This window comes from Schistocerca serialis, chromosome 7 (assembly GCF_023864345.2).
Source record: "Schistocerca serialis cubense isolate TAMUIC-IGC-003099 chromosome 7, iqSchSeri2.2, whole genome shotgun sequence".
Lineage (NCBI taxonomy): Eukaryota > Metazoa > Arthropoda > Insecta > Orthoptera > Acrididae > Schistocerca > Schistocerca serialis.
In genome coordinates, this window is record NC_064644.1 from 332,753,691 (window position 1) to 332,825,779 (window position 72,089).

At 42.9% G+C, this 72,089-nt stretch overlaps 1 protein-coding gene across 1 annotated transcript; it reads left to right on the forward strand.

The window, feature by feature from the left end:
• Positions 1–5,110: 5,110 nt before the first annotated feature.
• On the forward strand, positions 5,111–40,687 carry LOC126413067 (myrosinase 1-like). Its single transcript, XM_050082964.1, has 12 exons — positions 5,111–5,222; positions 17,607–17,729; positions 22,252–22,385; positions 26,458–26,592; positions 26,686–26,808; positions 27,791–27,959; positions 30,420–30,514; positions 33,831–33,978; positions 37,263–37,411; positions 39,597–39,731; positions 40,164–40,270; positions 40,561–40,687. The coding sequence occupies exons 1-12, from the start codon at positions 5,111–5,113 to the stop codon at positions 40,685–40,687; spliced, it is 1,557 nt and encodes a 518-aa protein (XP_049938921.1).
• Positions 40,688–72,089: the final 31,402 nt, after the last annotated feature.

Sequence of the window (72,089 nt, forward strand, 5' to 3'; positions counted from 1 at the left end):
GTTGAAATCACTGGGACCGATATCTTGCCAGTGTCATTGTCGATAAGCGGCGAAAATGTCTTGGTCTTTGATTCTTGGAGTGGATGAACTGTCTATACACATAATTAAGTTCGTACCGAAGCCTCAGTGCATGAGTCCTATTCGCACCTCGCCAGTTTTTATTTTAATATCGAAATACACACTCAAATAACTGAATAAGAGTTTGAAGACGGAAACTTCCGTAGGCAGATAAGAAATTTATGACCCGTCAACAACGAAGTAATGCCAGACATAGACCAATGTTTCAGAGTCTCATGGGTCAGTCTCTTGTTGAGACTGGTGACTGTTGACAGAAAGCAGAAATACTAAATTCCGCATTTAGAAATGTACTTATGAATAAAGATGCCGCACAGTCCAATGTATGAGAGATATACACAAAGAACTCATGGGCCAATAAGGACCGACCGACCGCCGTATCATCCTCTGCCAACGGCATCATTGGATGCGGCCTGAAGAGGCATTGGGTCAGCACACCGCTCTCCCACCTATTGTCGCCGTTTTTGACATTGGAGACGCTGCTTATTACTCAAGTAGCACTTCAGCTGGCATCACGAGGCTGAGTGCACCACGTTCCACTCCACAAAATGAGGAAAAAACAGTGTCAACACCGGGTAACGAATTTGGGTCCTTCGCATACAGGCACACACGTTGCTCACTGAGCTATGGAGGCAGACATATTGGTAAAAGAACCGCTCGATACTGAAAAACTATTCAAACTGCTTTTATTACCAACAAAACTGTGTAGAGTGATGTATACCTTGACAAAATTGTTATTCTTGAACAGAACTATTAAAGTTAGAGGGATACAAAGAACAGCAATGGAAATCTGAGGAAATTTAATTCAAAGTGATCCATGTGTCTAACGTTAACTTTATAGCTGTCAAGTATGTTACAGAAGTTGGTGGAAGTGTATGCCCTTGTCTCAAGTCAAAGTCATGGCTTAAACAGGCAGGATTTTGTTCGCTATGAGTGGAGTGTTCTGTTTTGAGATCTCGGACAGTGATTATATACGAGTGGCACTAAGTCAACTCTCGAATGTGCCTAGGGAACGATGACCTCAGCAGTTTGGTCCCTTAGGGATTCACACACATTTGAACTTTTGAATAAACGACATTTCGTTAAATCTTGAAAATTCAGTGACTAGCGACCGTTATTTTTCACCACAAATTCCTACATGCAAGTAGTTTGAACTTTGTGACTGGATTTTTACAGTAAATGTGGCAATGCACTGGTTGGTCGTTAGACTCTGGCATAACCAACTCTTAGAAATCCAACCACACGTTTGAAAACCCTACAAACAGCGATTTTAATCTGAGTTCGATTTGTGATTTGTGCAAGTGCACATGGAGGCTTACGAACTATAAGTTAACAGAATTTTTAGGGGGTCGAAATCAGGATTTTTAGCGAATGACATTTCCGTGGTGCCAGATATACACTCCTGGAAATTGAAATAAGAACACCGTGAATTCATTGTCCCAGGAAGGGGAAACTTTATTGACACATTCCTGGGGTCAGATACATCACATGATCACACTGACAGATCCACAGGCACATAGACACAGGCAACAGAGCATGCACAATGTCGGCACTAGTACAGTGTATGTCCACCTTTCGCAGCAATGCCGGCCGCTATTCTCCCATGGAGACGATCGTAGAGATGCTGGATGTAGTCCTGTGGAACGGCTTGCCATGCCATTTCCACCTGGCGCCTCAGTTGGACCAGCGTTCGTGCTGGACGTGCAGACCGCGTGAGACGACGCTTCATCCAGTCCCAAACATGCTCAATGGGGGACAGATCCGGAGATCTTGCTGGCCAGGGTAGTTGACTTACACCTTCTAGAGCACGTTGGGTGGCACGGGATACATGCGGACGTGCATTGTCCTGTTGGAACAGCAAGTTCCCTTGCGGGTCTAGGAATGGTAGAACGATGGGTTAGATGACGGTTTGGATGTACCGTGCACTATTCAGTGTCCCCCCGACGATCACCAGTGGTGTACGGCCAGTGTAGGAGATCGCTCCCCACACCATGATGCCGGTGTTGGCCCTGTGTGCCTCGGTCGTATGCAGTCCTGATTGTGGCGCTCACCTGCACGGCGCCAAACACGCATACGACCATCATTGGCACCAAGGCAGAAGCGACTCTCATCGCTGAAGACGACACGTCTCCATTCGTCCCTCCATTCACGCCTGTCGCGACACCACTGGAGGCGGGCTGCACGATGTTGGGGCGTGAGCGGAAGACGGCCTAACGGTGTGCGGGACCGTAGCCCAGCTTCATGGAGACGGTTGCGAATGGTCCTCGCCGATACCCCAGGAGCAACAGTGTCCCTAATTTGCTGGGAAGTGGCGGTGCGGTCCCCTACGGCACTGCGTAGGATCCTACGGTCTTGGCGTGCATCCGTGCGTCGCTGCGGTCCGGTCCCAGGTCGACGGGCACGTGCACCTTCCGCCGACCACTGGCGACAACATCGATGTACTGTGGAGACCTCACGCCCCACGTGTTGAGCAATTCGGCGGTACGTCCACCCGGCCTCCCGCATGCCCACTATACGCCCTCGCTCAAAGTCCGTCAACTGCACATACGGTTCACGTCCACGCTGTCGCGGCATGCTACCAGTGTTAAAGACTGCGATGGAGCTCCGTATGCCACGGCAAACTGGCTGACACTGACGGCGGCGGTGCACAAATGCTGCGCAGCTAGCGCCATTCGACGGCCAACACCGCGGTTCCTGGTGTGTCAGCTGTGCCGTGCGTGTGATCATTGCTTGTACAGCCCTCTCGCAGTGTCCGGAGCAAGTATGGTGGGTCTGACACACCGGTGTCAATGTGTTCTTTTTTCCATTTCCAGGAGTGTAGAAGCTCTTCCGGGGTAGTTCACAGTGAAGTGACCCCGTACGCAGTGAAGGATTATTTATGACTTCGACGATCTACGAGAAACATTTGGTCAGCAGCTACTCAGTAACAGGGAGACGTGGCATAGCGCCAGTTGGAGTTGCAGCCGCTATCGCTGCCACACTGTACCTCATCACATCACACCAATATCATTCCAGTGTCACATGATGACCGCCTGACAGTAGCAGACCATACAAATATGGAGGCACATCACACTGCATTGGAGTAGCCTACTACACAAGCAACAACAGCAGCAGAGTCACAGTTACCACAGTTGAAGTTAGGTGTTGGCAGCAGGCACATTATTTTGTAATTTCAGCTGTCCTGCTACCCACAGAGATAGAGCAGAAAAGAAAAAACATCACCCAATGATTGTGATAGTCAAGGATACTGTGAATCACCCTGTGAGTTTACTGATGCAAGGAAATGCAAATGAAGGTCTTTTTCATAATATTTCAAATCATTTGAAAACAAAGTTAGGGCGATGTTTGAGAAATTTTTAGATGATGTGGCAGACAATAAAGAAACATGGATTAAAATATGGAGAAGATATTGTTTTGAAAGACAAATTCAATTGGATGTCAAATGGGGGAGGGGGTATTTATCAGATCTAATGTAATAGAACACCAACCACCATCAAGAGTTGATGCAGTCGGGACTGACTTGAACGGGGAAACAGATTCGAATGGGCAAAAGTCTGACGCTATGGATGTTGAGATGAGGATAAGTCTGGCTGATGTAGAGGAAGAGATTGTGGCTAGCAATGATGAGTCAAAATCTGTAGAGATAAGTGAAGTGACAAATTGAGCTGTAATTTAAGGTAGCAGATTTTTTTAGTGTGAAATTAATCATGAAGACGCAATGGTCCCTTATCAGATGTTTTTGGTGGCACCGACTGATGTGCAGAATATAGCTGCAGATAATGATGTTTTGTTGCAGGAACTGTAAATGTCACATTAAATATTAATGAAGTAAAATTTGTTACGAATAATAGCGGAGTTAGCCAGAAGAACAGTAGAATAAGTAATTTACAATTACGGAGTGTGTCTGGAAATGTGGGGTGTCCTGTGATGCAGACACCCAGTGGTTACATTTTCACAGGTGTAAGCAAATGTATTACAGTAAATTTACATCTTGAAGCAAGAATTATTTTGCACAAGATATGAATGATGAATCAGGAGTTATGTTTATGGAAAGATTGGGTCTTCATCAGATCTGGAAAAATGAAAGTGCAAATCAGTTTTGTTCTGATGTAGAACGTGGCAAAATTTTTAAAAATAGGGACTGGGGGAACCTAAACAAATTATATCTCATAATGAAGTTGTGTGGAACCAGTGTATGGGAGAGAAACATTCACAATTAAGGGGTTTTCACAGGCAGAATCGAGAAAATCTATACATCTAAAATAGTTACGTAAGTCTGAAATCAATAAAGGTGAGCACCTAGGACAGAATTTGGAAAACTGAAATTTGTTGCTACTGTAGTGATAATTTTGGCAAGAAATATGACTCAGAGGTGGAATACTTATAAGCAGAAGGTTGATAGAAGGGAAGTTAAGCAAAGGAAAATTTGCAGAGGAGATACTGATGAGTATTGAGGATTAGTTGATAAGGACAGTGGGTTTGAAAATATTGGAAAGATAATATGGATTTGGCATCATTAATACACAATAAATATGTCAGGAACTAAATTCAGATGTTGAACCTGACAGAATAAGTGTGTGCTATGGTGAAACGAATGGATGTGGACTTGACAGTGTATGAAAATCACAATAAACAAAATTTCATACACACTAGAATACTTTGAACAACATTAAATCAGTGGGAAAGTAACGAAGCCTGTACACTAACCTCACAAGTGGATAACTGAATTACCGATACGTGCCAAAAGCATGGGCCAGATCTATCTCTCTGAGCACCAGAAGTTAAATCTGGATACAACTGTAGGTACCTATAAGAACATGAAAGCGCTGAAAAAAAAAGAAAAAGTTACGCCAAGCTACACGAGCATGCAGCGATCTCACCAAAATTATCGTAGTTTGCAGCTAGAGAATGGTTATCGCAAAGTAACCTCAGCTCAGTACACAACGTCCATAAGACATCTCCGACAAGCACCGAAAAGCAAGAAACACAAGCCGTCTATAAAGAGGAGGAAATAGAAATAAAATGCCCTATCGCCATGCAAATCAGCCATGCAGGTCTGCCATTGGCCAGCTCACTCTACCTCGAAAGTGTCACATACAGACATATCTTCAGTTTACCAGCCAAAGTGGCTTACAATCGCAACCCAAGTACAGAACACATGAAACGTGCACTGATGAGCCAGAACATTATGACCAGCGGCCTACTATCGATATAAACCCTTCAGGCGACAGTAGCATCACCTGTCCAGGAATGACTGCTAGTCAGACAAAAGCACGGTACATGTAGTATCAGCGAGCGTACTGGTCGTTTATAGAATGGGTAAGGTGTGCGATCTATCTGAGTCTGACCGAGGGCAGACTGTGATGGCCCAGAGGCTCGGCACAAAAAATTCGGAAACTTCAGGACTTGTCGGGTGTTCAAGGAGTGCTGTGGTGACTGTCTTCAACACGTGGTGAAATCACGACCAGACATCGTGGGGTTGGGCGGCCACCCCTCATTATGGATGTCGGACGTCGTATGCTGGGCAGACTGGTAACTAAGGACAGGCGGTTAACTGTGGTGGAATTAACAACAGACTTTAATGCAGGGCAGAGTGCAAGTGTGTCTGAACACATAATGCGCCGAATACTACTAATGATGGTCCTCCGCAGCTGACGACATCGGCAAGTACGACTGAAATAGGCACGTGACCATCGGGACTGGACGTTGGCGCAGCGGCAGAGCGTTGCATGGTCTGATGAATCACTATTCGTTCTTCATCAAACCGATGGGAGGGCACGAATGGGTCGTCTTCCAGGTTAACAGCACCTTACTGCGGGGTGGAGACAAGCTGGGAACATTCACTTGGGCACTCATGGGTCCAGTGGAGTTCGTGCAAGGCACTGGTTGCAGACCACGTACACCCCTTCATGACGATTATGTTTCCCGACTGCAGCGGCATTTCTCGACAAGATAATGCGCCATGTCAGAAGGCCAGGAATGAGAAGAAATGGTTCTAGGAACATAGTGGTGAGTTTCAACCAAACTGCCAGATATGAACCCGATCTAACTCATCTGGGATGTGATTGAATGAGGCGTCAGAGCTCATCGCTTCCTCCTCCCCGGAATTTCTGGGAATTAGATGACTTGTGTGGTGCCAACTCCATGCCATGACACGTCGCTGCTACTATCCATGCCAAAGGTGGATTTACTGGCTATTGTGTAGGTTGTCATAGTGTTCTGGCTGATCATTGTACATGAAGTTGCAAGTACGAACAACCATCAGATGTATAATGGAATGACGATAGTGTAAATTTGTGCCTGACCGGGACTCGAACCCGGATTTCCCACTTTACGAGGAATGGTCGCCTTAACCGGTTTGGCTATCCGTGTACGACTCGCAGCCAGACCTAACCTTCAATATGTCGTCGTTCCTACGTCGCAATCTATAATCGTATACGCATTATGTAATTCTCGTACAGGGAAGAACATTTTAATTGAAAGTCCGCGCCTAGAGGAAGGAAGATTAGGCTTAACGCCATGTCGACACCGAGGTCCTTAGAGACAGGCCACGTATTCGCTGGGAGCGATTAAGGGAAAACACGGAAAACCTAAATCAGGATGGCCAGCCGCGAGTTTGAACCATTGCCCTTACCAATGAGAGTCCTGTGTGCTGACCATTGCGCCACGTCGCTCGGTCGCTGCCTGGTATCGGCAGACAAATACGATATTGCGGTGCCTGTGTCGTTAAGAAGAACGATGCAGTGTTCCATTGGACGTGCAAGCAGCTCATCTACTCAGAACTCACATGTAATTAATAAATTGAAAGGCGACTCTTTAATGTGAAGCTTTCAATTTCTTTCATCTGTACCAGTAGCACATGTCTGAGAAAATCGAGTATAGTTAAATGTCATTGCCAGAAGACAATTAAATATTTGATGAGAAGCATCAGAAGATGTTAACACAGACTAAGATGTCACGCAGTGTACTACGCAGTCACTACCCAGAATATTGTTCAGCAATGCCTTAGTGGATTATGAAAATTATGGCGTCGGGCAGTGCCTACATACAAAGTAAAACGACATATATTTCAATATTAAACATTTAAGTCATAAAATTAAACCTTTAATGTGACCATGCAAAACAGTTACTAAAATTTTCCGTGCTATTAAACTACACTATTGGCCATTAAAATTGCTACACCACGAAGATGACGTGCTACAGACGAGAAATTTAACCGACAGGAAGAAGATGCTGTGATATGCAAATGATTAGCTTTTCAAAGCATTCACACAAGGTTGGCGCCGATGGCTGACATGAGGAAAGTTTCCAACTGATTTCTCATACACAAACAGCAGTTGACTGTCGTTGCCTGGTGAAACGTTGTTGTGATGTCTCGTGTAATGAGGAGGAATGCGTAACATCACGTTTCTGACTTTGATAAAGGTCGGATTGTAGCCTATCGCGATTACGGTTTATCGTATTGCGACATTGTTGCTCGCGTTGGTCGAGATCCAATGACTGTTAGCAGAATATGGAATCGGTGGGTTCAGGAGGGTAATACGGAACGCCGTGCTGGATCCCAACGGCATCGTATCACTAGCAGTCGAAATGACAGACATCTTATCCGCATGGCTGTAACGCATCGTGCAGCCACGTCTCGATCCCTGGGTCAATACATGGGGACGTTTGCAAGACAACAACCATCTACACGAACAGTTCGACGACGTTTGCAGCAGGATGGACTATCGGCTCGGAGACCATGGCTGCGGTTACCCTTGCGCTGCATCACAGACAGGAGCGCCTGCGATGGTGTACTCAACGACGAATCTGGCTGCACGAATGGCAAAACGTCATTTTTTCGGATGAATTCAGGTTCTGTTTTGAACATCATGATGGTTGCATCCGTGTTTGGCGACATCGCGGTGAACGCACATTGGAAGTGTGTATTCGTCATCGCCTTACTGGCGTATCACCCGGCGTGATGGTATGGGGTGCCATTGGTTACACGTCTCGGTCACCTCTTGTTCGCATTGACGGCACTTTGAACAGTGGACGTTATATTTCAGATGTGTTACGATCCGTGTCTGTACTTTTCATTCGATCCCTGCGAAACCCTACATTTCAACAGGATAATGCACGATCGCATGTTGCAAGTCCTGTACGGGGCTTTCTGGATACAGAAAATGTTCGACTGCTGCTCTGGCCAGCACATTCTCCAGATCTCTCACCAACTGAAAACGTCTGGTCAATGGTGGCCGAGCAACTGGCTTGTCACAATACGGCAGTCACTACTCCTGATGAACTGTGGTATCGTGTTGAAGCTGCATGGGCAGCTGTACCTGTACACGCCATCCAAGCTCTGTTTGACTCAATGCCCAGGTGTATCAAGGCCGTTATTACGGCCAGAGGTACTTGTTCTGGGTACTAATTTCTCAAGATCTATGCACCCAAATTGCGTGAAACTGTTACCACATGTCAGTTCTAGTATAATATATTTGTGCAATGAATACCCGTTTATGATCTGCATTTCTTTTTGGTGTAGCAATTTTTATGGCCTGTAGTGTACATCCGAATGGATTTTCTAGTTGAGCTCATTGTTTCATTGCAGTATCGAGTGGATATTTTCAGAAGGTGTCGAGGTTTCTATAGACAGGACATAGTGTCTCTTTGTATTCATCTAGAACTTCCTTCCACTCACCGCTAAAACCCCGGAAAACTTTAATAATTGCAATTATATAAAGTCCGCGACGTAACATTTACATCTAACTGCCAGAGAACTGCTGTATGCTGATGATGTTTCCATTACAGACACTGAGGAAGAGCTTCAAGAGCTAATCTCGTTATTAGGCCAACCCTGTCAATCATAAAGACTGAACGTCAACACTAACAAAGGAGAACGTCATTATGCTATGGAAAGTTGATTAAACTACTAGTATGGTCCTCAAAGTTAATGATCATTTCTGATAACATCTCTAGCAGAAAGGAGATAGACAGGCTCATTAGTGGAACAGCGACAGTAATTGTGCATCATTCTGCACGAGTTTGGAGAAAGGAAGAAATTACTATTTCAACCAAGTCCTAAGTATTTTATTTTGCATATGAGAAATGTGAACAAACGCTAAAGCGACAACTCCATGTTATCCACAGACAATGTTTAGGATGTACCGTAGCAGTTTCATTTGGAATTTTCTCACATTCCTACTGCAGAAGTATCATCACAGCAGATTTGAAACACATCTTTTTCCATGAAACACTCCCTCCGTAAGTTCCACAACCCTAAAGACGTAGCAAAGTGGTCTGTTCAAAAAATTCCGGAAGTTAGTTCACAAAATTTTTCTACACTTACCTTTTACTCATTGTGCATGCACTTCGAAATACTCTACTCCACAATTGATAAGTCGTTCCCAACGCCGTTTCCACTTCGTAAGCAGTCTTGGTAAGCGTCTTGCTGGATCGTGTGAAGCGCCGTCTGCGGATTTTCTTTTATCTCGTTTATCGTTGCAAACCTTCGTCCTCTCAAGGGGGTTTTCAACTTTGGAAATAAAAAAAAAAAGTTCACAGGGACCCGTTCTGGAGAGTACGGAGAATGAGGCAGCATTGCAGTTTCGCTTTTTGTGCAACTGTCACGCATCAACAGTGATAAATATGTGGATGCGTTATCGTGACGCAATTGCCATAACTGTCTTGTCACATTTCAGGACGTTTCGTTCTCACATGTGTCCCAACACGCCCCAATAGTACCATCAATTAACAGGTTGTCCCTTTCGCAAGAATTCATGATGAGCTAATCCTTGAAATGGCTTTGACATTTGACTTGACCTGGTGAGCTTCTTTTGGTCTTGGAAAACCTGTCCCGACTCATTGTGGAGATTGAACCTTGGTCTCAACACCATAACCGTAGACTCATGTCGAATCACCATTTATGATTCTCTTAAGCAACATCTCGTTCCCATTTGCGCGATCCAAAAGCTCTTCACAGATTGAGAGGGGATGGTCTTTCTGGTCTTGACTCATGAGCCTTGGGACGAACTTGGCGCAACACTTTGCATTCCAAGTTGCTGTGTCACAATTTCATAACTCGATCCAATTGAAATGTTACATTCTTTTCCAATCTCTCGGACTGTCCGTCTTCGCTTGGTATGCACAATTTCGATGACGTTCCTCACATCAGTGTCGTTGGTAGATGTTGAAGAGCGTCCTGGATGAGGCTCATCTGTAGCTTGCAGCCGGCCATTTTTAAACCCTGTGAACCATTCGTAACACCAAGGGCGGCTTAAACACTCATCACCGAAGGCTTCCTGCATCATTTCGTGCGTCTCTGTAAAGGTTTTCTTGAGTTTCACGCGAAATTTAAAGAAGACTCGTTGCGCCTCTAACTCTGCCATCTCGAAATTCGCAAAATGTGTGACACAGCGTTCCACTCAAGACAGCGCTGAACAGTTACTAACACACACAAAACAGTGAAACTTCCAGCAGTTACACATTAAACACAAGATTGTGCAAGGATGCAAATTTCTTTTCACTCCAACAAACCATTGGGGGCGAAATTACGAATGTTCCGGAATTTTTTGAACAGATCTCGTACACACCAGCAGCTGGAGGACACGCGGTAATGTGAGAGCTCAATGGCGCAACTTCTTTATCTTTCGGCTACCACGGTACGAAGAAGCTTGGCCAAGCATGCAAAAGTAAAAACGTCTCTGCCCTCACCATGGAAACTCGTCACGACTCACCTTCAAACATCGTGACAGAACAGGATCAAACAAACCGTCCAAAGTACCTGTACTTCACACTTATCTAACGACGCCATCTTCAGAAATCAACGGCAAAAGTGCGGAGCCACAATAATATATTGCGAAATATAACTGGTACTTCATTGAGAGCGACACAGACATTTTGAAAACAAGAGCACTTGCTTTACTTTATTCTTCAGCTGAACAGTGTTCAGCTGTACCGCTTAACAGCTTCCACACTCACCTAGACGATGTTCAGCATCGACAAGAACAGTGCAATGTTCCAAGTCTCTGCCTACGCCTCTTCAGTAGCTCACGATGCTAAATAATATCACTACACCCCGTACAGAACTACATCAAGCTCCCGCTCGATTATGGACTGTAGTACAGAAAAATCAGAAGCTCCCAAATCAAGATATCGTTCAGAAAGTTTCTATAATCCCACTGAAATCTTGTCAACCATGCTGGAGAACCACTATAAGTCTGTTAACAGGAGTTTTGAGACCTTTAGCTAGGACGAACATGAACTGCACAACTCAGGAAAAGTCAAGGAAATGTGTATTAACCGCCGTATCTCAGTTCCGCAATTTTCCCTCATGCAGAAGAGAGTGTAGATATATCTGGGGAGGCAATGACTTCTGTGCTCTTTGGGAACCAATAGTTCGTGTGAAAGTTTTATCTCTTTGTTTGAATCATCTCACAGTAATACACTTTTGTTCGTAACTTGAAAAGAGTAATTATTGAAGTATGTTTCGTACCAAGTTTAAATGTTATACGAGGGTTGGATAAAAAGTAGTGGCAACACTACCGTAACATGAAGGATGTGCTTTAAATGGCATGCGCGCTGTCCGTAGAGGGTAGTAGCAGGCCAGTTAAGTATGCAGTGAGCGGCGACGACTGTGTTTGAGTCGGTTGCAGTGTGTACCATCTGAAAGTGCTGGAGGCCACCTCCAGCGCTAACAGTTTGTCACGACAGCCTAATACTGAAATTTCTTGCGACCTCACATTCGTCCGGCATTGAGCAGAAAACGGGTGCACTTTCTGGCACGTCCGCAGCTCGTGGTCGTGTGGTGACGTTCTCGCTTCCCGCGCCCGGGTTCCCGGGTTCGATTCCCGGCGGGGTCAGGGATTTTCTCTGCCTCGTGATGACTGGGTGTTGTGTGATGTCCTTAGGTTAGTTAGGTTTAAGTAGTTCTAAGTTCTAGGGGACTGATGACCGTAGATGTTAAGTCCCATAGTGCTCAGAGCCATTTGAACCATTTGAACTTTCTGGCACTGCATCCCATCATCCTTAATGGTAATGCGCGATGCTACACAGCGAACCTCTTGCATGAGTTCCTGCGTACTTGGTGATGGGAAATACTGGAACACCTACCGTATTCACCCGAAATGAGTCTGTGCGATTACGAACTCTTCTCCAAAATGAAGTAACCTCTTCGTTCACCGCAAGAGAGTACATCATCCGTGCCACAGCCCGTTCCTTGCCGGCATCGACGGAAATGGGCGCGCTAATGGTGTACGGCGCCTTCCACCTGTGTAGGGGAAGGTGAACGAGATGCGGGGTGATCATACTGAGGGCGCGTAATATGGTGAATGCCTGCTAATAAAGTCTGGTATGCATTATAGTAGCGTCGCCACTACTTTTTATCCAGCCCATGTAGTTAGTGCTAGCAACCGAAGTTCATTATATAATTTCGTAAAAAAAGTCGTAGTATTCTTTAGCTTAATACTGTAACACTCCTACAATATGGGTTATTGACTGTGGGGTGCTGGCAAGATAAAATCACAGAATTGCTGTTGGTTGCGGAATTCGTTTACTCGCGGTAATAGCAGTTTTCGGCAGGTTGCGGAGTTCGGGACTTGAGGAGGCAGAAGTTCCAGAGCATGCTGGCCGAGAAACAGAGCGATCATCTTCAAACAAGAAAAAGACTTCCTGCGAGTCGAGAACTCAGCCATCAAACTTCCAGGCCTCGGTCTTCCTCGTGACATCCGTTGCAGACTGAAGTGCACCACGTGTGGGACCGGGCAGAACAACTGCTACTCTCCACAGTCGGAGAAATTTGAGACTCTCAACGCGGAGGTTGCATTGAGGTGGACCACACGACGCCACGTTTTGTTCAGGACTGCCCACTACATCCTCTCACCGAATCCCTAAAGAAACGCATCTAATTGCCACTAAAGCAGTTGGAAAACCTCGCCACTAACTCGGAGTTTTTTTTTCCCTTTTGTTCATTTAACCGGTTGTTTATAATTTCTTCTTTTGTAATTGTTCATGTGCTTATGATTTTTCAAGAGCACGATACCTTAAATAAATAAACTACGACAGTACTTATGAATGCTCTTATATCACAGTGATTTATAAGGTGGTCAAAATAAAATGGATCCGAAAAGTGTTTTTTCCTGATTAACCCTGGAAAGATACATAAACTCAGAATACACGCACTTATGCATAAGAAATCACTAGATTAGGCAACTTCTCAGTCACTACGTTAGACAGCTGTTGCACAGATATAAGCCACACGGGGTAGCCGCGGGGTCTCAGGCGTCTTGTCACGGTCCGGGCGGCTCCCCCCGTCGGAGGCTCGAGTCTTCCCTCGGGCACGGGTGTGTGTCTTGTCCTTAGCGTAAGTTTGTTTAAGTTAGATTAAGTAGTACGTAAGCTTAGGGACCGATGACCTCAGCAGTTTGGCCCCATAAGACCTTAACAGAAATTTCCAAAAATTTCCATAAAGACAAGATTGGTAGCTGGTGTATAATATCCGGTTTCGTCATAGCACAGTTCTTTGAGCGAACTTTTAAAGATTGATTGGGATGCCCAGAAACTGTTTAGTCCACTAGATAACTGGCTAATGATGTTCGACTTAAAATCTCAAAGGAAATGTATGGACTGGAGAATACCACATAATGATTAACATACATATTTACACAAGGGACCATACACAGTAGCAAAGATTAAAGTAAAACTATTGTAATGGAATGCCATTCGAACAAGATCAAATAGGACCGTCAGGAAAGCAACATAAGAGCCACTGGACGCCACCCTCATGAACGCCCACGTAAAAGATATCTTGACAACAACCAAAGTTATTCGAAATAATTAAGACTGCACACAGACTGGGAAATTACTTGGTAGGAGACAGCAAAGTTGCTCACTATATTCACTCTGTACCGAATAGTCTGCATGCTTAACAAAGCTTAATACTAAAAAAAGGTAAAGTCTATACTGGGACTGCATTTGATAGAAGGTTGACTGGAGCTGGGGCCGTCCTGGATAGCTGCAAAGAGGAAAAGTCCCTGCACCTTCCCAGGATTGAACACGGGACCTTCAGGGGGCGGGGTCTAGTGAGTGCGATTACGACCTGTTCTCCAAAATGAAGGAACCTCTTCGTGTCAAGCGCTATAGCACAAGAGAATATATCACCCACGCCACAGAGCGGTCCCTGCGGGACGCCTGTAATGAACAGCCAATTTTCCAAACTTGAACTATTGACAAACGCCTGAAGTTCGCACAGACACGATCTCCACGCGGAAGAAAGGCGACGAAGAAACAGACAAGGAAAGGAAAAAGCGAGTCCATTCTTTTACCCTTCTTATATACAGGGGCCATATGCGCTTGTTTCCAGTCGCTTTGGAATTTACGCTGGATTAGAGACTCGCGATACATGCAAGCTAAGTAAGAGGCTACTGCCGCAAAGTACTCTGTGTAAAATGGAACTGGAATTCTATCCATACCTGGCGATTTATTTGTTATCAACTCTTTCAGCTGCTTCTCAGCGCCAGGAATGCCTATTTCTTAGTCCTCCATACAGGAGTCTGTGGGCCGGTCAAACGATGGTATATCATACGATGCTCCTGCGTGAGTGAAGTTTTATACGCGAATACTCCTAGAGCCATCATTTAAAGCCGGTTCTGGAAACTTTGGAAGTAGGCTTTCTCAAGATGGTTTGTGTCTGTCAGTTCAGTTTATTCACAATCTCTGTGTCACATTCCTACGGGTCATATAGTAGGTTATTACAGATGCATCCTGACCGACTGCACTGTGCAACCACCCCGGCGACGCGCTGCACCAATACGACAACAAGCCTAATATTAATAAAAACAAAAATATAAGGAACAATAAGATACAGAACCAAAAGCACATGCACCAGTTAATGAGTTATCTGATGCAAAGAACAGTCAGCATCCCGAGAAAAATCTTCGGGTTGTCAACGCTGAAAATATTCACTCCTTCTTTAAAGAGCTTTTCTCTTGCTCATTTACAAAACTAACTTGTTTCGTGTCACACTTATGAAAAATCATTCTAGGCCAGTGTTATTTTGGACTCCCAATACGTAATGGTTTGCCTTGGGAGAAAAAAGATAGTTAATCAGAATTGTGTAAGTGTGGTGTATTCTTTCGGATACGTATACATGAGGAAATAAAATGAAATGATTTCTGACTCGGCAGCAATTAGACACGGAAATAATTTCAATGGTGGCAAGTGAAAATTTGTTCCAGAGTGGGATTCGAACCCGGATTTCCCGATTCGCGTGAATGGTCACCTTGACCATCTCGGCGATTCGGACCCGACTACAGTCCGACCCAAATTCCCATCTCGGCGCACACTATTGACGCTCTGGTCCCCGTCCATTATACTCAGTACTCACCAGCAATCGCTGGAGTCCAGCAAGAGTTTAGGAGAAAAAGTGCATACGCACTGAAGGAATCTTGTGGCTATGAAACCTGATATAAGAGAGGGGTTCAATAAGTAGTGCACTACATCTTTTCATTGGACAATTTTCGTTGGAAAAAAAATGTAGAATTTGTTGTTGGTCATCGTGGAATACTCCCGCTTCAGCCTCTATAGCTTCATGAATATCCGATAGGTGACGGCGCTATACGTAACCTTCAAAATGGCGTCTGTGAAGAAGGTGTACTCCAAGCAGAGAGCTGTCATTGAGTTTCTTTTGGTGGAAAACCAGAGCAGTGGAGATATCCATAGGCGCTTATAGAATGATTACGGAGACGTGGCAGTGAGCAAAAGCATGTTGAGTCGGTGGACGAGGCGTCTGTTCAAAAATGGTTCAAATGGCTCTAAGCACTTTGGGACTTAACATCTGAGATCTTCAGTCCCCTAGAACTTAGAACTACTTCAACCTAACTAACCTAAGGACATCACAAACATCCATGCCCGAGGCAGGATTCGAACCTGCGACCTTAGCAGCAGCGCGGTTCCGGACTGAAGCGTCTAGAGCCGCTCGCCCACAGCGGCCGGCTGAGGCGTCTGTCATCATCGCAACAAGGGCGCCATAATCTGACCTCCCGCGTGCCGGTCGGCCGTAAGCAACTGTGCTACCGTCAGGAAACTGAAGCGCGTTCGCCGCCACATAAAGCAAACGAAATTCTCCTTCTCAATGACAACGCAATTCCTCATAAAAGTCTGTGCGTCTGAGAGGAATTCACAGAATTTCATTGGACTGTTCATCCTCATCCAACATTCAGCCCTTATCTCGCAGCTTCAGACTTCCAAGTCTTTGGCAGAATGAATGATGCACGCCGCAGGAAGCAGTACGTGGATGATTGCGAGGTTATTGATGGAGCTAGGCGTTGGCTGAGACCTCGACCAGTAGATGGTACCACGCGGGCGTACAGCCCCTCCCAGTAAGGAGACGTGAGGCCGTCGCATTGAGCGGAGATTGTGTTGAAAAATAGGGTTTTGTAGCCAAAATAGTGACAAATAATATGGTGTTCTGGAATTCTGAATAAACCCAACCTGCTTTCAGAAAACAAAAAGGTGTTGCATTAATTACTGAACGCCCTCTGTACATCCATTTATGTGTGGTGCCTGTTCTTTAGGACATGATTCTGCAGCCGTACATATACATGATGATGATATTTGGTTCGTAATGCGCTCAACTGCTCTGTCATTAGCGCCCGTACAAAGTCCCAATTTTTACACAGTCCAATCTATCCACAGTCATTAATGATGATTTATTATGAAATGATGAGGACAACACAAACGCCCAGTCCCCGGACAGAGAATATCCCTAACATGGCCGGGAATCGAATCCGAGACCCCGTGATCCAGAGGCAGCAACACTAGGCACTAGACCACGATCTGCAGACATATACATGATGAACGAATGTGAATGTCGTGTGACTAGGGCCTCCCGTCGGGTAGACCGTTCGTTGGGTGCAAGTCTTTCGATTTCAGGCCACTTCGGCGACTTGCGCGTCGATGGGGATGAAATGATGATGATTAGGACAACACAACACCCAGTCCCTGAGCGGAGAAAACGTCCGACCCAGCCGGGAATCGAACCCGGGCCCTTAGGATTGTTATTTTCTCGCGCCGACCACTCAGCTACCGGGAGGCGAATACATACACATGATGAAATGAAATGGGTTGAAATAATTTCTGACTCTGCTGCAATTAAGCACTGAAATAAGTTCACTGGTGAAAAGTGAAAATTCCTGGCATGTCCGAAAGAACAGACACCAGCCATATACAAATGCATATACGGCTAGACGAACATAAGATATCTCTCTCTCCTGAACTCTTGGGGGACTGCAGCCAATGCCGTCGAGCACTGAGTACGACGGACAAGGTCGATACATCAGTAGTGTGAGGCAAGATGGGAATTTGGGTGGGACCGGAGTTGTGTACGGATAGCTGAGACAGTCAAACCGACTACTCGCGAGAAACGGGACATCCAGATTCGAGTCCCGGTCTGGAGAAACTTTTCACTTGTCGCCACTGAAATTATTTAAAAGCCTAATTGCAACCGACTCAGAAATTACATTATTTCATTTCATGGCGGCTCTTTCTTTTGGCAGCCGGTGTCCTGAGTCGCCCGGGAAGACCTGGAGCACGAGGACCTCCCAACAAATTCCCCAAGGACTTCATCTTCGCAGCTGCCACCGCGTCCTACCAGGTGGAGGGCGCCTGGAATGAAGGCGGTAAGAACTCTTTGACTTCGCGCCTGAAACATTCGGTATTACCTACGCTTAAGCACCAGCATGTTCTTGTGTGTTAAAAGACAGAAATGCCGTGGAAGACCTTTCTCATGTGCAGTTTGTCAAGGTGATAGTTTTTCTCAGTAAGACATTTTAAGTGCATGAATATTGCGAAGTTCATGGAGACATTGATCTGAATCAACACCTGCAGACATTTGGTGGCAATAGTAGCTACTCCAGATATAAAATTTCTTACTCAAAAAAATAGACAAATCGAAAAGCACGATCGATTTCGCGCACGTACAACGACAGACGTTATTCATGCGAATTACATGTTATATGAAATGGCTGTTTATGAGGCAGAAACTGGTGTAATTGTTTAATATCTACCGGGGCCAAGTTCTTTGATAGCCGCACGGACTTCCATTGGATGGGACATTGTAATGTTGCCAACGTAAGTTCTTCAATCGAGAACGCGAACTTATATTCAGAGAGTTGTTTGAGTCTAGTTGGGCCAGTACGTTCATGAGTCATTCGGAATAAGAGTAGTGGAATTACGTGGAGCTCAAATAGATATACGAAACATGAGAATGATGTGAGTGATGAATAAAACAGAGAAAACCTAATAACTACAAATATTATTAATTAATATTATTCGTGAAAGGGAAAACTACAGCATACGGACTGGATGACATTGTCTTATCTTCAATAACTGTGAAGTCTGTTCAACCAGCTATGGTTTTTACTAATGTGTGACTTGATGAATGATTGTACTGTGACGCAAGTATCTGCATTTGATGTGTTTCAAAAAGTCCACTAGCTGATACTGCGCAGTAGTGACTGAAAAACAAATGGATATTTTAATCAAATAAATTATTGAAAGTATGCAGGAAATTTTATTATCCGTAAATTGCTGACAGTTGTGGATCGTATTGCAACTAAAATATCTTGTGATGCTTTTGAACGAGGTGGAACAGGGGAAACATTATGACAAGTATATAGCACAATGTTTGTTTCGTTAGTCGAGTATAACCTTGGGTGTAATGTACACATGATGCAAAAATAAAACGGATTTCTACCTTAAATGAAGGAAGCAGGGAAGTCAACTGGCAAATCATTACAAACTACAAGCTGTTTCAAAAGATGCATCTTATTTCACAACACTCCATCTTTCATGTGAATGAAGGCTGAAACTTGGGGTCAATTTTAACTTTCGCATCGAAAGTAAAAGATCACTTTGGCGCCAGCTGTAAGGTACCAGTTCATGTCGTGTCGATACCGGCAGGGGTCACTGTGGTCAGCTATCTAGTTCGCTCGCTCGTTTGTTACACAATTTGTGTTGAGTCGCGATGACGATAACACGGCAACAAAAGTAGTTTTGCCTCCTAGGTCGCATGATCTCAAGATTTGCGATTTTTTTGTGGAGAGTTGTGAACGACACCGCTTATGTGCCACCCTTTCAGCTGGTTTGGGCGTATTACGACGCCGCACAGCAATAGCAGTGAACGCAGTAACTTCAGACATGGGAATAGTTTGACTATTGCCTTAATTTTCGACGGATTAAGCGACAGTGGTAAACAAAACGGTCTAGACGGAACTCCGGTCAGAACTGATGTCGTACGCTGAACGTGAGGTAAAGGAACAAACAGCCCTTTTTCTGTCTTTGGTGTGAAACTCTTCTTGCTCTGGAACAGAAATTGCCATCTAAAGCCAGTGCTGGACATTCTGGACCTGTTGGAGAACGAATAGTACGGACGGAACAGTTTTCCTTTTCTTTCTTTTGCTTGTGCCTTTTTCCCACAATGACGCAGGGTCGGCAAGGTTAAACGGATTTGGCAAGGTTAATTTAAGGGGTGGCCGGATGCCCTTCCTGCCGCCACACCGTACCCCCTGGGACGGAATTAGTGTACCCCAATTGTCTGTGTCTAGTGTAATCCATGGAATAGTGTGAATGTGTTCAGATACCTGCGAGCCGTGCAACTGAGGCGGGACGTGGGGACCAGCCCAGTATTCACCTAGCGGGATGTGGAAAACCGCCTAAAAACCACATCCAGGCTGGCCGGCACACCGGCCTCCGTCGTTAAGCCGCTGGGCGGATTCGATCTGGAGCCAGCGCGCCTACCCGAGTCCAGGAAGCGGCACATTAGCACTCTCGGCTAACCTTGCGGGTTCAGTCCGATCGTACCGATATCGGAAGCATAGTATCTCGCATGAGACGATTACTCATTCACACAAGAAAACTGCTTCATTTAAAGAGGGTGAAGAAAGATATGCTGACAACTGACCATGATAGACTGGAAACTTCTTTTGATGAAAATATTTTCTGCTGGTATATGATGGATGCACGGCATCATGTTCATCACGAACGATAGAAAGCCTTTTGGAGTAACTTCGTAGGCCACTAATGCTGCAAGCTCCGGGAGACCTTCCCATGTTTTAATGACGTGGAATTAGTTAACTGGTCCAGGCAACTAGATCGAAGAGTCAGAACGGCTCCATCGAACTGCAGGACATTAAAGTTCTGCAGAATTCCTTGTCAGATTAACGATGATAGTAACATTACCAAACTTGTCATCCAAGATGCTGATTGTCGAGTCTCTCTAAATCTCTGGCTAATTGCTGCGAGGAACTTTCGAGAGTAATGAAATGGCAGGACTGCTACATAAACTTACAACCTATGTGAAAACCTTTCGTAGGACCTGAAACAACATCAGAGTCGACATTCACTTAACGTGCCAAACGACGAGTTTTTGCAGTGTGCTGTCCTCACATCCAAACACTTCGGGAGTGCCTACCACAGCTAATCACAGAAAAGCAAATAAGTCGCCAGGTTTTGATGGAATCCCAATTCGAGGTTACAAAGAGTACTCTGCAGCATTGGCCCCTTACTTAGTCTGGATTTACTGAGAATCTCTCGCCCAGCTCAAAGTTCCAAGTTATTAGAAAAAAGCGCAGGTGACTAGTGTATATAAGAAGGGTAAAAGAATGGACGTGCAAAATTACAGAGCAATATCTTTTACATCGGTCTGTTGCAGAATCCTTGAACATATTCTCTGTTCGAACACAATAAATTTCCTTGAGAGGGAAAAGCTTCTGTCAACAAAACAGCACGATTTTAGAAAGCATCATTCGCGCGAAACTCAGCTTGCCCTTTTCTCGCATGAGATCTTGTGAAACATGAATGATGGGCAACATGCGGGTTCCATATTCCTACATTTCCGTAAATCATTTCTCACGGTGGCAGACTGCCAAGGTTAACGAAGGTACAAGCATACGAAACAGGTTGCGACGTATGTGAGCGGCTTGAAGACTTCTTTAGTGGTAGAACCCAGTATGTTGTCCTCAACGTCGAGCGTTCATCAGAGACGAGGATATCGTTATGAGTGCCCCAGGGAAGTGTAATAGGACCGCTGTTATTTTCTGTATACACAAATGATCTGGCGGACATGGTAAGCAGCAGCCGTCGCTGTTTTCTGGTGATACTGTGGTGCAAGGGAAGGTGTCGTCGTTGACTGACTGTAGGAGGATACAAGATAACTTAGATTAAATTTCTAGTTGATTTGATGAAAGACAGATATCTCTAAATGGAGAAAAACGTAATTTAATGCCAATGAAAACCAAAAACAAATCAGTAATGTTAGAATACTGTATTAGTAGTGTGTTGTTCGACACAGTGATATCGATTAAATATGCAGGCATAAAGTTGCAGAGTAGTATGAAATGGAATGAGCATGGTAAGGAATGTAGTAGGCAAGCGAATGATCGACTTCAGTTTAATGGTAGAATTTTCACAAAGTGTGATTCATCTCTAAAGGAGACCACATATAGGACATTCGTGCGATCCATTGTTGAGTACTGTTCGAGTGTTTGAAATCCACACCAGGTCCGATTAAAGGAAGACGTGGAAACAATTCAGAGTCTGGCTGCTAGATTTATTACCGGTAGGTTCTATCAACAAGTAAGTATTATGCAGATACTTCGGGACTCAAATGTGATTCACTGCAGGGGAAGCGATGTTCTTTCCGAGGAGCACTATTGAGAAAATTTAGAGTACCACCATTTGGAGCTGACTGCAGAACGATTCTTTTGCCGCCAACGTGCATTTCGCATAAGGACCACGAAGATAGGATCAGAGAGCTTAAGGCTCGTACAGAGGCATATAGATAGTCGTTTTTCCCTCACACTATTGGCGAATGGAACACTAAAGGAAATGACTAGTTGTGGTACAGGGTACACTCCGCCACGCACTATACAGTAGCTTGTGGACTATGCATGAGGTGTAGCATATATTTCATCCACCAGTACTCCTCCAACCGAATTCTTGTAATAAAACCAAATAGCGTTATCATTCTAAACATTTTATGATATGTTTTTTTCTAACCGATAGTATCGCGAGATACATGAGCGAAGAATCTGTGCAGAGTGATATTCAATGTAGGCTGGTGGCTGGAGAACAAAATAATTACCCTCATTTAATAATTCTTCTTTGTACAATGTTTTAACTGTTGATCAATATGTGTTGCAGGAAAGGGTGAGGGCATTTTCGACCGTATGTTCCACACAATTCCGAACATCACCACCGATGGCAGCAATGGCGACGTGGCGTGTGACTCCTACCACAAGTACGAGATAGACATACAGATCGCCAAGGATATGAACGTGAGTGTTGTTCGCAGTTGTATTAATCTTAGAACATATTGGTGATCCTCTACAAAAGTATGATCTGTTTTAATGTCTAATGTGATTTTTGATTCATTATTTACCGATACACAAAATAAGAGCGCCGTAGCTTCAAATTCGTAGGAGTCTGAAAACTGACGTGCTTGTAATGCGCTGCTTGAGATATCAACACTGATTTCAGTTTTCTAGATAAATTGAAAATCAAGAACATTATTCACTCGGTAGCCTTCAGTAATAGTAGTCTGATTAATTATATTGCTTGGCAATTGTTAAGGAATAACTGACACTTGCTAAGGAATAACTGGCAATTGCTATGGAGCAATCGGCAAATGCTGCGGAACACCCAGCCAATAATAGCAAAAGGAAATATGGAGGTCGGGACGGGTTAACTTCAGAGAAACCTGTTCACGAATATCCTGGATGCATTGGATAGTTCATGCATCAGGGTGTTTCACGAAGGTAGTCGTCGAACCTATTAGCGTGACATTCGGGCTTGTGGTGCGGCAACACGTCTTCGAGATATCATTTGAGTGGACGAGCAGATGGAAGGCTCTAAACTGATCGGGGTGTCACTACTATGGCCACAGTGATGGGAGCCTACAAATGTGTCGTATAGCAAGTAAAAAAGGCCGCTGAAGATGAAGATGCCATGCGAAAGCATGCCCGTGGTTGAAGGCGGACCACCACACCGAAAAAGGATCGATACGTAGCCCTAGAGGGGAAAAGAAAGAGACATCTCACTCTTAAGTAGATCGCTGCAGACCCTGCAGCCACTACCGCTGCCCGTGCCTCTACCCTGAACCATTTCGCGGCGATTAAATCAGGCTATCTTCTACGACCAGAAGCCTGTTAAATGCATCTCACTACAGTCGTGCCACGGTCGGTCAAGAAAGCGTTCGCTGGTATAAGGAGCACGTTGGCTAGGGGCAGCAACAGAGGTCCGGAGTCATGTTATTCGATGAATCCTGTTTCTCTGTGACAAGTGATTCTGGCCACAGGTTAATGCGGAGAAAGAGGGGAACACGTTACACACCACAGAATGTTCATGAACGTCACTGATATTGCCTAGGAGTTTTGGTGTGTGCAGTCGTTTGCACAATGACCGAACACCGCTGCATATCTTTGTGCGAAGTAACAGCACAGCGGTAATGCAGGGAGACTATTCTAGATCATATCCGTATGGTTACGGGAGTAGTAGGTCCTGACTTGCTCTTTACGGACGAGACAGTGCCCACTCACACCAGAATGTTGAGGTGTCGGACACACTGGAAAGTCAAGATATTGAACTTAACGGATTTCTCTGTATACTCTCCTGGCCCAAACCCTATACCCCATGCCTGGTATGCTCTTGGCAGACATACTGCTCAACGAACACCGTCTCTCCTAAACGTGAAATACCTCAAAACCGCCTTGAGAGAGGGATGGAGCAGTATCTCCCAAGGACGCCTCAACACTTTTGTAGCCATTGTGCGTAACAGGTGCAAAAAGTGCATTAATGGCCAAGGATGACATACTCCTCACTGAGTGTCCGATATCAGTCTTTATGGCGGTAGTCTGACCTGTATCAAGCATAAACATTGTTTATATCTGTTACCCTGCTTTCTCTCCCCCCGTTACTGTGTTTCATGTCATCCATTATTGCCTATGGTTAACTAGTCTAGCTGTTCCTTAGAAATTATCAACCAGTGTATTTGTCATACCTAAAGGAAGAACACTAAATAATTTACTGCATATGACTATTATGTGTCGTAATCGACGCCAGTATGATGTAATCATTAACCAAAGAAGTGAAAAGGATGTTAAGTCAATGTCGAGCATCAGGACACTTTCTGTATTGTATAAGGAATAATATGCGGAATACGATTCGTCATCAAATTCTCCGAATTTATTATCCTCAACTACAATTGCTTGGCTATGTATAATTTGATGAACGAAGCATTTCTTCTGGTACCATTCTTAAGCTACAAGTCTACCATTCTATATCATAGCCTTTTGTCAGTAAATACGCTGAGGCTTGCAGAAGCGTTACATAACTAAGAGGTGAGTGATCAGAGAGCCACGGCCTTGCGTCAGTTCAGCAGTACCGGTCGGGTAGCTCAGCTGGCGGAGAGTAGCTCTCACTAGGAACAAAAGAAAAGAAATAACTTTCGCAGAAGTTTAGAAAAGTGTCGCTTGTTCGGTAATATCGTCATGTTCGTCGAGACACAAATGTAGAGTTCAGTTAATTAACTTGTTCTTTGAGGGAATAATTCAGAAAAAGCATTTTTGTAGGATAGCTATAACTGAATGTAGCCCTCTCTTGAAAGGTATGAAATACTCAAAAAATATGAAGGTATTTCTACTAAATGTTCGAAATTGCGAATCAAAACGTAATATACTTAATCGTTTAAAGATTACTATTGCGTTTAGAAGTGCTTATTCTATATTAATATCATGTTCTCTGTTAACAACTTTTCATAATTATAAATCGTCGTTTCACACTCAGAGGAACGGAGGAAACAATGAGTGTGTTAGCAGTTCTTGCGCGTGTGTTTGTGGGTGCTATAGTCATAAGGGGTCGTCTGATTCTATGTTGAGAAAGTTTAATTTAATTATTTATGTACTTAGTTACGCTGATCGGTATACGGTCTTAAGACCATCGCTCACAGCCATTCAGGCTTTCCTCCTGAGGTTCTCTTTCTAAACACTGAAGCCAGTAGTAGTCGTGTTCTATACATCTGAAAAATAATAGTAATGAAATACAAATAATAGTAATAATCGTAATGGTGATAATAATGAATATCATAACGTACCTAATTGATCGACAGAGGGTGGCGGAGAGCGCTAATGCGCTGCTTCCTGGACTCGGGTAGGTGCGCCGGCCCCAGATTTAATCCGCCCGGCGAATTAGCGGGGGCTGGTATGCCGAAAAGCCTGGATGTGGTTCTTCGGCGGTTTTCCACATCCTGCTGGCTGAATACCGGGTTGTTTCCCACATTTCGCGTCAGTTACACGACTCGCAGGCATCTGAAAACGTTCGTACTATTCCATGGCTTCCACTGGATGCAGACAGCTGGGGTACACTAATCTCGTCCTGAGGGGTACGAGGTGGCGGCAGGAAGGGCATGTGGCCACCCTCTGCATTTAACACAGCCAAATCAATAGTAACACGGCCGACCCCACTTTGACGCAGGACAAAAACACCAAGAAAGACAGCAAGAAATAACTAATTATAAGGATCATATTAAAAGAGGCGAAAACACATTTTTAATATCGCAGCAGTTTGGCATCTAATACCAAATAGTTACTAACAAAGACCGTGACAACAATAGGGGGAGAATAAGCTTAGTTAATTGATAGCAACGTCATAGTAATAGCGATAAAGGAAGGGGAAAGTTGAAGAAACAGGAATTGTGAAAACAAAAACATACAAGAAATAACGTGAATTTATAGGAAAAAGTAGGGAGGGGGTGGAATCGTCAATGCGGGACAAGGAATGTGGGGTAAAATTACATTCGTGCACAGAAAGAAGACTATTAAGTTATATCGACAGCGAATCTACATTAGTGCTAACAAGCCGAAATAAAGTCAACATATCATCAGTTCGAGGAATAGTTTGAACAACACAATGCTTCATTAGGCATGGTCGTATGCCGATGCCTTCCTGCGACCTTCGAACTGACTTACACGGCCAGGTAACATATAAAAACTTAAATTTCGTTTTGATTGCTGCACGATTTTCGATTATACGTAGGCTAGTGGCCAGTTTCACATGCCTCTCCATACCGCATCCTGTGACGCGATTGGCAGAGGATGACACGGTGATCGGTCGGACACTACTGGCCCGTCCAAGGACAGAACAGGGAACTTAACCTTTACCTTGCTAGTGAGTTTGTTCTAGAAATTAAATGGAAATGACTTACAGACTATTTTAGCGCTATAAAAGGATACATCAGAAGTTTGGATTCCACAAAGTAAACCTAATGCTGAGTTCGTGAAAATTGAGTAGGGACAAATTCAAAAGTAATTTGACATTCTAAGCGACTCTGTCAGCATTGTGTATGTGCCGCAGGTGGACGCATACCGCTTCTCCGTATCGTGGCCCCGGGTTCTCCCCACAGGAGACGTCAACAACATCAATCCGGAGGGAATCGATTACTACAACAAGGTCATCGACGGCTTGATCGCCAAAGGCATCACTCCAGTGGTAAGAGCAACCTCAGAGATCCGGCTTCTGTACCTTGACATTAAATCACTAATCAAAAGTGACGTCACACGGTGGTGTATATGTTTGTTGCAGGTGACGATGTTCCACTGGGACCTGCCACAGGCACTGCAAGACATCGGAGGTTGGCCAAACCCCAGGCTGGCAGACTACTTTGTCGAGTACGCCAGAGTGCTCTATGACAACTACGGTGACAGGGTAAGCGACAAAAGAGTGTTCTGGGGTTACAAAACCGACGTACAACTATGCATTTATCTTCTTATTCAATATTACGCTGGAATTAACTACTGAAATATAAGGAAAAAGGCATTTCCATCAACAGTTAGTCGTTCGAGACTAAAAATATGTAGCTTAATAGAAACGACGCTGTCTTGACATAGAAAAATCAGAAGCAGAAAAAAGGTACGAGAGTTCTATTGCGATGAAATAGATGTATTGAAACTTGCAACCGTCTTGGTACGTGGGAACACAGTCTTATGACTGTCTATAAATGTGCCTCTGACTGCAAAAATGATCTTCAATTTCGTTTATTGAGCCATGATCGATTTCGGTGCCACTATCACCACCTACAGATGCAGCTGTTCACATTAACAAACATTTTAATGTAGTAGCGCAATGGGCCACTGTTTTTCCTTCTGACTGTCCACAGAAAAAGTCATATATTCCGAGAACTGTCGCTGTCGCTTGTTCATTTAACGCTTCTTGCGTTTGCCTTATGCCATCCGGAATCTATATCACAGTGACGAAGTAACTTCATCAAACCTACGCTAACTCTAAAAACAACGCTGCGTGTTCTATACACACCACAAGGTGCACGCTACAGAGAAGTGCGTGCGCAGAATGACGCTATTGTATGGAGTGTCATGTGGTACAAGGCTACTTGTTTCTGTGTACTGGCACACCACCTTCTGTCTCACGTGCACACCACTGCATGGTGTCTGGATTTGTAGTTTCGTCCTCTAAACGTAGGTGATCTTAGTTCCATCTGCATGGGGCCCCATCTCACTGTCTGCACTTAGTAGCGCGTCAGTTGCTCAACCAGTTGTTGGTTGCAGATATCAAACATTTATCGCTCTACCACATAAGTAGACTGAGGTGATATCCAATGGATTAAAGTAAACGAACATAGGATGAGAGCTATAGTCCTGTTTAATGAACTAACCACGTGTTGTGTGAGCAGGTGAAGTGGTGGCCGGCCAGTTTCGTCTCAGGCTACTCTGGAGGCTTCCTTATCGCCCCGGGCATCAACTCCTCAGGCGTGGGAGACTACATGGCGGCCTACACCCTGCTCAAAGCACACGCTGGGGCCTACCGCCTCTACGACGAGAAGTACCAACAGACTCAGAAAGGTGAATATCGTTCGTCATTATAGCTCCGCTGACGAAGAGTGAAGCAAATGTGAGCCACGTGGTATTCAAACTTGAGTAACCATCTTTGGCGGCCCGGTAAATGAAATTCCAAAATCTTTTAAGAAGATCTGTTTACTGTAAACGCAAGTCTCATATCACGCAAGTCATGTAGTGAGCGATCTCAACAAGTGAGGCCTACTAGGTTTGATTAGTACAGCTCGTCCCATTTACATTATACGAACCAAAGATCACAATTTGCCTTTAACAGTCACTTCACACCCTGTACGTCACTGCGTCTACAACTAGGTATACACTAAGCACCTCATTGTATGCTGGGGAGTACTTCACATCAATATTAGCCTGTTCTTATTCTATATATTTGCAGACTGAAGCGACGAATGAAAATTTGTACGAAGTTCGAGATTCGAACCCGGGCCTCCTGCTCACTGGAAAGGTGCGGTAACCTCTACGCAACCGGGCACAGTGTCTTTGCACAACTATGTGGACTACCCTAGCACGCCTCCTCAATGCAAATTCCCATTCACGCCTCAGTCCACTCGCTATTCTCCATAAACTCGAACAGCATTTAGAGGAATTTGGATTGAGGAGCGGGGTGTGATAGAGTAGTTCACGTAGTTGTGCAAAACCACTGTGCCACGTTGCGTAGTGATTAGCGCACCTGTCTAGTGAGCAGGAGACCGGGGTTCGAATCTCGGCCTTGGTACAAATTTCCATACATCGCTTCAGCATGCATACATGCGATATAGATATTTGAGACCTGAAAAGGTTTCTGGAACCATACAGTCTCATTTGATCATTCCTATTCTGTTCCATTTACATATGGTGTGGGTGAAAATTGATTGTCTGTGTGCCACTATAAACTGTTATCGTTCTCTCACGATCGCTGTGCAAGATAAAATAGCATTGTTGCGCAATAAACCTCGATAACCAATGTTACAGAATGTAGTACTGTTAAAGAGAAATACTAAGCTTATCTCCTAGCAATCAAAAAAGTCTCTCCCTAAAACTCTGTATCAGCTCCTAAATTCGTTGAATTCCTTTTTTTTTTTTCACAGAAGCTCAACAATGCCTTACTGAGCTTGATCTTCTGCAGAACACAAGCTGATAACCGCTGATGCAGAGGTCTATCTAAATATTTATCAGTTTAGTGCTAAAAGCAATCGAGTTTAGATGTTAAGACGACCGTTGAAGGCAACTAACGTTCGCGCTGCAGTCCCACAAAGAGCAGTGTAGGTTTGTTAAAAATATAATTTTTATTAGGTATTAGTTCCAATTTTGTACGTTGTGCCGCACTCAGTGCCCGTAGAATAAAGACGCACTTTCTAACACTAATCGCTGTTGCAGTACAAATTCATGGTGCAACGAATCGTTGTGAGTCGTTACGCCCATATTCTGTTTATACACTCGTTCTGAGGTTAGCGAAATGTGGCGTCCCGGTAACCAGCAACGAGAGACGTTTAGATTAACGTCTGCAATGTAGCAGTAGTACAAAAATAGTAAATCGCGAATTGGTGAAAGGGAAGCAAGTGGTTGGAAGGGGATGGTGGTCACTGCTTTGTCCATAATTAAAATTAATATTCCTGAGCATATTTGCTCTAATAAAATATTACATTGGACAGTAACAAACAGAAATCTAATTTACAATAACTTATTATCACATTGGCATTATTCCGTTGGATTTCCCAAACACAACGACTCATATGTAGTTCTCTTAAAAACTTAAGGATCTTCCATTCACATGACATGTTATATCAATACATTTCACAAAATCCAGTTTCTAGTGCAGCATTGTTCAACTTGATATCACTTCAATGAGAAACACATTGGGTATACCTCACCACTGAGTGTGCAAGTTCTGTACGAAATGTCGAGTTTTACCAATATGCAAGACACTGCGCAGAGATTGCGCATGACATTTGCAGATAGAGATGATGACACATCTTATTTAGTTCGCCCGGACGGAATTCACAAATATTTGGTCCATACAACTTGTATAACTACGAATCAGTGTTACACTGTCTGATGATGTTGATGACTAATGGTTTATGTCACTAAACACCGTCAGCATCAACGCCCTGCTACAGGCCTCAACATTTCATAAAATTGTTTCACTTCTTCTATGAGAATAGTCCTCAGCGACCTTTAATGTGAATACGCTCTTGGCGTTTGAGAGAAGTTTGTGAATAACTTTCAAACCATCTTTGACTTCCTCTGTGTGAAAATTGGGGACATGATATTCATTTCAGTTATCTTTGCTGTCCTATCTCTCCGTATTGAATACACATACATTTCCTATCTTTCAAAACTGTTAAACATGCAACCAATGCTTTCTACTTACATTAATTTGCTGAAACGTCGTCCACTTGTTAGTGTCTCGTGTGTTGTTTCTCTTAGCTATCGTACAGAGTGTATAACTGGCATGTATCTCTCTTATCACAGGAAAGGTCGGCATCACAATTAATAACATGTGGTATGAACCCGCCACCGACTCTGCAGCAGACATTGAGGCAGCAGAACGCAAGATGCAGTTCTACGTAAGTACCAGGAACTCTTATAACCTTTCCTGTATTACAATAAAGATGTTAGTGCCCTTCAGATGGAGGGGGAAGGCTCTGATTAACACGGTGTGCCATAACATTACTTAAACAACCAGCCATCCAAAGTTAATTCCTGGCTATATCTGAAGAACTGTTTCTTCAGCGTTTCATTCATTATGAGACAATGTTCTTAGAACCATTCTTGTGTTTTGCTTTTCTAATAGTGATCAGACAATGTTATGCCATCAGGTCCAAAATATACTGTTCAAGACGAAATGCAACCCACTGAATGACTTTATTAACATTGTTTATAGTCCTTATAGTCACGAATCAACATACTAAGGAAAGCTACGCTCTATGACAAACAAGCTACGTACCATGAAGGAATTGTCCAAATGGAACAAATGGAACGGAAATCGGTAGATGGGTTGTACACGTACAGACAAACAAATGATTGCAATTTCAGAAAAATTGAATGTTTTCTTCAAGAGAAAGTGCTTCACAAATTGAATTCGTCACTAGCGCGTAGGTTTACTTCTGGGCCTTATGCAAGCAGTTATTCTACTTGGGATTAATTGGCAGACTTTCTGCTTGTCCTCCTAAGGGATATCGTGCCAAATTATGTCCAACTGTTGCGTTAGATCGTCAAAATCCTGAGGTGGTTGCAGGGTCCTGCCCATAATGCTCCAAATGTTTTCAACCTGGGAACATCCGGCGACCTTGATGGCCAAGGCAGCGTTTGGCAAGCACGAAGACAAACAGTACAAACTCTCGCCGTGTGCGGGTGGGTATTATTGAATTGTAAGCCCAGGATGTCGTGCCATGAAGGGCAACCAAACAGGGTATAGAATATCGTCGACGTACTGCTGAGCTGTAAGGATGCCACCCATCCAGCCATAGGGTTCCTGCTATGAAATGAAATGGGGCCCAAGACCATCACTCTTGGTTATTGAGCCTTATGGCGGGCGGCAGTCACGCCGGTATCCCACCACTGTCTTTCCAGACACGTTTTCGGCACGGAATCTTATTCCTGGAGTAGAAGCGATGGGATGACGCACTGACTGTCAATCGCCATACGGCTTGACAATCAGGAGTGAAGGTCTGGGGTGCCATTTCATTTCAAAGCAGGACATATTTTGTTTTCATCCACGGCGCCCTTAGATCACAGCGGTGCGTCGACAATATTTTACGCCCCGTAGAAAAATTTTGTAGTAATATGGGCAGTGCTCTCCAAGCATCTCGGGATGTTGCGAATTTAACGCGCCAGTTGGACTGACGATATCGCTTGGGGAGGACTTGCATAAACTCTGCCAGTCAATGTATAAGGGCCGAAGGCAGACAATCGCGTTATTGACTTGCTCAATTTGGCAAGCACTTTCTCTTGCATAAATCATCCATTTTTTCTCAAATTTTAATCACTTGTTTGTCTGTACATGTATGTCACTTCTACAGATTTCCGTCCCATTCGGATAATTTCTTAGAGGTGTGTTTTTTTTATTTTTTTGCCCTTGCGTGTAAATATATGTTTTGGTCACTTATGTGAACAATTGCATCCGCACAATAAAGCTAGATTCTACACATACACAGAAAATATTGCGACTTTTTCTTCCATGTAAAAAAGTTATCGAATTTGTTAGAACGAATGTTCCCTTGGATTTAATTCAGTTCCATCGTCATTTCCGTTTCTTACTGTTTCAAACCAAAGGGATGTTAGTGATTTCAAGGATATAAATCTGTTGGGAGAACACGAACATCGAAGAAAGGGAATAGGAGTATTGGGGTTTAATGTCCCGTCGACGACAAACAAATAGTTCAAATGGCTCTGAGCACTATGTGACTTAACTTCTGAGCTCATCAGTCCCCTAGAACTTAGAACTACTTAGACCTAACTAACCGAAGGACAAATTCGGGAAGGGGACGCATAGTGTAGGAAATCGGAAGGTTGGTTTTCAGTGGATCCAGCCTACTATTTGCCTCAGTTAGTTTAGGAAAAAATCAGAAATTTTGAATATGGATGAGAAATACAATTTGTTTCTATAAATCTGAATGGCTACATGAGAATTTGAACCAACGTACTGCCGAATGAAAGTACAGTTCTCACCTTCTGGACTGCCTCCAAAAAAGTTTCTTAACGCATCTTGCAGGTTTAGAAATGTATATAGAAAAGTGCTTTTATTTATGAAGCAAAAGCTTCTTACAGAGCCTGCAGACCAGAAGTATAAATAGTTAAACGAAAAACAAAGCACAATGCGCATGTTGTCACAATGCTGTGCGTTAAATATGGCGCATATGTTGCCAACGACGTAGGAAGACTTCGGCTTGCACTACAAATCAGGCTGTTACCACAACCTTTATTTACAATCACTGCCATTCAGATGGTTCAAACGGCTCTGAGCACTATGGGACTTAACTTCTGAGCTCATGAGTCCCCTAGATCCTAGAACTACATAGACCTAACTAATCAAAGGACATCACATACATCCACGCTGGAGGCAGGATTCGAACCTGCGACTTTAGCAGTCGCGCGGTTCCAGACTGTAGCGCCTATAGCCGCTCGGCCACCCGGCCGGCCACTGCCATTCACTTCGCTGTGGTTTACAGAGTATAGATGCAGATGTAGATTTATGTGCATCTGTTGGCTTCACCTGCAAACAAATAAATCGTCACTTTCAAGCCTTACTTAGGTATCTAGCTACCCTACAGGCCAGCGTTCACCATCCTTACCGAAGTCACATGTCACATAGTACAAAGATCAGGGGCGAATTAAAAGTCTGTACAGTAATGGAGAACGCAACAGGACCATGCCTGGAAGAGCACTGTGGTGTTCAAAGGAATCTTCATATTGATGACTGCTTTACTGTAGTCAACACCCACTTACAACCTATTCCATTAGTAGAGTTTGTCTGCAGCTGTATCACAGAAAATCCCAGAAGGGTCCAGAAGCACAGAAACTGTCGCAGATGATTCCAGTTGATAAGTATTGCAGGCGAGCGGCTTGCTAGAAAGGTCGAATATAAGTCAACAGGAGCTCAGCTGCACATGCCTTAATTTGCAGCATGTCACTACTGGACATGCCCATGTCGTCAAGCGTCTCCTAGGTTCCGCATTGACAGTGCGACCAACACTTAATTACTTTCAGTACTCTTTCCAAGACTAAAAGAAATTCCATTCGTTTTGCCAAAATCACATTTCACACTCCAAATATATGCAACTATTTAACGTATGAGCATCTGAGACAGTATGCGTGGAAGAATTACTAGCTTAAGATTCTGCACTTTGGCAACTGATTTCACCTAAGGAATTTATGTTCCAGTCTGGTCTGTACAGTCACCCTATTTTCACGGCCGAGGGAGACTGGCCTGAGGTGGTGAAGCAGAGGATTGCGGAAAACAGTAAGGCTGCGGGCTACCCCAGGTCCCGACTAGTGGAGCTCACGCCAGAGGACGTGGAATACATCAGGGGTGAGTAAACGACACCAGCCACAGCCAGTGTGGTCTGGTGGGCTTGTTCGTGCTTGAATTCTATCCATTATAAAAGGTTCTTCGAAAGTACTTCCAGGGTTTCAGATGACCACAGCATGAAAACATCAAGAAATACGAAAAAACTTCTCGTATCAGCGGATATAGCTTGTCTCCAAGTTTCTACTGGTAATATGCGCCGTGCCATAGTTGGAGAGCGCACTACTATCGGCAGGTGTTTCAGAATATGGCATGTAATAGATTGATGGGTGCATTTCTTGTCGCTGAATTCGCTAAATGAAAGTCAGTTGTGACGTTCAGCGTCAGTTTCGCACCAGATATCGTTTAAAATCTCCAACGGACAGAAGAATCCATGAAGGTACGACAGATTCTGGTAGACTGGCTGCTTATGTGTCTGAAGGAAACAAACTGTCCAGGACTATCAGCAGAGACAGTGAGCAATTGTGGGAATCGTTCGTCAGGAGCCGTAAGAAATAGTCGACACATGAGAGCAGAGAACTGCAGATACCACAGTCAAATGTCACCTCATCCTATACAATCGTCTGCTTGTGAAACCATACTGGATTTACTTGCGTGCGCTGACTGCTCGGCAGAATGAGCTTCGTCCTGTCTTTTGGAATGACTTGCAGTAACGCAGAAATCGGTTTTCAGTGACAAAGCCACATTCCATGTATCTGGAAAGGTGAATTGTCATAACGTTCATGCTTTTGGCACAGAAAATACATAAAAAGATTATAGAACATATTCATGATTCACTTACAGTTAACTTCTTGTACGCCACATCCTCTTCAAAAGCTTTATGGGCCATTTTTCTTTGGGGAGAAAATTGTGACTGGTTTCATGTACTTGGTCACACTGCAGTAACGGCTTATTCCACCGTTACAGCAAGACAGCGGAGACTTCATTTTGCAACATGATGGTTACCTCAGTGTCGAATTGCTTCAGCGTTGGATTGGTCATACTTCCTATCATAATGCTCTTCTTCTCCAATGGTCCCCACAGTCATCTGCCTTTGATTTATAATTGTGGGTTATGTAAAAGACAGTCGGTTCCTGCATCTGCCATCACTAAATCTGAATAAGTGACAACGAAAGATAATTAGTGCAGTCGCTGATATCGACCGTGACTTGTTGAGATCCATATGTCAAGATTTTGGCTAAAGTATTGACATTTGCCACGCAGCAAGTAGTGCTTATACTCAGCACCTGTAATAAATTAAAAACTTGGAGACATGCTAGCGTCACTGATATGTGTATCTATTCTTCATGTCTTGCAGTTTTCGTGCAGTCCTCTTCTGAAACCTCAGAGATACTTATCAATAATCCTGTTGGAATGCCACACACAAATCACATTTCTACAGCTAGGAGTCATAGGGGACCGAGCTACTTACACTCAAGTAACACCTCATTGTTTTTTAATTCCTCACTCTTTTTCGTCAAACAGGAAAGACTCTCACAATGGAACAGTACATTTCTTAATAAGAAACGTTAGGGAGCAATCATACCCAAACCGAAAGTTCTATCTTGATATTGCTCTCATGCACTTAGGAAATACTGTAAAGTTTTTCTGTATTTTAGTTAGAGTACTCCACTGTTTCAGTTGTTTTGCAGGGCCAGACTTTTCTCAGGTATAAATGTTATCAATAAGGAATTGGTGGCGCAGTGGTACACACTGGACTCGCATTCGGAAGGACGACGGTTCAATCCCGCGTCCGGCCATCCTGATTTAGGTTTTCCGTGATTTCCCTAAATCACTCCAGGCAAATACCGGGATGGTTCCTCTGAAAGGGCACGGCCGACTTCCTTCCCCATCCTTCCCTAATCCGATGAGACCGATGACCACGCTGTCTGGTCTCCTTCCCCAAACCAAACAACCAACCAATAAGGAATTAACATCATTTTATTCTTGGCAAAATATCGAAATGGAAACAAGGTCAAAATGCAGAGAAATGTATTCTTTTGGACGACATGAAGCGATAATAGTATCTTGAGCTTCGCTGTTAATGAGCCTCTGTTGGATTCAGTTTTGTTATACAAATGCAAGGAGATGAAAACATGGAGAGGCATGAAGTGACTGATCATGTAGGTACAGTTTGTATAACTTGAGCTTCATACTTTGATTCACTGATAATGCTGATAAGTCTTTGACCTGTCACTTCCAGAATTGATTAAGTGTATACAAAGAAAGGTGGAGTCTCAGCTTTATTTGATGTGCACATGAGTATGCGAGAAACTATTTAAAATCGCTACTAACAGAGCCTCACGGGAAAATACGTAATATCTCGCGAATATCTACAATGAGAATTCCAAGAACTAATAACTGGGGTATGATCAAGAAACAGGCTCCGGCATTGGATGTTCCGTTCTCGTAGATACAATACAGATAAAAATTAGTCATATAACCGGTCATTGAATAGTGTGCAAACAGTCAAGCAACTAATGTTCTATCCGTAAATGGAACGAAGGATCTTCTGCATATTGCAGCTAAAGGACTAACGTTCCTATGCAGTGTACAGCTATTATCATAGTATAAAAACACATAACATGTTGTCTAAGAGTACCAAACAAGTACTGCCTGTTATCTTCGTGAACTGACAGTGAGTTTATCTTGTTTGTAATACTTATCAGTCGCTTTTAAGATTTTGACCCACAAAAAATGAATGGGTGAATTTATCAGGTATAAAAATTAGAAATAAACCACGCCATTTCAAACTCATATTTATTACGATGTATATGTCAGTATTTCAGGATTACACCATTCTACCTCACTGGTTAACATCGGGGGTTATAGAGTATTCTTTTGTTTTGTTTTCATTACTGCGAAATTTCTGCCCTGTAGCCGTTAACAAATGTTTGCAAATCTATAGCCCATAAAAAATGGATCTTCAGATAACACAACGATAAGAACGAAAATGTACAAAGACACAGGACTATAGCGACGTCTCGCGATAATACTTTACAAGCATTTGAAATTAGTTTCGCAATAGAAATTGCACAGGAATGAAAACAAGATAAACAGATATTTTAATTAATTTAATAACAGGTAGTGTGGTGATCTTGCCTTTCAGACTATTTTTGGTGACCATGAACCTTGACGCAACTGAATATTTCGCGTTTTCTATCGATAAGAGAAAAATCTGTCAGCTTGTGCGATTTATGAAGTATTTTCTCGGTCCGTTTGTTGCATGGTTAAACAAAACTTCTACATTTGTAAAAATGCTGTATCAGCTATAAGTACGTGTGTGACAGTGTACTGTCTTATTTCAGGCACGTCTGACTTCTACGGACTGAACCACTACACGGCCAACCCAGTATCAGACGGCTCCAGCGGCTACGACCCCTCCATGGAATTTGACGCCGGCGTCGTTATCGGGGAATACACGGACGCACCGCAGGCGGCATCCACCTGGCTCAGGGTTCGTAGCCTCGCTGTACAGGGAGTCACTCATTTCTGTCTGTCTTGTGCTTTATAGCTCTGCTCTGTGATACATTTACTGAAACCGAACGAGAGACTTGGAAGGTAGTACACTTAACGTCTTCGATTATTTGTTGTACAGTCTGCTTCAAAAATATGTTGACGAACTTTGGAGGCAAGTTCCTTACGGAAAAAGAAGAAGTTCGTATAATCATATGTGCGAAAATCCCTTGTTTTCGAGTTATTGATGGAAATTGACATTCAATGACTTTCCAGGAGCAATCTAACAACGGCACTTAGCTATGCAGCCGTTTGACTCATTGCAACCTAGATGGTGTTTTGCTGCCAGGGAGACTTATTTACATTCGTCATTCGTCTGTCTTCAACGTGTTCATTGTGTGTATTTACTAGAAGTACCGAGTTATCTAAAAGTGCTTCTTTAAAAATGACAAGATGTTTATTTCGTGAGCGGCCACACATGATTTTTACATACAACCACACAAATGTTACTAGGCACAAGGTCGCACATCTGCGTTAGACGGTCTTTCCAGAACGAAGACAACTGAGTCATCCAGCCTCTGGTGTTGTGTATCGGTGCGTTGCCGAGTTCAGATTCTTAGCATCACAGATTGTTAATCGAAAAAGACCACGTGTTCCTTATACGCTTGACAAGAAAAATCACATTCTATGGGCTATCGAAGAAGAGCCTGACATCAGCGCATGACATGTGGCCCTGGCATGTCGTACACCTCCAAGGTCAGCATGGAAGATTCTCACGAACGACTCACGTATCCGTACCATCTTCAACTTCTGCAGGCCCTCACGCCTGTCGATCACGCACCAAGGGAGAACTTTTGCCAGTGATATGTCGCACAAACTGCCAATCCATTGTTTGTCTCTTCAGTTTTGTTTATAAACGAGGCAACGTTTAGAGGAAGTGAAATAACAAATTTCGGCGACCAAACCATGTGGGACGATCTCAGTCCTCATGCTACAATACAGGCTAGATATCAACATCAGTTTAATTGGATGTGACTGTCTGGTAGGGTCATACGTTCTCCAAGCATGTCTTACAAGATCTGTCTAAAGGGACTTTATTCAGAACACTCCAACACCTAATAAATGATGTGACCCTGCAAACAAGAAGAAACATGTGGTTTATGAGTGACGTAGCTCCAGCACATTTAAGTCTCAGTGTAAGGGATGCACTGGCTGGTATCTACCGTGACAGATGTACAGGTAGAACAGAACCAGTTCCATGACCTGAACGTTCCTCCGACCTCAGTCCTTTGGATTATGATCTTTGAGGACATCCTAAGCAATTGGCCAATGCAGCATACCCCCCTCAGATGCATAAAAATCTTAAATGACGTATCAAGGAAGGCTGAAAAACCCTTCGAAACCATCAGGCAGTATTTGTAATGGCGCGACAGTCTATGTTTTGACCAGTGCATGCGTATTTAGAAGCAAGAGGGGACGTTTCGAGCATTTATTGTGAGTTAGTGACTCGATGAGCTTCGATTACCTAAGCAGGAAGTGTTCATATATAACTTGAAAACGGATTTTCGGACAAATGTTGATGTGAATTTTTGTCTTATATTGGTGAAAGGGACCTGTGTGAAAGTTTGTGGAAGTATTTTTGAAACGCCCTGTATATCCCAGTTTCCTATCATCTCTACAGTTCGTATATCCTACAGCTCCCTCTAGTACCATGGAAACTACTCCCTGATATGTTAGCACATTTGGTCTCGTCCTACCCTTTCTTCTACTCAGTATTCTCCACATATTCCAGTACTCGTCAGTATCCCACGACCCATGATTCACTTCCATTCTACGCTGTACTCCATATGTAGACATTCAAAAAATTCTTCTCCAATCTGAGACCTATTTTGGATACCACTGGACTCCTTTTAGCGAAGAATTCCCTCTTGCCTGTGATAGCTCACTTCTTACATCCTCCTTGCCTTGTCCGACAAGCGTTATGTGTCTTAGTGTCTTACAAGATGGCACAGTGTCTTCCTCCCGTCTAACACAAGTTTATCGCATGTCACATGTCTGCTACGTGCAATATTCTGCAGTAGCTTCACGTTTTAGACAATAAAAGACAAGGCACAGGGAAGCACCTGAACATTTCTATGATGTTATCCTTCGTGCCAGCACGTCTAATTGCCACGTTACTCTTGCAGAGCACTCCTTGGGCCTTCCGCAAGCTGTTCAACTGGCTCGCCCAGCAGTACCCTGGCTACCCGATCTTCGTCATGGAGAACGGCTGGTCCGACACTGGAGAACTCGAGGACCAGGGCCGAATAGACTACTACACGGTGTGTACTCTGTCCATCTGTTTCGATGCAAAGGACATTATCAGAAACTTATGCTGTATTTCTTCAGTAGGTTGTCAGTGGGAATTTTTTGGAAAAGTAGAAAATCCATACACAGGTCACATTTTTTGAAATATAGATGAAATTATTGCTGTTGCGTAGCATATAAGGAGACACTGTGGACACGTCACACTCACAAATATTTCTCAACAACATTCAAAAAAATAATTATCGTGTTATTTGTGAACATTGTAACAGAGCTCTCTGCAATGGGACTTTGAAAATGTTGCACTACACCATCGCACCCATATTTACATGAAACAGATAAACAGTGATGGATTCGTTTTTTCTGTAAACGTGGTTCCATCATCTTAACCATTTCATATATTTCATAGCTTCTATTTATGAAAATATAGGTTGTTTTGTTGTTAACAGAGCTACTTGGCTGAGATGCTGAAGGCTATTAATGAAGGCGGCGTCGACGTCATAGCCTACACAGCCTGGAGTCTCCTGGATAACTTTGAGTGGGGCACAGGATTCACGTAAGTAATTCTAGACAAAAGTGATCAATTGCTCTCAAACATTGTTATTACTACTACGGGCTATGACGTTCTCGGAGTATCTCAATTAGATAGCATAAAAAAATTACTAATTCCAGGAGTACATATGCAAGATGTGTGTCTTGTAAACGTAACTGCTACGTCCGCATCTGTTATTACACCCAATCATGTATATGTAACGTGATAACTAAAAAGATACACTAATTGCAGCCATAAAATGCTTTCACTTCATGTGCAGCTTGCTTAAATATTGTACTTTTTCGTTGTTTCAGGACAAGATTTGGACTTCACTATGTGGACTTTAATGATCCGGATCGCAAAAGGACGCCTAAGGCATCCAGCAAGGTCCTTGGACAAATCTTCAAAACGAAAACACTTCCAGCTAAATACCTGAAGTAATACCTGAGAATCTGTGCACTGTGGAAACAATAAAGAAACTGTGTTAATTACGCACATCATGTATTTTCTGCTCTATTACACCCACTTTCCATATATGACTTACGTAAAGAGTATCTTCGATCTCCACCTGAAGACGTTAATTTCCCATAATCTGGAATCGTTTCTCTGGAATAAGGTTGAAAAATGAACTGTTTCTGGCTCAGAAAGTTCTGAGTTAGAGTCCCATCAAACAAATTTTCTGAAGTTTTATCTGTTTTCCGTGAATTTCGAAACACTTAATATTTAAATACTTACTGTTGTAGCGTAATTTCTTGTTTCTAATAGGAAATGGTACACGCCTGGTCCATACAATCCTTACTCAACAACATATTTTCTGGTATAGTGCAGATCAGTTCTAGATCGATACAAATATCTTTCTCCAGATTTGCTACAACAGTAACGAATCATCGTTGTTGGAGTTCGGGGTTAAAAATTTCCCCCATTACTTTCAGGTAAGTAATGAAAACTATAGGCAGACAGAATATTGTTCATAATCTTTTCTTCGTCTTGATTATCGGGAAGATTTAATTGTACACAAGTCATCTGTCGGATATTCTTATTGCCCATGCAGGCAAACTGTAAAACTTTATTTGAAACGCTCCTGAAAAGCAGAGACGCTCAAATAATACTATGTACAGAAAGCTAGTTAAATCCTACAGTTGATAGCAGTGAAATTATAGGGAAAATTTAAGTGTATATCAAAAGGATAGGCTAATAGAAAATGGAGGTTGTGTATTTGTCGCAGTAGACAAGTCACTCAGAACCACCGAGACAGAAATTGAAGCTGCATGAGAGATTTCCTGAGCAACACTCATTATCACAAAGTGAGCACAAAATATTAATTGGTTCTTTCTATCGACCACCATACTCACCTCCTGAAATAACCAAACACGTCAATTCGCTTGTAATTTTGTTCCCCAATCATGCAGTAATCATCGGAGGGGACTTTAATCACCCAACTAACAATTAAGATAATTACAATTTTACTAATGGTGGGTGAGACAAGGTATTACGGGGATAATTAGTAAATGCCTTCTCTGAGAACAATTTGGAACAGACATTTCGGAACCCTCTCATGGTGAAAATAGTTTAGATCTAATGGGAACAACTAGACCTGACCTCTTTGTGGAGGCCATATCGAAACTGGTATCAGTGAGTATGAAACGGTTGTGGTACCCATGGTTACCGAAGTACAAAGAACAACTAAAATAAGTAGGAAGACATATACGTTCAGTAAGCTAGATAAATATGCAGTAGTGTCATTTCTCAATGTAGAACTTGAAACTTTTAGTACAGAACAGGATCATGTAGAGGAGCCAAAAAGAATGGTTGACCATGCAGTGGGTAGCTCGTAATAGGAGGAACCCTCCGTGGTATACTCATACAGTCACTGTAAAGAAACTTCTAGACAACAACATAATAGGTTAAATCAAAGCATAGCGTTACACACAGAAAGACGCTAAAAGAAACGAGTTTGACTGTCGAGAGAGCAATACGTGTAGCCCTCAATAATTATCGCAGCAGAATACTGCCCAAAGATCTTTCACAAAACCGAAAGAAATTCTGGTTGTATATAAAGGTTGTTAGTGGCACCGAAGTTATTTTCCAGTCATTCATAGATGATATGAAACTGAAATTGAGAGTAGCAAAGCCAAAGGTCTCCAGAATAAGGTGGACACAATGTATTTATTCAAAGTGCATTTGCGTCAACCTGCGTTTTGCTTACCTGTCCAGATTCCTACGGCGACAAATCCTTTGGTCACCTTCCACCCATTTGTCATTAGGAACGGGGGCATAACTGTTGTCGACGCACACCACAACAGGGAGGATGCAGCCAGTTATCTTGGATGGAGAGCCATCGACAGTTGACTTCGGCTGTTCCCCAGGGAAGTGGGCCGGGACCCTTGCTGTTCATTTTGTACACTGATGACGTTGCAGACAGTATAAATAGTAACCTCAAGCATTTTGCAAATGATGCAGTAGTGTATGATGGAGCACTCTCTGAAGGAAGCTGCCCAAATATTCAGTCAGATATTGATGAAATTTTAAAGTGGTGTAAAAATTTGGCAGCTTGCCGTAAAAGTATGAACTTCAGAAAACGGAACAGCGTAGTGTGTTATGACCATAGTATAAGCGAGCCATGGTTGGAGTTAGTCAATTCATACCAAGATATGGATGTAACACTCTGTAGGGACATGAAATGGAATGATCACATAGGTTCAGTCGTTGGTAAAGCAGGTGGTAGCTTTAGTCTATCGGTGAAATACTGGGGAAAAGCAAGCAGTCTACAAAAGAGGTAGCTTACAGATCGCTCGTGCGACCCATCCTAGAAAATTGCTCAAGTTTGTGGAACCCGCACCAAGTCGACTAAGAGTTGATATTGAGAGTATACAGAAAATGGCAGTATGAATGGCCACAGGTTTGTTTGGCCCATGCGAGAGTGTCACAGAGATACTAAAGAAACTGTACTGTCATACGTCTGAAGATAGACGTAAACTATCCCGAGTAAGTCTGTTCGTGAAATTTCAAGAACTGGCTTTAAATGAAGACTCTGGGAAAATACTACATCCCCCGACACATTTCTACGGTAGGGTTAATGAGGATAAGATTGAGTTAATTACGGCACGCACGGAGGCATTTAAACAGTCATTCTTCCGCGCTCCATATGTGAATGGAACGGAAAGAAACACTGATAATTAGTACTGTGGGAGGTCCCCCTGCGATGCAGTTCACAGTGGTTAGAAAATTATAGATGTAGATGTAGATTAAACATAACAATAGTTTACATCACTGTGAAGCAATTTGTACAGAGTACAGTGGAGCACATTGTAAATACTGTTTTTCGGTATTTATTAAACGGTCTTCCACGGGTTCAAATCGACCATTCTGTTGTTGTTTATTGTAGTCTACAGTCTGACGATCACACTCTTTTTTAACCAAGAAAGACGTAAAATTTTTCCTTTAGCTACATGTCTGGACACTTTATAAAATTGATAAAGCTGTTACGAGAGCTGGAGTGAACAAAGATATTGGTGATATGGCCTTTAAATCTGTTATATAGCTTTACTGTTTAGTTTGAGTTCATCCACGTTATATAGTCTATTCCAACAGACTTATCGTTGTTTACAATCACATTACTGTGTCCTTGGTAGTCTTCTTGCACACAGAAGTCGTGGTTTAATCTTGGGTAATCACATATTTGATTTTGTTAAAAATCGCAGCAAAATATTGTTGTAATAATAGTAACATTAGTTAACAGTCATCTAGAAGAAGATGCTGCAATACTCCAGCCAGTTGGTCCATCAGAACATCCATTTTGCCGTCAGTCAGTTCCACTTCATATGTTGTAGGAACAAGATTCTTGTATTTCCCCAAAACGGGATTCTCTGCCCCCTTGCCAGTTATTCCCAGTGTTTCTCTTGCTGCCACGTTATCATATCCGTGTAGGAGAAATATTAGTTCGTCTTGACATTATGTCTCCCAGAGATGAACTTGGAGAATTTACCTGATAGAAAGCTGTTAAATACACCACAAATTCCCTTCTGTAACATTACAGACTGTCCCTTGTCCAATCGTTCATGATAGCCCAAGAGGTCACAACCTTAACTACCATAATATTATCACCCAACGTTTATGTAACGCGTGCAAGAACATTTAAATTCTTTTTGCTAAGGAGATAATCATTTTCAGTGTAGTTGATTTTACCAATATGAGTAACAAGGCTGTCTATGGTTTCCGCTAATAGCCACAAATCAAAGCTATGAGTTCTTTGGGTAGTTGAGCGCTAAATGTACACAAATATAGTGCTTAACATTAGCTTCTCGACCCTGAGTGCCAAATTGTTTGATGTTCCTTGAATATTAATTGATTATTAGTCCGAGTTTTTATCCTAAAGAGAAAACTGCTCAACAGGAATTTAATTAGTGAACTCCAGGAAGACCGATCAGAAATTCCACGTAATTTTCTCTCAAAGGATACATGTGGTCAGAGATTACGAGATGGGGAAAGGCGTGCTAGTACACACGTTGGGGCAGAGTTTGATACATTAAGCTGTTGAAGCGTACTCCTGAGACAGTGTTACAAGGAATACACATAAAAATACCATACCTATGGTTTGTAAGACCAGACGATAATAACATACCGCTCATCTTTGAGTAAAGAATTGATTCCATTAAGGAAATGCAAAATGGACAGGCAAGTTACTCACACACAAAGATTTGAACGCAAAGTTCACCAATTTCCGTTAATATGTCAATCATCACGGTCAGCTCGTGACTCACAACGGAAATAATCATAAAAACTAACTGAGTACACAGAAGTTCGTGGTGACTGACTAAACACCTAATTCGGTTTGATCTGAATTTACATAAAACGATATTGAAATCATTACTTGTGAGAATTCTCCACTGCTCTTGAGGCGGAATTTCATCATTATAGAGTAGCCTAATACGAAATCACCCTAACTCCCATCGAAAAATCACTGGTCACTTGGTCACATAGCAATGATTTCTTGCTACGACTGGCCTCATTCGTGCCCCAATAAGTTCTCTGCCAAACTTTAAACCGACTCGTCACAGTGTACAGAGATCGATAATTTCGTGGTTTGTATTGACCCATCATCAAGTTGCTTTTTACAAAATGAGTAGGCGCCTCTTCCAACCAGACAGGAGAGGAAACGCATAGTCTCTTTGGCCTAAAATTTTCCACTCCATTAGAAAGTCTGCTTCACTACCTTTAATAGTAATCCTAGTAGGAAAACTAAAATGAACGTAGTCCTGTCGAGCGTCGGATTGGTGTAAAATAGTTAGAATGAATTCTTCATTTGTGTGGCCATAGTATCTGTAGTCGCTTTATAATTCTTGAGGGTATGTATTGTTGATTGTGTTTTGTAGTGTTGCCAACATACCCTTTCCACTAGTTTTCTTTGACCTACAACACTTTTTTAAAATTAGATTAGTGTATGTGTGTAATTCTATTTAATTATGATTCTGTGTATTTATGTACTGTGTAATGGTAGAGAAGGAATAGCGATGGAGGGATTTTATTCTTTTTTGTGGGGGGGGGGGGGGGGGAGGGGGGAAATCAAGATGAGTGGACATAAGTATATAGCAGTGTAGTGGAGTGTGAGTTAGAGGAGAAGATTTCATGTAATTTCATAAGTTATTCTATATAGAGTCTGGTTTCCAATGTTTATCTGGTCATTGAGCAACTGTTTATTTTGTGTTAATGCTTTTTGTATCTGGAAATTTTCTTGGAAAGGGAGGAGGTGTCTGTCTTTACTGATTTTTATGATATTCCTATCGATTTCGATATTGTTTGGTCTATGGTGTTCTTCTTTTAGATGATCCGCAAATGTTGAATGATCTGCACCGTATTTAAATGCTCTCATGAGTTCTTTACATCTTGTGTCGAATGTCCTGCTAGTCATTCCAGAGTAACTTTCTCACAATCTCTGTGACTGAGCTGACTGATACCACATTGTTGGTATCTGCCTGGTTTTGATTTCAGTTTTGGGATGTGCTTTTGTATGGAATTGTTTCTTTGTAAGCTATGTTTATGCCTTGCTTTTTGGATATGTCCACTCATCATGGTTTCCTCCTCCCCTACAAAAGAAAATCCATCCATCGCTATTCCTTCTCTACTCATACAAAGTACATAAATACACAGAAACATAATTAAATAGAATTACACACATACAATAACTAATTTTAAAAGATGTGACAGGTCAAAGACAAAGTAGTGGAAAGGTTATATTGGCAACGCTACTAAACACAAACAACAACACATACTTGAAGTACAAAAACAAACATAATACAGTGGTGTGCATAAAAGTGTGTTGTGAAAAACATAAGAAATGCATAGTGCTGCAGAACATCTAAAAGTTAGACCAAAATTATCGGTGTCTAACTCAGAAAAACAACGATGTGCTAGCAGACGGCATTTCCCGATGTAAGCGAGAAAGCCGAAAACTCACCGCAAATATAAATCAACCTATTCTTAACGAACTGTTTTTCGATCTAAAAGCAAATCGAAATGTAAAAAAATTAATTACAGATTACTGATGATGCTTTACCTCAATGAAGCGAAACGCGTTTGGTGAAAGAATCACGCATTTTTGTATTTGCAACGATAGAACAAAAATACCCTCAAGAAGTTTAGAATGGGATAGGATAAATGGAATATTAACTTGTATATGCTCCTTCAGCCCAGCTTCCTTTTCAGCTGATTTAGGAATCACGGTTAAGGTAGTAATCATCGAATCCTCGCGCAATGGAAATGTGTTCTCATGCGAAGGTGGCGGGAGATGTCTTGGAAAAGCATGTCAAGTTATTTTAACAATATAAACGGTCTTTATTTCGTAGGACACGGTTAATTAGTAGATAAAACATGAACAACCACCGGACAAGATCATGGACGATGAAAGATTAGTAAAACGTTTCATAGCGAGTTGTGCTCTCCGTAACATTAATTCTGTAAAGATATGGGATTACATTCATGTGCAGATGAAATGACGAGGTCGTTACATACGAGAGAAGCCAATGGTGTTTCTCTCACGTAACCTGCAGACATGTCAGAAAATCATGTTTCTCTGCTAACTACTGATCACCATTTCAAACATTGGCGGCAGAGTAACTAAGAATACGGTGCAGTAGGAACGGACATCTAGTGATGCTTTTGTTGAACCCACCGTCATTTAAGATGCAAGAATAATTCCAATCATTTCCAAAACTTCACCGAAACACGTGAGCAAAACACGAAAGCGATAGGACGCAACCTAAAATGGCCTAAATACCGACTTCTGGAGGACCGTGGAAGTCTTCATCCACCCGCAAAGGCACACTTAACATTGCCATAAGCCATCGCGCTAATTCCATCGTCTCGGCTGCCCGTCAGCTCTCCAATTTTTTGCGTCCTAGACGAACACAGCGACTCTCCATCTCTCCGAGAATTACTTGCGCAAGTAAGGTCATTACAGTAAGGTCATTACGCGGTCCTCAAGAGGGGGGAAAGCAAAATGCGTCAAATTTGAAAGAGACCATTTATAATCTTTTCCTGTCTGACGCAACTTTTCTATAGTAATTTGAATCCACAATCCTGCTCTCTCGTCTGCCCTCTTTACACTTTCGCGAGTTTTACTTTCAGATCCAAAGCGAGAGGGTAAAACTCGTTTCGTTTTGAAATGGCCAGTCATTACAAATCTTACAGCTCTGCGCCATCCTGTCTCTCTCTGACACTTAGCCTTTCTCTTCTATTACAGAACGGCACTCGCTTGCAGATGATGTAGACGGCTGGTGGATTGGAAAAACACTAATATGGCCATCTGGGGCACGCAGTTTTCTATGTCTTTCCCGTCCTGCATTTCTCTCTCTGTTCCAAAACTGGCTCTTTCTATCGAGTGTTGGGGAGGAAGTTTCGTTAGAATTGCCAATGATTCTGCCCTTAGCAGTTGCACGTTTTGCCATCTCCTTCTTCCAAAGGCATATTTCTAACTCCCAAAATATCTCAGGAGGAGGGAAGAGGTTTTCGTCAAAGTTTGTAGCCTTCCTCACACAAGACGAGTCTTCGTCATGCTTTAAGCAACGTAAAGTTTTAGGGTGGAAGAAGCGTCATTCCTGCCCTACTGTATTTTTCTTTCCTCTGCCACCATGATGCATTAAATTCTAAGTTCCCAAACAATCATCCAATGCACTAACACATGGAGTGAGGAATAAACGAAATAAGACAAAAATAAAACAATTATATCTCCCATCTTGCTTCCAGAAGACTATTAGTGGCGTCTCCCCAATGTAAAACTAGCGTGGCACACACTATGCAGCACCGCCAGCGTGAAGAACAGGTGAGAGATACTTTTCACCAATCGATATGAAAGTGGCTAAATATCGTCTTTCACGTTCAGCGGCTAAAATCTTGAAGAAGGCATCCCAGCGCTTGGCTCTGAAATAACTAACCATGCGACCTCATGCCCGAGGATGCAAACTGCCATGTGTGGCAACCGTGTCACGACACATTGCCGCCACCGGAGCTGGTTTCAAAAATAATATTCAACTGCCTTTCAAGACTGCTACTGTAAAGATAAACCATGTGCTTCCACCTGGCTGTGCCTAGTTGGATGCTTTTGTTGTCACACCCACATTCATTCCAAATGAGTAATCATCCAATTTTGGGACAGGCGGTTATAGGTACAAGTTGTCAGGACTATTGATTGTAATTAAGATGAGAATAAAGACACACAACTCAGATTCCTAGCTTTGTCTTCCTATCTGACATGGAAAATACGAGCAATTGCACTCACAAAAAAGATACTCCACACACATTACGTGCTTGACAAAGCAAAACCACCAAAATTATATGAGAGGCAGATTGCCCCATCAAATTCGAGGGGCGAGACTTCAAGCTCTTGTGATCTGCACAAAAATTCTTTCTACTGAACTCTATTTACAAAAAATATTCCTCAATTGGAACATGCCATTCCCTACCTCTTGACGCACAAATTCAACAGAGATGTTTACATACCCTACACAAATGGAAATTCGAGATACTCGCAACTGGAGAATTTCTTAAAGCAACGAATATTGCAAAAATCCAACACACAGTTGTACCATCCAGTGGGGATAAATTAATACTAGTTATACCAAATATGCCTCAAAACAGTTTATCTCCAAAGATGTGGGTATGTTTAAACGTCACAGGAAGGGAAGGCTAAAAAATTGCTCTGAGCACTATGGGACTTAACATCTGGGGTCATCAGTTCCCTAGAACTTAGAACTACTTAAACCTAACTAACCTAAGGACATCACACACATCCATGCCCGAGGCAGGATTCGAACCTGCGACCGTAGCGGTCGCGAGGTTCCAGACTGAAGCTCTTAGAACCGCTCGGCCACCCCGGCCGGCAGGAAGGGAAGGTTCACAACATTAGTAACAGATCAAGTTTAAAACTGCAAAAATATTAAGACTATGCACTAGAACACAGTCCTCGTAGAACATATCATGAAATAAGAAAATGTTCTTTCTGAAATAAAGCATCATTCATAATATTTGAAAAAATGTAAGAGTGAGTTACCGTATGTGTTATCCTCAGTAGGTGTCACAACAACGATGTTACATCAAAATTCGAAATGGTACTTAAAATGGCACTCAGTTGGATATACTTAGTTATTTAAAAGTCTATTAACTTGAAACTGAAAATTTAACATATGATATGGTCCTGATCCAGACAAATTTAGAGAAAAAAATATCTGTACATATATAAAAAAAACACTCATTCGCATCTGAGGTACGAACAGTATGTATCGTAACACAACAATTCTCTAACGTCTAATTGTTTTTTTCTTATGGTTACACATAATGGTGAAGGGCGCGACGAGGGTATGAGACGAGCAGGTCTGCTCAGTTCGTCCCTTCAGTCTGGCCTTACATTTCCACACAGACATCACACCAAGGCCACTCGAAGTTGTGGACGTGCATGGTCAATCAGCAAACCACTGTCCTATCGTAAATCCCGATTTGTTAATCATCGTTCACAAGTCCTTTAAGCTGGCAGTCTGTAGTGGTACAGTCCCTACCGTTTCGAAGAAATTGTGTTAGGATGGAGGCTACTCAATACTGCTACTATTTACAGACATAACTATAATCGATCCTATGACTGCAGTTCACCAGTCCCTTAAATATGCAATGTGTAGTGTGCCGGGCCCTACCTTTTTCAAGAAAATTTCTTGAGTGGGGGCTACACAATGCTACTACTATTTACAAATATGTCTGTAGTCTCTGGTTTACTCACCGTACTGACTGCCAGCGTACAGTCCGGAACGGCGCTGCTGCTACGGTCGCAGGTTCGAATCCTGACTCGGGCATGGATGTTTGTGATGTCCTTAGGTTGGTTAGGTTTAAGTAGTTCTACGTCTAGGGGACTGATGACCTCAGATGTTAAGTCCCATAGCACTTAGAGCCATTTTAACTTTTTGCGTTAGGCTCATAAATAGTTATAGAGATCATCAACACACCACAAACGTGAGCACTGTAAAAGTTACTATTAATGATAATTATATAGGACAGTCGTGCTCTACCACGTAATATTGACACCATTGAACTCGTTACGCAGATAATAACAACGCTGTACTTGGCATTAAATTATTTAGTTAATTACTCTTACTTCTTAATTACAGCACTTACGCGTTTCAAAATGTCTAAAAGGTTCTGAAGTTAATTATTTTTTATAATGCACTTGTCGTCTCAGGCCAGACACGTATTGGTTACTATGGAAACAAATAACAGTTATTTACACCCTCTGATTAGCGATACCTCTGCTAATAAAGTTTAAATATATTCTTTTGCACTGAATCAAAATTCTTTCGTATGTAAATATTCGCGTATTGGTTCATAATTGTCAATATTTTTTTAACTGTAACTCCAATTTTACCTTTCAGAACATTACGTAAATAGTAAACTTTGCGTCGTTAAACTTTGATAAAATACTTCCCTGCTATTTTTTTTAAATACTCGTCATTAATTTAGTTATTTTATATCATTGACTTGAAAGTGCTTGCTCTACTTGTGATACCTCAGATCACTAAACTTTCAAGCTTTGTTACATATTTTTCTTTTCAAAGTTCAAAATTGGATTTCAGTTTATGTATAATAGTGGATAAAATAATAATACGGGGACTTGATTTTAATTTTAACGAATTAGAGTTTATTTAAAATGAATCAGAGCTTTCCATTGACAAACGTTGATGTGAGCGAGTGACTACATATCTAATCCCCACACTGAACGAGACAGAATTTCTTTATTTTTTTTTTAAAAAAAAAGAGAAAACTACGCGCCACCTACACTTTCAAGCTCAATTTAAAAGCAGATTTTCAAAACTCATTTATTTCAGGTGTTGGCTTCTCGCGCGTCCACCACAAATTCAATTGAATGCCACTCGTCACTACTAGAATAATGGCAACAGTTGGGTTTTCCATCTTCAAATGACTCAGCTAGTGCAAGGGAACCTCTATAATTGCGGCACTAACAATGAGTACGGACTAAATACAGTGGTAATCACAATTCACTTTCGGTCCGTTTCTTCCCGTACTTGATCCTACGATCCAGAAAAACTCGAGAACGACGCTCGATTATTAAATAATCCACAGCGTACAACAAATCTACACAAATAGCTAACACTCACCTACCTTAGAGTTTTCTTACTGCAAAATCTTCAAAGTATACGCACCACCCAAATCCACTGGCATGTGCAATCAACTGTCACAGGCAACAAAACCAGACACAATGGTTGACTTTAAAACTTTTATTTACGGACGTGTCTACGACACACGAATACCAGTCTTCAAACTGACTCAGCGCACCAGCAGGGCTTCACTAAGCAAGTCGCTGAAAGATCGCTTGCCCACAGTTCAAGTACAAAACAAAATTACGAGGAGCCAGATTGGAATAAAATTCATCAAACAGTTACTGATTGTGCCTAGTACCGTTACTGCATCATGTAATCTTGCATTTAAAAATTTAAACTCTCTCATTACAAACTGCCGAAACTTTTCCAACAAAATTTACGGAAAATCTCCAACTATCTTGATAATGATACCGAATTCTCATTGCAAAGTATCGATTGTTACACACGCAAATATGTGTCGACTATATGCAGTAACACAACAGTCGTCTTGCCGACTCAAGCTCGTACTCTTCGGTTCCTTGACAGTGACTAACTGCTTCTATCCATAAAACCATAGCTGAACCATAAATCTAGACAAACGTAAGGCGCCACCATTATTCTTTAACAATCAATACTCACTGAAGAGCCAAAGCAACTCGCACACCTGCAAATATCCTGTAAAGCCCCCGGGACATGCAGAAGTCCCGCAACACAACGTGGCATGGACTCCATTAATGTCTCAAGTAGCGCTGGAGTGAATTTACATCATGAATCCTGCAGGGCTGTCCATAAATCCGTAAAAGTACCAGGGGTAGGAGATCTCTTCTGAACACCACGTTGCAAGGCATCCCAGATACACTCAATGACGTTCATGTCTGTGGAGCTTGGTGATCAGTGGGAACTCAGAAGAGTGTCTCTGGATCCACACTATAGCAATTCTTGAAGTGTGGGATGTCGCATTGTTCTGCTGGAATTGCCCAAGTCCGTCAGAATGCGCTATGCACATGAATGGATGCAGCTGATCAGACAGGATGCTTACGTGTGTGTCACCTGTCAGAATCTATCTAGACATATCAGTGGTCCCATATCACTCCAATTGCACCCCCCCCCCCCAACCCCCACACCATTACAAAGCCTCCATGAGCTTGAACAGTCCTTTGGTGACATGCAGGGTCCATGGATTCATGAGGTTGTCTCCGTAACTGTAGACGTCCATCCGATCTATACAATTTGAAACGAGACTCGTCCGACCAGGCAAGATGTTTCCAGTTACCAATAGTCCAATGTCTGTGTTGACGAGCCCAGGCAAGGCGTAAAGCTTTGTGTCGTGCAGTCATTAAGGGTACACGAGTGGGCCTTCGGCTCCGAAAGCCCATATCGATGATGTTTGGTTGAATGCTTCGCACGCCGACTCTTGTTGATAACCCAGCAATGAAACCTGCAGCACTCTGCGGAAGGGTTGAACTTCTGTCACGTTGAACGATTCTGTTCAGTCGCCGTAGCTCCCGTTCTTGCAGGATCTTTCTCTGACTGCAACGATGTCAGAGATTTGATGTTTTACGGGATTCCTGGTATTCACGATACACTCATGAAATGGTCGTAGGGGACAATCCCCACTTCACCGCCACCTCGGAGATGCTGTATCCCGTCGCTCGTGGGCCGACTATAACGCCACGTTCAGATTCACTTAAATCTTGATAACCTGCCATTGTAGCAGCAGTAACGATCTAACAACTGCGCCAGACACATCTCTTACATAGGCGTTGCCGACCGCAGCCCCGTATTCTGCTTCTTTACATGTCTCTATATTTGAATACGCATGCCTATACCAGTTTGTTTGGCACTTCAAATGGCTATCGTTTCGTTATATAGCTGCCAGCTCGCCCAGGATGATCTCTGGCGCGCGTTGCTGCTGTCAACCATCGCCGCATAGATGGTCTTTGCCGCTTCTGGATGAACACTTGTAAAACTGGTTACAGAAGTGGTTTTTCTAGAAGATATACACACATACACTTACTTTAGTTACAAGAAATAAAGCATTTATACACACTTTACTTGCTTTACGACATTTTGCTGCTATAATAATAGATTGAAACGACCGCGTTATTTATGTACCAAAACGCAACTGTTCAAAATTTTTTTGACATCTTACAATTCCACCTTAAAGATCTATTATTGTTTTATTTAGAAAATTAGTAGCTTTTCTGATTTGCTGATAATTGATTTTGCTTTGAAGTAATATCACAGTTTCTTCAGTAATTAATTTTAATACTTATGCAAATTATGTAGTTGGTGAGTAGTTTTATTAGGGTAAAAATAGCTTTTCAAATTTCTTTCCGATTTTACGTGTTGATTATCTTTCAGGTAGCCCACTGTACTGCCTCTCTGGTAAGACAAAGGCTGAGCCTGGGTCGGCATAGCAACAGATGCATCGTACAACACCCACGCTCAGCCCACATGCACATCGTCCCACAGTAGTATTGCTGACAAGGGACGCTATCGTTGAGTATCGCTGACGGAGGGTCGCCAAATATAGCACCGTCTGCTCACCAATGGGAGGACTGTGGAGCAGTCACGTGGGGCGTGGAGGATGAGTAGGTGACAGTGGGTCGGTATTCGGGACGCTCTCTTGCCTGCCAGCTCGGTCCGCGACCGGACGTGTCCACTAGTTCCTTCCTTTGGGAGCGCAATTTAACTACGGCAGCCTTCTGTTGTAGCGATTGAGTTTGGTGTAGCCCTTAGGCATAGGCATTTGGAAAATAAAACCTTCACTGGTAACTGGAATCAGTCTTTTCTTTCGAAGGTTTTCTCCCAACACCACCGGAGACACCATTTTCTGCTCATTTCCCGTCCTAATCAACTCCAGCACGAACACATCAAAACTTTAAAGACGGAAGTCGTTTTACTACTTAGTATTTTCTCTCCCTGCATCCATCTTGCCTCTAAGTAAGTCAGTTTGACAAAAGATGATTAACTTCATTTCAGTAAACGCAAAATTATTTCTGAAAAATTAAAGTTCAAATGCTCCTTCAGATCTGGCAATCGAAATCTTTGTAGAATAACTTGCTTTACAGGAGGATAGTCATACTGTAAGCTAATACCAGTTCTCTGCCGGCCACTGTAGTCGAGCGGTTGTAGGCGCTTCAGTTCGGCACCTCGCTGCTGCTACGGTCGCAGGTTCGAATCCTGCCTTGGGAATGGATGTGTGTGATGTCCTTAGGTTAGTTAGGTTTAAGTAGTTCTAAGTCTACGGGACTGATGACCTCAGATCTTAAGTCCCATAGTACTTAGAGCCATTTGAACCAGTGGAACCAGTTTTCTTTGACTGTAGAAACTGGACGCTGCTGTGTTGGGGATATAACCAAGTTCTAAGGAATACAACACAGATAGGAAGTGCAGTCAACCGCAATCTATATATGTTCCAAGTTTATAAATCAACCTCTAATGCTCATCACGCTTTGGTAAAGAAGTGACTATAACTTAAATTCCAATTAGGTTCCACAGGGCAGTTTTAATTAAAAGCGTTTGAAGCATATTCAGTAAAGTGTTTTTAAAGTGCAGAACAAACGTTACTGGCCGTCCCGGCACAGAAACGGTTGGTCGAGCAGCCAGTTTGCAAGCAACAAGTAAGTTAGGTTGTGGTTTCCAGATGTTAACAGTTTGAGTCAGTACAGAATTTAAACACTGCTGCCAAAAATGGCAAGTAATTCAAATCTACCCATACTTTTTATTTTCTTAATTAAAAAGTTTAGTCTATATTACGAAAAAATTTATAGATTCGAATCCACGGGGCGAGATTCGTTAGAATTTAGTGGACAGGTCAAACGGGAAATCGGCGGGTTCGGTTATAAGGTTGACAGAGATGTGCACCTCTAACCCGTGAAAACATTGCAATAACTGTTCCAGCATCTCAGAACGGCCGGTCTCCGACTCTATAATAGTATTAATTTGGCGCCAGTCGAGCACAAGACGAATAGAATCATTCTTGTCAGTGACGCAAATTAAGGGGCCACTATATGAACTGGCTGCAGGTTCAATAATTCCTTCCGCGACCACAAAACGTAACTACTCCTCCACTTTCTCCTTGTTCATTAACGAGATGAATACGGTCACCCAAAAACTTCTTTTGCGGTTTAAGCTAGAAGTGCCGCACGAAATTTTTAATACGAGTAGTTCCAGGTGCTCCAGAGAATACCTCACGATGAGACGTTAAAATTTCTTGGAGATGTCTCATGACCCTCGTCTTTTCCAGGTGTATAACTTCTGATATGTCATCTGCTTTATGTCTTGTAACATTGTCCATCTTACGAACCCGGAGGTAACGGTTGTTAAGATAATCGTTACAAATATTTTAGCATAACCACTAATACACTCTAAGGTAAAAAATCAACGCACCATGAAAGTATTATCCGAATGGTGCGGGGATCGGTAGTTGTGATGTACTTGTACAGAGAAGAAATTACAATTTCAGAATAGTTACGTGGTTTCTTCAAGGGAAAGAGCTCCGCAAATTGAGCAAGGCAATAATGCGTTCTGCCACCTCTGGCCTTTATACAAGCAGTTATTCAGCTTGGGACTGAGTGACACAGTTGTTGGATGACCTCCTTAAGGGATATCTTGCCCAATTCGGACCAATTGACTGGCCAAGTCGTCAAAATCCGAAACTGCTTGAAGGTCCCTGCCCACAACGTTCCAAACGTTCTCAACTGGGGAGAGATCCGGCGAGCTTGCTGGCGAAGGTATGATTTTGCAACCACGAAGACAAGCAGTGGTCCATTATCTTGCTGAAATATAAGTCCAGTCTGGCTTGCCATGAAGGGCAACAAAACAGGGCAGAGAATATCGTTGACGCACTGCTGTGCTGCAAGGGTGCTGCGGACGACGACCAGATGGGTCTTGCTATGGAAAGAAATGGTTCTCTGGTCCATTATACCTGGGACGTATTCAGACGCGCCTTCGCTAGTCATTGGGGCTCAGTTTGAAGCGGGGCTCATCACTGGAGACAATTCTAGTCCAGTCAATGAGATTACTGGCCGAAGCGTTATGGGCAGGGACCTCCAACCATCAGGAGACAGAGGATCTAACGCATCAATTGGACAGAATTTGGCATGAGATCCCTCAGAAGGACATCCAAAAACTCTAAAAATCCTTGCCAAGGCCGAATAACTGCTTGGATAAGGCCAGAGGTGAACCAAGGTGCTACTGACTTGCTTAATTTGTGAAGCGTTTTCTCTTGAATCAATCATCCGATAATTAGTTGTTTACCTGTACATGTACATTATATCTAACGAGCTACGTCCTATTCGGATAGTTCCTTCGTGGTGGGTCTCATTTTGTTTTACTTAAAAGTATGAAGTAGGCAACAGGACGAGTAAATATAAAATACAGTGTGCATCTTGTGAAGCGAAATATATAAAACAAACTGGTAGGGAATTGTCGACAAGATATGGGGAACATGTAGACGCTTTTAGAGCGGGTTACTACTGCAGATCGGTGACTGATAAAGGTAGGAGAAGGAGGAGATTAGTGTTTAACGTCTCGTCGAAAACGAACGGAGCACAAGCTGGGATTGGGGAAGGATGGGGAATGAAATCAGCCATAACACTTCAGAGGAACCATCCCGGCATTTGCCTTAAGCGAATTAGGGAAATCACGAAGAACCTAAATCAGGATGACCGGATGCGGGTTGGAACCGTCTTCCTCCCGAATGCGAGCCCATTGCGCTACCTTGCACCGGGGGTATATATATATATATAAAGGTTGGCATTTGTACAATAAATGTGAACGATTTTGCATAGATAACCATTAATATAACGTCGCTCCATGCTCTTTGTAACGTCTTTGAAATGTTTCTGAGTGGCTAATGGTTCAGTGTAATATCTCAGAGCTGTACCCTTGTTTACGAACTAGAGGTGCATGGAGAAGCAGCTGTTGTGACCGTTGTTTACCGCTTTATGGAAGGAACGGTTTGGTGGACAGCCGTAAGGTGCACACCTACGCTCACGGACGGAGAATAATCTTCCATTGACGAAGACGTGAAGGCGCGATGATGACTTGAGAGTCCACAGTTGCCCGCCGGAAACTAGCAGGGCGAAGGGGTCCACCTTTTTCGGCTGTGTTACTGGCACTGCGATGACAGCGATGGCGACGGCGCTGCAACGACAGTCACTGGCTCCCCATCTGGCGTAGGTAGCTGAGGCTGAGGCCTTTCACTGAGCAATTTCTCGGTAGTGAATGGGAAAACCATCAAGTGTTTCATTATCCTGAACATTAAATGGAAATATGAATCTTGAAAAAAATGCCAAACACTGAATCAGCGCCAACTGGCAGGCGACAAAGAGTGTCTTCATTGGAATGCTTAGCTGTTGGTTTGTACACAATTTCCTACTGGTAATTAGAGAGGAGCAGAGACCAAAGCTGCAAACGTTTTCGCTGTGCATGGAGGGGCTGCCTTGGAAAGACTGAACAATGAGGTGAGTGGCTTGTGATGCATCACAAAGTAAAATTTTGTGCCGTATAATTGTTGGTAGAATTTGGTGACCCCACATACGATAACAAGAGCTTCCTTCTCAATCTGTGACTAGTTTCACTGTGCCTTGTCGAGGGCTTTGGATATGAAGGCATTTGACCAGTCCAGTGATCCAACTCGGTGTGAGAAAACAGCCCCAATCTTGCAAGGGGATATGCTAATCACAAAAACGGCCGGCTTATCAGGCTCAAAATATGCCAGACAACGATCGCTCAGTAAAGCATTTTCAGTTTCTGAAATGCGACCTAAAACTCCCTAGACCAGACAAACGGAACATTCTCTCTTCGAAGACGTTGCGTTACAATCTATGGAGCATTTGGAATCAACCGAATGTAATAACTCAATTTACTCGAAACAACTTGGAGTTGTTACAGACGGCCGAAGTGGGCGAGCGGTTCTAGGCGCTTCAGTCTGGAACCGCGCGATCGCTACGGTCGCAGGTTCGAATCCTGCCTCGGGCATGGATGTGTGTGATGTCCTTAGGTTAGTTAGGTTTAAGTAGTTCTAAGTTATAGGGGACTGATGACCTCAGAAGTTAAGTCCCATAGTGCTCAGAGCCATTTGGAGTTGTTACACTTTGACCCAGCATCTGAAAGCTCTTGAAACAATTTCTGAGATTATAAAGATGTTCATCGGGAGTACGACCCGTAACGACTATGTCATCCAAATAGCTCAAACAAGAAAGAATTGTAGCAGTCAACTTGACAGATAATGTTGAAAAATTGCAAAAGTGGATGCAATGCCGAAGGGCAACCTCAAAAACTTAAATAACTCCATATGGGTGTTGAACAAAGAAACTTGTTGCGATTGTTCATCTCAGAGAAGCTGCAAATGAGGATCACGAAGACCAATCCAGGAAAAGAAGCGACCCGCATCAAGTTTTTTCATGAGTTCCTAAGGCTGTGCAGGGAACACACGTCGATCACAGACTGTGGATTTACTGTTCCCTTGAAATCTGTGCATAAGCCTAGCCCGCCGAAAGATTTGTTTACTGTCACTAAAGGCAATGCCCACTGACTGGCTGCTAAAGTGAAAATCATACCATTGTCCTGCCAAGATAAGAACTCTTGCGCCACCCGATCACTGATAGTGTAAGGGACCGGCCATACTCGGCACAACCATGGGTGCCGCACTGTCTTGCATGGTAACGTGAGTCTTAAAATTATTAGCTTTGTCTAGGCCATGATGAAAAATGTCACTTAATTCGTTACCCAGTTCAGGTACCCTGTCCATTGGCACAAAAGAGTTCACGGAAGAAACATTGCCTTGATGTGTAAAACAAACAAATGAAAAGACTCCATGCCAAAAATATTTTCACTGTCACATGAGCGCAATAATCGTGAATGAAACTCACTTGGTGATGTTACGAAAAGTGGCAGGTAGACTGCAAATGGCTGACACAGGAGTAGTATGTCCACCATAACCAGAAAGAGCGGCCTGTGACGTAATTTAGGCTTGCCTAACGTTCGTATGTGCTTCTGTCCCACAAAGTCACTTATGCACCAGCGTCCAACCGTAAGCATATTTTGCAGTTGGCAATCTGCATAGTGACAAAAATTTTAATTGCCTGACGCTGTCTAGAAGAAGTGTGTGACTTCTTCGTTGCTGCACTTGGTTTGCACTGTGTTGCACTGGAATCACTACTTGACTCTGAAAAAGTTGCATTGACATTCATTGAGGGACAAACTGGAAAACGTAAGAAGTGCGTGTTGGACTTGCTTTTATGCAAACAAACAACTTGAAAGTGACCGTCTTGCCACATTGCAACAGTTAGCGTCGCGACAGGGGCACGCCTGGCGCTTGAGCGCTTGAAACACCAAGGGTAAGATTTATCGCCACTAGTCTGCTGCCTAGCGCACTGAATCCGTTTACGTCGCTGGCCTGGCTCTTAGAGTGCTCCGGTGCACGAGCTAAAGGCATAACCTCTTTACTACTACTCTGTATGGTACAAATAGAAGCGGCGTCAAAAGCCACCGCTGCAGTGTCATACAAATCCTGACGCTCCCCTAATTCCAAAGCCTTTTGCAAACTAGGATCACGATACTTAAGAATCTGTTTGTGTGTGCAAGGAATCTGGCACATTTTGAGTAATGGCGTGACTGATCGTGGCATCACTGCGATGATGTCCACACTCGGACTTAAATTTTCCCTGGCCTGTAATCCCTTGTAAGTCTGCTACCCACTGCTTATGAGCCTGATTAGGCTGCTTCCACAAGCGAAAGAAAATGCAACGAGCAACTGCCACGTGAATCTGGTCATGAAAGTATTTATATAAATGGATAGTGTCTGTTCTTTCGGACATGCGGAAGCCGCAGCTGTTGTGCTATAGGTATGTAGAGAGGGGATCTCTGCTGTCACCTGCATCGGGACATTACGCGGAACTAGCAGCGACAAGTGAAAATGTGTACCCGACCGGGATACGAACCCGGATTCTCCTGTTTACTATGTTGGTGTTCCAGTATAATTATACAGGGTGTTACAAAAAGGTACGGCCAAACTTTCAGGAAGCATTCCTCACACACAAATGAAGAAAAGATATTATGTGGACATGTGTCCGGAAACGTTTAATTTCCATGTTAGAACTCATTTTAGTTTCGTCAGTATGTTCTTCCACCTGTGCTGCTAGAACATGTGCCTTTACAAGTACGACACAACATGTGGTTCATGCACGATGGAGATCCTGCACATTTCAGTCGAAGTGTTCGTACGCTTCTCAACAACAGATTCGGTGACCGATGGATTGGTAGAGGCGGACCAATTCCATGGCCTCCACGCCCTCCTGACCTCAACCCTCTTGACTTTCATTTATGGGGGCATTTGAAACCTCTTGTCTACGCAACCCCGGTACCAAATCTAGAGACTCTTCGTGGTCGTATTGTGGACGACTGTGATACAATACGCCATTCTCCAGGGCTGCATCAGCGCATCAGGGATTCCCTGCGACGGAGGGTGGATGCATGTATCCTCGCTAACGGAGGACATTTTGAACATTTCCTGTAACAAAGTGTTTGAAGTCACGCTGGTACGTTCTGTTGCTGTGTGTTTCCATTCCATGATTAATGTGATTTGAAGAGAAGTAATAAAATGAGCTCTAACATGGAAAGTAAGCGTTTCTGGACACATGTCCACATAACATATTTTCATTCTTTGTGTGTGAGGAATGTTTCCTGAAAGTTTGGCCGTACCTTTTTGTAACACCCTGTATATATATATATATATATATATATATATATATATATATATATATATATATAAAGTTGTATTTAATGTGGTATGACAATAGTAATTATACTAGATCTTGCACTCACGGTAATTTATTTACCAATTTTGATGCAGGTTGGAGAGAAGAGCAGATTTTGTGAACTGCGTTGCTTCGGTTCTCGATTGTGTACAGGAGGAATAATAGTGTTTGATTACGCAAAAGTGGTTTGAACCTGACATTTAATCCGGATTCCCTTCATGCAATTTAATTTTTCGATACAAATACCTAAGGGACGTAACTGAATATTGAAATGGAAATGGATGAAGGAAAGTGGGCTATGGTAATGGTTATCAAATCTGCGATTGAATATATTAGTAGCCTCCCGAAAACAACCAAGACACCGCTGTAAATATCACATAAAACTTGTAGCGAAGCTACACTGCACTTCTTAACACGTCAGCATCGAAACAGTAAAAGGTAACCAAGTCTCTATAACTATTCATAGCAAAAGTCAAAACTTTTATAATTCAAAAGTTTCGTATCTTATTAGGATCGAGCGCTGCGGCAATTATTTGCATATCTGCACTCGGCGGGTCATAGTGTTTATTTGAAGCAGTTAGTGCTGGACTCGCGTCTTTGTGTAGACGCACATTACAAAATATTTGTTTTCCTATCATCTGCGCTGTGATGCGTAACATTTTACCAACTACAGCTCGATGGCTATTCTTCTCTTTTATGACAAATATTTTATATACAGAGCATCCGAAACCCAATAATATTACAGTGTGACAAACACTGTGCCGTCCCATCCGCGACACAGCGTTACCGCAACTGCACGTACTATCTCGGCATGCCTTTCGGCCGATCCACATTGCCATCGAGCGGCACCTCTCCGCAGTCCCCGTCTATTTCCTCCATCTTCGCTCTCTCAGATTCCCACAGGAGGTCGGACCTACTTGTGCACCCGCACTGAAGAAGGTTGATCAGTTGCCCAACTAGGCCTGTCGGACACGTCCGAATGGACAGACACCACACATTCATATAATTTGATGGGCATAGCTGGGCAATGGATTCAACTTCTTCAGTGCAGGTGCACAAATATGTCCAACCATCTCTGGGAATCTCAGAGAGCGAACATGGAGGAAATAGACACGGACTGCGGATAAGTGGTGCTCGATGGGAATGTTGATCGGCCGTGAAGCATGCCGAGGTAGTCCGAACAGTTGCGGTAACGCTGTTGCCCGGATGGTATGGCGCAGTGGTTAATGCAGTTGCCAAGTAAGCGGGAGATCCCGGTCCCGTACGCATTTTCACTTGTCGCCGCTGATTCCGCGTAATGTACTAATGCAGCTGACAACTGTGCCTCCCTATTTATCAAAGTATTTGTCTAGTGCACCAATTAATTCTTCATGAGGGACACTTTCAGATCGGGTGTCGGGGAAACGGTATGCAAGCCTGTACACTGAAACTCCGATAGTTGCCAAAAAATAACGTTGCCTGTCCCTACCTTTAACGTCTTGTGCCGTCATGTGTGTGTCGAACTGTGCTTGGTTTCCGAACCATTCCTCGTGTGTTGAATGAAAATCACGGAAAGGCGGCGCGGAAACAGACGCTGCTGCCTGTGGCTGTGCTGTGGGAGGTTTTGGCGATGGTGGCGTGTTACACTGCGCAGCGAACAGTCTTATCATTTCCATCAAGTTCTGCACCTGCTGTGCCTGAAACTGAACAACCTGTGATACTGGCAGTTCTTCGGAGGACTATCCATGATGAACACTCACAAAAATTACGATGAAAAGTATGCGTGGTCACTAAAAATGATGTAGAGCACACCAAAAAAGAAAAGAAAAGAAGAAAACGCAGGAAAATGCAGGTCAAAGTCCGGAATACTCATGGGTAGAGACCTGTCACTAATTATGAGTAGTCCGGGAGCGGATGCCGAGGTATATTAGGGTGCTGAGACAGAGAGCAAGATAATTGGGAGCACACGCAATAAGTATGTAACTGTTTATTTTACCCGGCCGCTGTGGCCGACCGGTTCTAGGCGATACAGTCGGGAACCGCGCTGCCACTACGGCGGCAGGTTCGAATCCTGCCTCGGGCACGGATGTCTGTGATGTCCTTAGTTTAGTTAGGTTTAAGTAGTTCTAAATCCAGGAGACTGATGACCTCAGATGTTATGCCCCATAGTGCTTACAGCCATTGAACCATTTTGTTTATTTCACTTCACTTTACAGCAGCACGTTCATAGAGAATCCAACCAGTCTGCTACACATTCACGTTAGTAATGAACAATCAAAATAACAGAGGCAAACTAGTAACGCTGCGGAGGCTCCAATTGAACTCTACGATTAGAATGGCAGGTGTCGGTGCGACATCCTCTTCAATCGGCCTGAAGGCTGCGCTACTTGCATATGCAGCAGAGAGTGTGTCTACGGGGCGGTTACGGATTGGCAGGGCAGTCACACGTGTTACTGCTGACCTCTGGACATAGCATGCATGGTGTAATGTCGATAGTGTACGATACCATACCTCAGCTCTTCAAAATTTATACACTGGGTTCTGAGTGGCTCCTCACTATGTGTAACAGTGCCTGACCTTTTATCTCCTAGTCAGTTACTCGTTTCACTCGTACTCTGACCATTTCTCCTTCGGTTCGTAGTTTGTACTTCCACGACCTCTAAAATGCGCCTCCCCCTTTTCTCATAATTGGAAGCATCCCATGTCCCGTTATCGCTATTGCGCGAGGACCAACGTGCTCAGGCTATTGTGTTGAAACCTATTTCCATTCCTTTGTGGTCGGTGACGAGTTTCCCAACCTCTTAGTTCGTCAAAACGATGTTCTGGGTGTGCCACATTACTCTGTAGTGCGATAGGCACACTTGCCGCGTACCAACGATCACATCATAGTCCATGCACCGTCTGGCGATTACTGTCTCACGTCAAGATGCTGACATTGCTCAGTTAAACACATTCAAATAACTTCAGCCGGATCAAATGGCTCATCGAGGTACTGATTCCTCTTAACAGTCTCCTTAAAGTAGATTACTGTGTTCAAGTCGGATTCCTTACATGCCTCGTTGCCGCGAAGTGACGACACATTTCGTGCTCATTAAAATCAGTCGATGCTGCCTCCTCACGCACTTCACTACGGGCTGCCTCTCCTCAGATCCGACATTACCGTGTCGCTAGTTCCTTAAATTCCTCCTCTTCAATCCTTGTTCGCTCTTGCCCAGTGCAACTACTGCATTATTATCACTATCATTGACATTGGTAGTTCGTTGAGGACCCGTGTCATGCTGAAGTGTATGCAACTCATTCCAGTCTCTCTTGTTAATCTCTTCTCGAGCCTGTTTAAAGTTCAACAGTGGTTCGACATCGGTGGTGTCCCGTACAGCAGCAGGAAGTTGACCTTTCCTCCACGAGCAACAAGTGCTTCACTGCTATGGTCAGTTGTGCCAATTTGTCTGACATGTCACCTATTATCTCATCTCGTTGCTGCAAAACCTCGCCATGTTGTACCTGGATATTCTGTACCTTTGCTTTTTGTACCTTCATAACTTCACTGACAACCTCACGTACCTGCTCTGGGTGAACCATTGGCATTTTTCCTGTCACTCAACTCTCGTAACATGATGAACTAATATTCTCGATTTTGTAGTTCACCTCTTCGTGGCATAGTCAGGTCATTTCTTGTGGTGTCACCGCCGGACACCACACTTGCTAGGTGGTAGCCTTTAAATCGGCCGCAGTCCGTTAGTATACGTCGGACCCGCGTGACGCCACTGTCAGTGATTGCAGACCGAGCGCCGCCACACGGCAGGTCTAGAGAGACGTCCTAGCACTCGCCCCAGTTGTACAGCCGACTTTTCTAGCGATGGTTCACTGACAAATTACTCTCTCATTTGCCGAGACGATAGTTAGCATAGCCTTCAGCTACGTCATTTGCTACGACCTAGCAAGGCGCCATTATCAATTGCTATTTATCTTGTGAAGCATGTACCGTCAGACCGATGTTTACCAATTATGGATTAAAGTTAAGTATTCCAGAATCTACGTACTTTTTTACTAGACTCAACTCCTTTAACTTTTCCAGACCTCATGTCAGCCTGCGTGAGCTTAAACGCGTGCCTTTCGGCTACCTCCTAGTGGCTTGGCTGTCTCGCCAAGTCACAACATTTCTAAATCAGTAAGTATTTAGACCAGCTCTTACCTATTGCCTGCAATTTAGGCATCAGTTATCGTATTTTGCACCTCGATGCCCTCAATTTGCTTAGTTAACTTGCCGTGTTGGGCCTCGATCCTCATTCTCTGCTCCTCGAGCTTGGTTCCTAATGCATTGCTTAAGATAGTGCTAAACTGCGATATAAGCTTTTGAAATGCAGCAAGATCTGATGTTCCTGCTGCAGGCATGATTTATATGCTTACGACTTCCTCAGTCAAAGATGATTCTTGCTTGACCATTAGGGGCGTTTCGTGTTCTGCATTTGTCCTGCTGTCTGTGATGTCTGTTCTGGGCCTTGTACCTGGCACATCAGATAAGCTTGCAAACAAAGATTCTGTTTCCTTCTACAGCGCGGGGTAGCCACGTGGTCTAGGGCGCCTTGCCACGATTCGGGCGGCTCCCCCCGTTGGAGGTTCGAGTCTTCCCTTGGGCATGGGTGTGTGTGTTGTCCTTAGCGTAAGCTAGTTTAAGTTAAATTAAGGAATATGTAGGCCTAGGGACCGATGACCTCAGCAGTTTGGTCCCATAGAACCTTACCACAAATTTCCAAAAACAATTTTTCAGCTTCCTTTTCTCATAACTGCCCATTTTCAGTTAACCGAACCTCAACGTTCTTTGCGTCCTTCCCTACCTCTGTTTCATGGCCTTTAGGTGGCACATTAATGCCTTGCTTGTGATCCATTTCAAAAAACTTTTGCGCCTAGGATTGTGCACACCTATCCATATCACGCTACGCAGAGCAGCAACCGAAAATCTTGGTCGAATTGTGAAGCACAAAATGAAATAAATTCCTTGATAATTGAAATAAAACACCCGCTGTTCTATATACACCTGCATCTTATTCACCATTAAAAGTTGAAACACCTACAAAAACACATCAAAAATTTCAAGAATATGACGCCGAATGACGCTGGAACCTATCAACACTGTCGTCTCTTTGCAACATAGAAGTAGCAATATTCCTAAAAGAGAATTTACACGTAAAAGATTTCTTATCTAAAGCTTCCCGAAAGATCTGCAGTGTCTAAAACAACACTGCCAGGCATCTTCAGATTAATGTTCGCCTTATAACAGTGACTGTGCACAAATACTACGCTTAACATTACCTGCTCGGCCATGTGTGCCAAATGAATATTGGTTATAGTCTCTATTTTAAAGCGAGAACTAAAAAACGGAAATTTAATTAGTGATCTCCAGGACGACCGGTCAGGGATTGTGGTTTGGTAGGCATTTCAGGCATTTTCTTTTCACAGCATACATTGTTTAGATGTTACAGGGTGGAGGAAACCATGCTACCATGCACGTTAAGGCGAAATTTAACGAATTAAGTAGCTGCATTATGAACATTTATGTAACAGGGGAGCATACTCCTGAGATGCAGTTAAATGTAAAACACGTACAAAATTCTGTTCCTATATTTCCGTATAAACAAATGATAATACCATATCAATAATTTGTCAGCAATGAATTCAAAGGATTGAGGACATGCAACTTGGATGAGCAACTTACACACCGAGCGAGGTGGCGCAGTGTCTAACCCACTGGACTCTCATTCGGGAGGATGACGGTTCAATCCTCCTTCCGGCCATGCTGATTTAGGTTTTCCGTGATTTTCCTAAATGCTTCAGGCAAATGCCTGGATGATTCCTTTGAAAGGGCACGGCCAGCTTCCTTCCCCGTCCTTCCCTAATCCGGTGAGATCGATGACCTCGCTTTCTGGTCTCCTTCCCCAAACAACCCAACACACCCCCACACACAAAGATTCAAAATCAAAGTTCATTACTTCCCGTTAATAAATGAGCCATCAAAGCCAGCTCGTGACTCATACCGAAATGAACCATAAAAATTAACTGGACACATGATACATGAAATGTATCGTAACCAACTAAAAACCGAATACGGTTTCATCTGAATTTGTGTAAATTATGACTCACGAGAATTCCGCACCGACAGAAACCATGTCATTGAACTTATCCATCGAAGTATTTCCGTGACTCTGTGTTTTGCATTGCACATTTTAATGATTTCACATTACTGGTGCCATTACTGAAACGCAGGCGATTTGGGATACCAAACCGAATAAATGATAACCATTATTACTTTGTAATGAGTGGCTGGAGACCGAGGAGACCATGAGTCCCTCATGCCAAAGTAGAAATATTTCCCCGAACAACATCAGAAATTTTGGCAATGGAGTTCGAGTTCACACTGAATGTGGATGCTTACTGCACGCCGCGCGTAGTGGCTGCGCGGCTAGAGGCGCCATGTCACGAATTGCGCGGCCCCTCCCGCAGGAGGATCGAGCCCTGCCTCGGGCATGTCTGTGTGTGTGTGTGTGTGTGTGTGTGTGTGTGTGTGTGTGTGTGTGTGTCTGGTGTCCTTAGCGTAAGTTAGTTTAGGTAGTGTGTAAGACTAGGAACCGATGACGTCAGCAGTTTGGTCCCTTAGAAATTAATACACATTTGAAAATTTTTGAGCTTACTGCACATTCGATCCTGATATCAAGCACAGAGATTTATTACAATTAGATCGCAGGTACAAGCAAATTTAAAATGCTTCGCTAGAAGTGGCATCATGATCGCATGACTGGAAGCGCCATCATCTAACAAGGGCATCCTGAAAAGTAATGCCTCCGAATTTTTTATTCTCTTCTCAATATTGGTTGAGGTATTACTGTCATGCATACTACTCGGTCGACTTTCCCGCCTCGCTGAGGCAAACTGCAACTCTCTGTCACTAGAGGGCTACGAATTGTAGCGTGTAACCTGGTGGTAGGTAAAGTGATTATGTTGGTGCGTGAAAAACAACATACTGCCATCCAGTTTCATGAATTCGAAGAGTTCGTCCGGTCATGGACAAACGTCTCCAACATCATGACAATACTAGACCACATATTAGCGCTGCGACATCTGCAACAATCCGACAACTTGAGTTCACTGTCACCGATCATCCTCTATACCCACCCGACTAGGCTCCATCCGATTTTCATCTGTTTGCAAAATGTAAAAACTCTTTCTGGGACTTCACTTTGACAGTGATGAAGCGGTGCAAGCAGAGGTGAGGTTGTAGCTCCGTCTACAAGGACAGTATCATCGAAGTGGTCTCTCGTAGGAAAGAAATGTGTTCATCACTAGCGTGACTATGCTGAGAAATAGTAAATAAACAGGAAGAAGAAAGAAGTAGAATGTTAATAAAGTTTGTCTTATTTCAAAATCTTTCAGAGTTTTCACATGAAGAATTGGAAGGTATTTATTTCCAGCAATCTCTCTTGGAGTATATAAGAAGCATCGATAACTGCAACTGATCAGTATTCTCTGATAGCGGAAATTGTCAGCATTGCTTCCTCCAAAGTAATTAACATCCCAAGACTAGTCCATCTGCCGAACAGCTGTCATATAATTTTGGTGGTTTTGCTTCATCGAGTTCGGTGAGTACCTCTTCTCGTCCTGAATTTGCTTATATTTTTCATGCTCAGACTTTTTGGCCCAGGGATGAAGATCACTCTGCGTACCTGAGTTGTGTTGCCTTTATTCTCATCTTAATTACAATTGATAGCACAACATGTGCACTCAACAGTTAAAAAAAAATAAAATAAAGAGTAGACCTTTGAAGACAAACCGCCAGAAAAATCGAAGGATTTGGCAATAGCAGCATAAACAACCGGTCCGGGTCGTGACGTCAGAGAGACGAAGCGGGTCATTGATTCAGTAAATCAGAGATACAAACAAATTGTTGATGGTGTACAGCAACCAGCCACAAATTGTTTTTACGTTATTTTATTTAAAAAGTATCGTCATCGGCTTCGAATTTTTCACGATTTATCATTACATGATTTTTTATGCTTTCATCAAAACAAATTATGCATACGTTTTGATGGCAGCATGAAAAACCGTCTAATGACAAACTGTGAAAAATTCGAAACAGGTAACGACACCTTTTAAATACAGTAAGCTAAAACCAGTTTGTGGCTGGTTGCTGTACATCATAAACAATCTGTTTCATTTAACAGCCACGGTCTCCAACCATGTCTTTATTTGACAAAATCCCAGATATCCGACGCTCACAGTGTATTCACCTATGCCCTACGCGGTAAGGATTGCTTACTTTACGACCCAGATTATGGACCTCACTGAACATTCGAATCGCAGCCACAGCACCTGGATGCCAATAAATATGCTACACAGAGGTTCAAAAGTATCTAAGAATCTACTTCTAATGGCTCACTATCTACCTTTCAGGCTAATAAAGATTGGAAGACCAATTTTACCAACAAGTTTTTTATTTTTTTTAAAGACGCTCACATTCGTCTTTTGGTACTTGAAATGATAACTTAGCACGTTTTTGAATGAAGATTAAAGCCACAAACTTACCTTCTGCGAGCATATGGAGCCATGTATTCAAAGAGACTACGCTCACATCTCTTCCTCGTGGCGTAATGGATGGGAGAGTGAAACGGTAATCTGGAGGTGCAGAGAAGAAAGCTATTTGTTTGCATTTTTCTATCGTTTGTGCGAATTCACTAGAACGAAAAAGAGTGCGATATTTCGGTCAGTGTTTACCCAAATTTTGAAATTGGGTGTGGAAAAAAATGAAATAGCTGCTCTTACTGCATATCGGCTTCGTTATAACTCACATAATTTTCTTCAAGTAGCTATAGTCACGAAATATGAGGTGCCTTACGTCAGAGAAAATATTCAATCACAAAAGCAACATTTGGACAGATATTCTTAAAAGGCAGAAGAGAACATAATACCACAACCTATTCAGCGTAAAAAATATTATAAGTTATCACAGCTGCACCTAATACTTAACATCCCTAACTGTTTAATGCAGTTGCTACAATTTCTCAGCAAAATAACGACAGAATAATTCGACCAAGAGCGAATGAGTAAGGATGTGTCGAGTACTTAAGCGCTTACGTACAGCCATTTAAGCTCTCACGAATGGAAATTATTATCGGAGTAGTAGCACAACGTTGCTGGATCACCTAACTGTCAAAAAATCTTAACTGTAGCCTATTATATCTTCCCCGGACTATCAGAAGAAAAATATGGTCACAATTAAAAACTATCAGAAATTTTTGAACTCAGACGTTTGCACCTCGAGTAGTGACGTAAGCACAAGTAATGGTTTTAAGCTCCGTATGGTTCACTGAACACAGACTAAACATCGGAGGAATGAAAACAGTAAAACTTGTGATTCGCTGTATCTTCTAGTGGCTAGCCTAGTTAAGCAAAGTTGCATCACAATGCTCGACTATATACCAACAAATCTCATCCGTTACCTGTGCCGAACTGTTATTTCACTTTCCATTGCCATGCTTGCGTATGATCCAACGCTGAAAAATGTATTTCCAAAAACTTTTCTGTAGTAAAAATGTCTCCAATTTCTTCACGGGGTTTGCAACGTTATTCAGTTTTTAGTCGTAGAAGGCGTATGACTTGAAAGTAAATTCTGAGACACTGCGTATCGTGTGGGTTACCCTTGTGATTATTTAGAAAAGAATTAACAGACTAACAGCCCCAAAAAGGAACAACGAGAAGAGGAAGACGAGGAAGACGATGGTGAAAGGATCTGCAGTCTTCTGATGGACAATCACGGCAATATGAGACACAGAGCAGTGGAAGAACTCGTGGGAAGCCTTTAAACAATAGTAGAACTCTAATTACTAGTAACAAACATAACACATAATCATAGATGAACAAACGAATACACTGCTTGATGTCGATACTCATGCCCTGGGTTCAATTCGAACCGTTGCCCTCCGCTTAACAGTAAAATGCGCTTGGTGATGGATGACTGTAACTGAGGTGCTGTCAAAGTTATTTACAACTTATGTAAGACATACCGTATTGATCCGATAAATCTATCTCTCTTGTCATACTGATGATCTCGAAGGTGTTTATAGAAACTTTCTTCGACCAAATAGCTTGTATTCCAATACAAGCCTAGCTGCAGCTGCACAGGATTCAGCAAACATCTGAAATATCCAGGTGAATTGACTTACCATCAACGGGTGTCACATATCTGGAACATTCAAGAGTTTATACGTAGCCTGCATTCACACGACAACTATTAAGGGGTAGCAACATGCATTGTTAAAGCTAGACAAATTCACCTCATAGTTGACTATGGGAATGGAAATTGGCAATTGTGGATTAAATATCAACGCGTGTGATGGATAGAAACTTGGAATGTCAAAACTCTATCCCTAGACTCGATCTCTGGACCCAGTAAATGCACGGTATTCAGGCAAA

What these genes read in the sequence shown, in the direction of transcription:
- LOC126413067 (XM_050082964.1), top strand. Translation starts at nt 5,111, where the DNA reads ATGCAAATCAGCCATGCAGGTCTGCCATTGGCCAGCTCACTCTACCTC. An exon ending in AACGCAAGATGCAGTTCTAC is followed by an intron (nt 30,515 to 33,830) that starts GTAAGTACCAGG and finishes TTTATGTTCCAG; the next exon opens with TCTGGTCTGTACAGTCACCC. An exon ending in GGACGTGGAATACATCAGGG is followed by an intron (nt 33,979 to 37,262) that starts GTGAGTAAACGA and finishes GTCTTATTTCAG; the next exon opens with GCACGTCTGACTTCTACGGA.